Source organism: Phytophthora cinnamomi (assembly GCF_018691715.1).
Source record: "Phytophthora cinnamomi strain GKB4 chromosome Unknown Contig0, whole genome shotgun sequence".
Classification (NCBI taxonomy): Eukaryota; Oomycota; class Peronosporomycetes; order Peronosporales; family Peronosporaceae; genus Phytophthora; species Phytophthora cinnamomi.
In genome coordinates this window covers 4,148,805-4,220,893 of record NW_027150933.1, presented here as the reverse complement: position 1 = coordinate 4,220,893, position 72,089 = coordinate 4,148,805, and the positions used below count along the sequence as shown (strand labels likewise).

Below are 72,089 nucleotides of genomic sequence, written 5' to 3'. Positions count from 1 at the left end.
GCAACACGTCACGAGTGCGGCACATGGCAAAGCACGCGCGGTTCATTAACGAGTACGTCCAAGAGAAGGAGTTGGATGTCGTTTACGTATCAAGTACTGAGAACTGCGCAGATGTGTTTACCAAGGCGCTGGGTCCGGCTGAGTTTGAGCGCCAGCGGAGCCGATTGAACATCGAAGACGTGACGGATGCTTGAGAGATGGTGGATGCTGTCGAGACGGCCGAACATATCGAGATGCAAGACGTTTAAGGCTTGAAGGTTCGATGCTACCAAGGTATGACAGATGGGACTGGTGGCACAATGCATGTTTTGCATGTGGAATGGATCGAACATGGGATGAAGTGGGAGTACGAGACATCGACGGCAGGAGTTCTACATGTTAGCAGTAGATTGGGCCGTTGATGCCAGTGTCATCCCAGTTAGATACCAATGAATGAAAAGGAGCACTAGTTGTGAGTGGTTGTGACTATGAGAGAGAAGGATGGATCCGAGAAAGTCTCTGAGGGGATCTCTGGGAGGGATCCTGGCCATCGTTGGTCCTCTCTTGCTCGATGAGCGAGCCGAAGTAGTCACTGAGTACCGAAAAGGGGTTTTCGCCTGCGGGCTTTCCCCGATGCAACACAACTTGACCTCACTCACTTTTGAATTCCCAACCTGAAGCTCAAGTGGCCAACCACCTCCTACTCTAAGTTGCTGCGTCCAGACCCCAAGCTCGACTCTGGTGCCGACGAGACCCGAGTTCTCGTACCCCCATCCTTTTAATAGTACCCCCTTCAATAATACCCCACCCAGTCGCTTGAAAAATTAGGGGTTGGGTCACTACTCAGGGGAGTGACATTGCGTAGCCATCCCTGAATAATGCCAGGGTCACTACAGAGACCACCGGCTATAGTGGCGCCGGTTATAAGAGAAAGTCGACTATTAGAGCGCTTCCGTGAGATCCTAAGTCGTGACTATAGTAAAATCAAGTCAAAACGGCTATTAGGCTGTAAGAGTGTAAGAGAGCTGCCCGCCAAACCAAAACTACACATTGTAAGAGAAGTGGGTGACACGTGGGTCACTTTTAAACACGATCAGGAGTACAGCAATGGTCTCGTCGCGCCAGCACCTCAGTATCTACGAAAAGAACAAACTCCGTCGCGTGGAACGCTGTTTACGTCGACACTGCTTCATCCTCGGATTGTGTCAACGAGCATGAGGGCTAGGCTGGAGCGCGACAGTGAACCGACTGCCAGGTAGAGAAACGGAGCTTGGGTATTTAGAACTGCTGATATATAGATTAGATTTATTCGAATTTATTCGATCCGTTTTGTTGAAGATGCTGTTGAGAACAGCCCAGAGAGATAGAGAGAAAGAGAGAGACGACACAAGCGAGCAGTCTTCAAGTGACAGTGTTGGCGGAGGAACAAACGGTGATGCACTAGAAGGGGCGCAAAAGCTCCAGATCTACATGTTTGTCCACGGATTGCGGGATCTAAGTGCTCATCTCGTACTTCCATGCGTAATAGTAGTTTGTATGTTAAAGGATAGGTTTGAGCTGAAGCAAAGTTTATTTTAGGGGGGTATCGCCCCTAGCAATACATGTCAGCCAAACGGACGGACCTCTCCCAATGCAGACTATTCACAGGATATGAATATCCAAAAGTTGCACGTAAATTATGGTGTTGATTCATTCACATGTCGTTGCAGACAGACGCCAATACGTTTGTCTGCAACAACATTGGTTCAAGATATATTTGCTGGGATCGTCCAGCAGTCTCCACTATCCAATGGATGTCTGACTGGCACCAGTGGGTACGAACCAACCCGTCGCCAGAGATCTAGAAGTAGTTAGGGTACGCGTTGAGCGCAGGTTCACTGTGCCGCCGTTTCGAAAGATTTCGGAGGGAACTCTCTCGGTATGGGGTCGATATAGAGGTGAGCGCTACGGTTTCCGCTATCAGCTCGGCGTTTGCCACACAAGACCATGGCCAGTCAAGGCGTATAGAGTGGTTATCCCTGCTGATTGTTAAAATTGACCGACGCCAAGATGACCAACCCCTCACGTTCAAGACTTCGCGCTCTATTAAGCCCGCGATGACTGAGTGACCGTCAGTGTAGCAGCTTCGCAAGCGCACAACCATATTGCGCAGGCTGACGGGCGTGAGGACGTTCTTAATTAACGACGGTAGTTTAGCGAAGCTTTGGGATGCGATGTAAGTTTAGCTTAGGTTCCAGTCTCGTTCAAAGAATGGACGTAGAGAAGAGCACTTTTCTTCGTTGGAGTTCCAAGGCTAGACAACAGTTTAGTCACTCTTCATCTTGCCTCGTTGGTCAAAGGCCAAGATTGGAATCCCTGGTCAGATTACTGGTGATCTATTAGGCCAACTTGTTTCATCGACTTCTGAAGGGTTTCATACGAATACAGTCAAACCTGTTTATATGAGGCCCTGTTGGTGGCCACCTACAACAATGACTCATATAAAATGGACTCAGTTAAAAACAATTATGTGGTGCACGTAATGAAGTCGCGCATAATTCGCTGCCGCTTTGCCTTCACCGTAGTCTCCCGAACGAAAGCGGTCACGGTCTGTAAAGCTCTTCGTTCTCTAGCAGTCTGCTCTCCGCATTGAAGCAGAAATGCAGACAGCTCCATGCAGTGTCTCAGAGCGATGGCAGGTTGAATTGTGGGTTTCTGATCCTCCTCCTCCTCCTCCTGCTCGTCCTGCGACACTGCATCACTTCCTGCTGCTTCGTCCACTATCACATCTGGGGTTGTTCATGCCAGGATTCTGCTTGAGCTTTAGGTGCACTTGGAGCTTTTGTTCTAGCGTCAGACAGGTGCGAGGAGACATTGCGAGGGAAGGGGGCTTGCGTTGGGCGTTGGGCGTTGGGCGTTGAGCAGTGGGGGCTTTGAAGAGTGTGTGGTCGTGAACAGTGTGAATCAAATAAACAGGTTAGACCTAATTGGTCCTCCAAAATGTGACTCATATACCTTGTATACATATAAACAGCGGTTATACAAAAACTAAGTAAAATATTTGGTAGCAACAAAGCTTGCATCAAATAAATGGCAAGGCTCAAATAGGGAGGATCATATAAACAGGTTTGACTGTAGTAAGTCAAACTACAGCTCTCTCCTTGGACGTATACCCCGATTAAGATGATACTTTTAGGTAAATGTTAGGACCCCAAATAGCTACATTCGAGCGAACTGCGTCGACAAATTGCGTTTTATCGACCAGAAATTAACGATATAAAAATACGCTGTGACGTTCAGCCATGCGCTGGCACGCACTTTCTTTTTGAGATCTAAAGTAGTTTAGTGTCAGTTCATGCTTAAAACTTCACCCCTCGGTCTGTAGGATGTGCCCACTGGGTGCGCGCTACCCATCTACTACTGCTCCTCTAGGACACCCACCTACTACTGCTCCTCTAGGACACCCACCTCTGGATGGAGAATGAGCCGACGGCCGCCGTTCGGGTTTCCCATTCCGCGATTCGCCTCACGACCCGCAGCCACTCGAACTATCACTAAGCACGAAACAAACGCCATGCCCGGAGACGCCGACCGCCAGACCCTCTCGGAGAGTCTCCAGGCTGCGATGAACGCGGCACCCAGGGACCCCGTGGAGCTGGCGAGGCTCGTGCGGGAGCTGCAGAGCGATCCGGGGCAACCCCACAGCTCGGACGAGAAGAAGCTACTGACGGCTGCCGGACTCGCAGTCCTGGAGCCTGAGCTCGCGGAGCTGCTGGGGCAGCTACGGATGACGGACATCGCCCCGCTGCTCGTCTGTGGCCGCGTGTGCGATGTGAACACTGTCGCCCGAGCGCTCGTGGTCGGAGCGGTCGAGGGCAGGTTGGAACCGGCCGTGGTCGCGGCGCTCACTGCGAAACTCGAGACCCGGGGCGCGATCGTCGAGGCCGGCTCCATCGCCACCTCGGCCGCGTGGCTGGACAAGCTGTGCCGCGAGTGTCCGACCAAGCGCGTGCTTCGGCAGTGCAAGTGGTCGACGCTGGAGGGGCTGATGATGCAGGTGGCCATTCCGCCGAGCGAGGCTGAGAGGGAGGCTGTGTGGACGGTCTGGAGTGAGGGTCACGACCTCCGTGAGAAGGTGAGGGCGTTCGGACTCCCTCCTGGTGTCGCTGACCGACTCGCCGACAGCGGCTTTCAGACTCTGGAGTCGATGAAGGAGAGCGAGCTAGTCGAGCTGCAGCACGGCCTGAGCGACGGGAACAAGACCAAGCTGCGGCGCCTATGGGCGACAGAGAGCGCGGTGGGCGGGGCGGAGCGCGACTCCGCGGCCCAGAAGCGCCAGAATCTACTCTCGAAAACGAAGGAGGCGTGCGCCTTGGTCACCTCTGTAAGGAACGACGTGGCCGCAGGTGGAGCGAGCACGGACTCGAAGGTGTCCCGAGCCTTGGACGCCGCGTTGACGTCGCTGGGCCTCAGCCAGTGGTCTTCGACCGTCGAGCGGGTGCAGGACCCCGCACTGCTGTCGGACAGCCTCATGCAACTGGGAAACGTGCTCGAGCGCACGGAGGCTGCGCTTGCCAGCAAGACCGGGGACCACGAGAGCGACGAGGTCGTGATCTCGAGGGCCAGCGCGAGGCTAGCTCTGCATGGAGTCTCGTTCGGGTACTCCGCAAGCGAGCTCGGCAAGAAGGCGGAGAGGCCGCTGCTTCGCACACCCGAGTACTGCCCGCTACTGGGCCCAGGTATGAGTGCCGCGGTGAAGTCGATCGTGCACAGCAGCATCGAGGCAGCGGACAACTACCGCGCGTCCATCAAGTCATGCGGAGAAACGATCACGGGTGCGCTGCAGGCGTCTGGCTGGGGCTTCCACGGAGAGGTGAGCCACTCGAGAGGGAAGCAGCGACTCTCGAAAGACACGACGGAGACGGCGCGGCGGTCTACTACAGCCGTGAGCATGACGTATGGTGTCGTGCCAGTCAAGTCATTCCAGATCTTGCAGGAGCAGATGAAGCTGTCGAGAGAGGCGGAGAGCGCGGCACTGGTCGTGACTACGCTCGCTGAGGCGCGGTGCTTTCTGGAAGATTTTGGGTCTCACGTGCCCAGCGGAACGCAGCACCTCGGCGGCATCTTCTGGAAAATTGTTGAGATACGCGCCGAGGAAGAGGTCGAATCGCGACAACTCGAGAGAGTGCTCGCAAAGGAGACTGACACTTCCGCTGGGCTCGGCGGCGGGTGCTGGGGCTTAGACGTCACGGCGTCTGGAGGTAAGCGCTCGTTCAACTCAGCTGGGAGCGTGACCGGGAGCGTGGACCAGAAGCGGTCGTACACGGCGACGACACGGATCGAGTGCACCGGTCCCAACGTCAGCAATTACGACTTGTTCTCGCAGGTGCTCGCGACCAACAACCTTTCGTGGTTCCTGATCGACCGCGGCACACCGAAGGCCCTGGTGCCTGTGTGGGACCTCATGTCACCGTCTGCGGACTCGCCTGGGCCTAAGTGCAAGGCTATCGAGCAAGCCGGGAAGCTGCTACGTGCCGCGTGGATTGAGAACGCGCAGCATTTGGCTTTCCTCCCCGACGTCCAGCACCTGCTGTATCGTGCACAGATCCGTGACTGGGTCCCGTCGAAGTCGCTCGAGTGGGAGCTCTTGTCGGACAAAGAGCAGTCCCTGCGCCAGGTGAGCAAGAAAGTCGACGAAGTGAGCTTGATCTGTCTCGACAATGCCAACCCGCAGATGCTCTACAAAGTGATCGAGGGCGCCTTCTCAGCCATGTTCCGCTTTGACTACCAGTTCGGAACCTTTGTGGTGGCTGCATACATGCGGGACGGCGCGTTCCCGGAGTTCCTTTCCAGCCTGGCCTCAAAGCCAACTGCGCCCAATGTTCTCCCAGCACTACGGTTTCTTGCTGCTGTATTGGATACTCCCATGAAGGTGAAGCTACTGGACGCTGAGCCGCCGGTGAAGGTGGATGAGAAGCTGGAGGGGGTGCTGAATGACATCCGATCCAGTGCCGTTGCGTCCGATCCGGTCGAAACGGAGCTGCAGATCTGGCGAGCTCCAGTGGTGTCGCTCAGCGACCTACCGTCGACGGTGAAGAGCATTGCCGACGCCGTGATGCAGGCAGCGCCAGGTGACTTTGGGTTGCTCACAAAGCGAGTCGGGAGCGTACTCGCACTGAATTTGTGGCAGACGTCCGATACGTCGAGTCTTCGTGACCAACTTGCGGAGGTGGCGTCGAAGTTCTGGTGCGGTCGGGACGGCTTCTCCTTCTTACTGATGGGTGACAGCCTCAAGGCGCTCATAACGGAGATGGAGCACGTCGTGCAACCTCCCCCCGTCAAGAAGATTGCGCTGCCAGACGACACCCCTCGATTCGTGTTTGAAACTGGTGCGATGGGGTCGGATGGACTGCCGTACAGCTACGTCCGCGTCGATCGACCAACTCTTGACCGGACCCTAGACCTGCAGAGCTGTATCCTCCACGTACTCATGCACCGCCTGGATGTTCACTGCTCGCTGTATCCGAGCACACGGGGACAGACTACAGTAAACGATTGGAACGAGCCTGAACCGGAAGCACGTCGAGCCCCCCGAACCAGGCGGGCTGCGAAGTTCCGCCAGGCCTCAGACACCAGCAAGCAACCCAGGGGTGAGAGCGTCTTTGACGCTGCTGTGCGGCTGCTTCTGTCTCTAGACACGTCGGCTCGTTCGGAAGTGTTTCGATTGCTCTTGGAGAGACGTTTCCTCGTGCCATTCATTATCCCAACCAGCTCGACCAAGGACGATGCACCGTTTCACTGTGACCTCACGCCACTTGGTTTGGTGACTTCCGCTGTTGGCCATGATGGAGAGGATATCGTCAGGGCCAACCTGGCGACGGATACGTCGCACATGCGCGTCGTGGTTCTGTCGGACCGCGTGAAGGAGGAGAGCACATCCAAGGACTGGGTCGAGTCGGTGTTCCATGTCCAGTCGCTCCACGCCCTGGATTGCAAGAACAAGGTGGAGCTCACCAAGACGGAGACAGCAGCTGAGATCGGTTGGGGCTTTCTGGAGAAAGGCCAGCGAGACTACGTCCCGGTGGTCCTGCTGCACATCGTGGGGGACTACAGACCGTTGAGGAGCTTCATCGAGATGTTTGCTGATATAGTTGTGCTGGACACTGGAAGCAACAGTGGCAATAGCAACTGTGACATCAACCTGCGGTATGGCGCCATAGTGAAGTGGAGTTTTGCCGACCCTGATCAAGAGTCGATTGTTGAGAGCAGCGAGCACGACCCGGTATTCGTGGAGTCGTTGCGATGCAGATACACGACGTCTGTCGCAATGATCACAGAGTCGCTACTGGATGAGTTCGAGGAGAGCCGAGGCAGGCGAGAGCGCGAGCCGCTGGTCAAAATGCAACCGAGCGAGGTTCACATCACGTGGCACGTGGCTCAGGTCGACTTTGGTGCCATCAAGGCGACGACAGCCTTCGCCGACCTGCGGTCTCAGCTACAATTGCAGCTTGTGTTCGCGCGAGAGTCTCACGAGGTGATCGCGGCCCAACGTGAGAGCGACCCAATGAAGATGGCCAGCCAGCAAACAACGATCGCAGCTTTCCAGCGCAAGCGTCTGGAGCTCGCACCGGAAATCGACCGCCATGACATCATCATGCTGTTCAAAGACATCCTGAGGATCGAGAACGCGGCTTCTCGGATGATCACCCTGCTCGACCTCGAGCGTTGGCTAGCGGAGCAGTGCGAGGAGCAGGGCGTCAGCGCGCGCAAGGCGTATCGTGATGCGCGGAACGCATGGCACAGCGACCGCAGTAAGGCCAACTGCGAGGTGTTGGCTCAGCGCCTCAGCGCCTGGGAGATGAAGATTACTACCATGGAGCACCTGTGGCGTGAGCTGTCGCACCTGTACATCGTGGACCCGGAGAACCGGGGCTACTTAGCTGGGTTTGCGGCACAGCACCTCCTTGACGGCTTCTCGCTCGAACTCATGGATGGTGACGCGGGTATGATGAACCTGGCGTGGATTCGAGGCGTCCTGAAAGAGCTGCACCGGAAGCTCGGCGCGGCTCGGGTGCTGGTCTTGTCAGTGATGGGCGTCCAGTCCTCGGGGAAGTCCACCCTCCTGAACTACATGTTTGGCGTTCGCCTGCGAACAAGCGTGTCGCGCTGCACGAGGGGCGTCAGCATGCAGCTGTTGAAGTGTGAGAGCCGCAAAGAGTACGAGTACATCCTGCTATTGGACACGGAGGGCATTCGAGCTCCGGAGTACATCGGTACCGAAGACAGCGTCTGGAGAGACAACCGGATGGCCACGTTCGCTATCCTCCCGGCTGACGCCACCATCATACTCACGAAGGGCGAGTCCACGATTACTATCAACGAGATCCTGCCCATCGTCCTCTCAGCTTACCTGGAGTCCGAGACGGCACAGAAGAACGGCGGTCACCTCCCATCAAAGCTTCTGTTTGTGTTCAACCAGATCGACCTAGCAGAGAAGTCGAAGCTCGAGAACGTCGTGGATACGCTGATGCGCGAGCTGAATGAAAACGCTAGGAAGGTGGAGGAGATCCGTCATGGCCTCCACCTCGAGGAAGGCGGTCGGAGATCATCTACCGGTATCCGCACAACCGGAGTCTTCCACGACCTCAACGTGGACGTGGCCAACGACGAGGAGAGCGATGCCCGGGTGCTGGGCACCATCAAGGCCGAGTCTCACCCACCGCGCGACGCCCCGCTTCCGGACTACGGCAGACGGCTGCTGAATCTCCGCGAGCACATCCATCGCCGCGTGTGCGGCGGACAGAACTGGAAAGCCCGCAGTGTGGAAGAGTTCAGCGAGTACATCACGATGGTGTGGAAGTGCATCGAACGCTCGAACTTCCACTTAAACTTCGTCGCAGCCTACGAACGGATCAACTACGACATCCTGGTGCACAGAATCGACCAGTGCGCGCAGCAGCTGACCTCGCAGTACAGCACGGCCTTCGACATCATCTCGAAGGATATTCGTGAGGACGCCGACAACAAGAACGACAAGAACGACAAAACAGTCAACGTCCCAGACCTGACGATCAAATACGATGACAGGCTGATCGAGGAAATGATGGATCACCTCGGGAAACTGGAAACGGAGGTTAACGCGATCCTGGAGGACAAGCGCTTTAGCAAATGGAGCACGGACCAACTGAGCAGATGGACGCGCTACAAGGCAGACCAGTCCGCACATTGGCGTAGGCTGATAGAGGGACAAGTGAACAACATCTTCCTGTACGAGTCGCTCGTGGAGGGATACAAGAAGAAGCTTCGAGACGAAGCGAACCGCATTTTCAGGACCGGCGGATTCAATCACTTTACCCCGCACCAGCGGCAGCAGCAGTTTAACGTCTTGTTTAACAAGCTGGTCGACGAGGCGAATGCGAAACACCCGCCATTCCACAAAGAGGTGGTTCAACACGTGAACAAAGTTTTCGCCCGGAACACAGATGTGTCGTGGATGATGGAAGGCGGGTCGAGTGGATACTCCGCCGCCAAATCGGCGTCATTTGACGAGGCGAATGCGAATCACCCGCCATTCCACAAAGAGGTGGTTCGACACGAGAACAAAGTTTTCGCCCGGAACACAGATGTGTCGTGGATGATGGAAGGCGGGTCGAGTGGATACTCCGCCGCCAAATCGCCGTCTCTCTTGTCCTGGATCAATCTACTCTCGTATAAGAACAGCCAGAAGCGCAAGCTGCAGTCGCTTCAAAACTCTATCGAGCGGGATGTGAGGCAGACCCTTGCTAGCGTTACACAATACAGCGACGGCATCGTTGTCAAATGCACCCAGCTGGCCAAATTTGCACTCGTGGAAGCGGAAAGTCAGATGTCAGTGTCCGATGCGATGAAGAAGCAGGTGTTCATGAGCGTGGCGGAATTAATACGTACAGACCTCAAGAAGATCCAGCGAAGGTGGGACCGCGAGAACAGTATCGCCGCCAGGTTCGCGACTTGCCGGCCTCAAATGAAAAGCTACTTTGAAAATCTTGGCAAGGGCTGGAAGGGCATGGACTTGCTCAAGGCATCCGTCTGCGACTGGCTGTCGAAGAACATGCAGAAATCCTTTGAGGAGGAGCTCATAGCTATCGTCGGCACAACACTCAAGGGACAGCGCTGGGTCGCAAACGCAGACGTGATGCAGGCGCTGGTTGACAACTCTCTGGTGGAATATTTGGAGCTGAACGATGTCAAGACGGCTTTGGATAATATCCGCCACCCTAAAGACCACATTGAGAACGTTGTGACTAAGCTGATCCATCTCGAGGTGATGCGATACAGCGCTAAGAAACTGGAGGCGTACAAAGAGGCATTGAAGGAAAGCATAGGCGCGGCCGCCAGGAGTGCTGCGGGTGTGAAGAAGGACTGTGCACTGACTTTTCTGAGCACTCTGAAGTCGAAGACCCGCGAGTACCTCCACACCGCTGCGACCAACTCTTTGTTGACGACTATGCCCGACGCTAGTGATCCCAACTTCAACTGCGGCGAGCAGTCCGCTGAGATCTTCGATCCCGGGAACAAATATTTCGTGTGCACGGCAATGCTGGATGTTATCGACCTCATGACTTATCAATCACAGCAACGGATCGTCGAAGTGGGCCAAGGCGTCTTGGCCTACATCAAAGATCGCGCCCACGGTGCAACGCGTGGTGTGATGCCTCGCTGCGGCGAGCTGTGTCCGATATGCAAGAGCCCCTGCACTCGCGAGTTGGGTCATGTGACAAATGAGGAAGAGAAGCGGCACGACTCCTATCACCAGCCCGTTGGGCTGGTTGGGAGTCACAATGTGAAAACCAATGAGCTCGTGCCTTGCAGTTGCAGCTTCAATGTAAATAACGGGCGGAAATTCCAACATTCCGATGGGAAATGGTTCAGCTTCTCGGAGTTCGACAAGGTGTTCCCGAACTGGAGTCTGCCAGTGGAGAAGGACCCGCTGCTGCTTCGGGAACACATCTTCTACAACTACCAGAGGGACCTAGCTCGCTTCTTCTCGCGCAAGCAGTGCACCGCGCTCCCGCCGTCTTACAACCATCCGATGAGCGACATCAAACAGCACATCGACAAGTTGTTGTCGCAGTAGGCAGCAGGGAGGCGTCGGTGCCGGACGGCAGGGCACCAATGCATGTGTGGAGCGCGAGCGCCTCGGCTGAGTGGTCAATATATATTGGAGTCAAGATTGTAGCAATGTCAATACAGTCAAACCTGTTTATATGAGGCCCCGTTGGTGGCCATCTACAACAATGACTCATATAAAATGGACTCAGTTAAAAAAAATTATGTGGTGCACGTAAAGAAATCGCGCATAATTCGCTGCCGCTTTGCCTTCACCGTAGTCTCCCGAACGAAAGCGGTCACGGTCTGTAAAGCTCTTCGTTCTCTAGCAGTCTGCTCTCCGCATTGAAGCAGAAATGCAGACAGCTCCATGTAGTGTCTCAGAGCGATGGCAGGTTGAATTGTGGGTTTCTGATCCTCCTCCTCCTCCTCCTGCTCGTCCTGCGACACTGCATCACTTCCTGCTGCTTCGTCCACTATCACATCTGGGGTTGTTCATGCCAGGATTCTGCTTGAGCTTTAGGTGCACTTGGAGCTTTTGTTCTAGCGTCAGACAGGTGCGAGGAGACATTGCGAGGGAAGGGGGCTTGCGTTGGGCGTTGGGCGTTGAGCAGTGGGGGCTTTGAAGAGTGTGTGGTCGTGAACAGTGTGAATCAAATAAACAGGTTAGACCTAATTGGTCCTCCAAAATGTGACTCATATACCTTGTATACATATAAACAGCGGTTATACAAAAACTAAGTAAAGTATTTGGTAGCAACAAAACTTGCATCAAATAAATGGCAAGGCTCAAATAGGGAGGATCATATAAACAGGTTTGACTGTACCATGGGTAGATTTTTAAACAGGTCTTATTTAGGGCAGGTCTTGGATTTGATCATGGTGTACTTTTTCTTTGAACAAGTGATTGGATCACTTTTACTGGCCTAGGAACTAGTGCATTTCCTCCTCCTGCTCCACTTTCCTATTTGCACCAATCTAGAGAGAGCTACCGACCTCCATGACAAAGACCAAGACGACCAAGCCTACCCGATCTGTGCGGAAGGTAGTTCGGCAAGAACCTGCACGACCTCGCACCAAGCGACAGCTTAGCTTGGGAGTGGGTAGATCACAAGCGTCGAATGCATCAGCCTCGGCATCACCGGTAGTTGCCAGCCCAGCTGCACCACGGCATTCTTCATGGTTCACGGCTGCCCCCACACCATCGCCTCCATCACCGGCATCATCTTCAGGTTCATGCACCACACCAGGACCGTCATCGCACCGACTGCTGCCTGTGTGATCATCGCCACGATCGCACTCCAAGACTACGACTCCACAAGCTACCGCTATGGTACCGGCGTCGACTCCACCGTCCCTCTCGCCGTATCTGCCCGTGTCACCAACATCGTCGACTTGCGTAGCTGATGGCAGCATGCAGGCCCCCAGTCAAGCTTGCATCTGGTAGATACTTCACCTGACAGCCAAACATCCTGCTTGGCCGGCTTGCTGGTATCTGGCGAGCCACAGCGCACGAAATTTAAGTCCGTCATCCGATTGAATGGTTTTCAGTACACAAAAGCTGGAACATCATCTAGGAAGGTTACCTATCGTTGTAGATTTATCGGCGCAAGGAAAAATGCAAGGGCAGAGTGGATTTTACTGTGGAGCACATGGCGTTTACGAATTTTCGAGCTCATGTTTGCCACCAGGGCAATGTTGTACCTAACGTTCGTAACGTGGAAAAAGAGATGAAGGACGCCGTCGACGAGCTGGTTCTCCGAAACCTTGCGATGCCAGCCGAGCGTGTGTGGGAATGTGTTCGTGACACTTTTTACGCTGCCGACAATGTTGCTGTGCAAGGCCTGAGTCGTGACCAGGTACGCCAGCGTGTGTACAGAACGCGGCGTGAGTACTTTGGTGGGTCAATGCATGGTTTCGTCGAAGTTCCACCTTTGGCATTGGTTCAAGGGTCAACTATGAGCTTCTTTCAGTTTCACTGTGTATACGCTCATAAAGGGAGCAGCGGTACGAAGATTGAGCGCCTCATCGGCTGGGGCCATCCTGCGATTATTGACAAGCTGAAGTACAAGGGCGTCAGTATGTTTGTGGATGGCACATTTAGGTGCGTTCCACAACCGTTTTACCAAGGCGTTGAGATTATGGTCCACGACCAAGCCTTGGACTGCTTTCTACCGGCCTTCTACGTGCTATGCAGCTCGAAAGAGTCTCACATGTACTGGAATGCGATTGACCACGTGATTCAAGCCACCGATCAAGAGCTCAACCCCTCCACTGTAATATGCGACTTTGAGGCAGGATTAATCAAGGCCGTGTTGACCCAATTCCCCAATGCCAAGGTGAGTGGATGTTACTTCCATTTTAAACAGGCACTAGGTCGGCAGATGAAGAAACTTCGTATTCCGCCGCCGAAAATTCAGATCGCGATGGAATCGGGAGGGTCAGATGTTTTGGCTGTCGTAGAAAAGGAAAAGGTGGCTGTTCACGGAATCGCTTACGTTCGCAACCTGATTCGTGAGAAGTGTGTAGCACGGGGTGTTACGTATTCCCATCATAAGTGGAAAAGCTTCTGGGCCTACTTTAATCGACCGTGACGGACATACAATTAATAGCCTGTGATACTTGAAAGGTTCGGCTCGTAGTCCTCGTGTAAATCAGGAACTGGGGATGAGCAAAAAAATCAGGCCACACCCCATACTGTAGTCTACCAGTGGTATAAAACACTTCATCTCACGATGAAACGGGTCTAATACTCCACAATACGCGAGTGGAGAAGTCACCGCCAAACACCACGACCAATGTGCAAACCGATGGATCAAAGCATTATCCATTGTATCAAGAGGCAAGTACTATCGCAGAAAATGCTCCTTGCTTTGGATCGCTTAGTAGAAGTAGATAATCCATACAAAGTCGACCTCCTCACTTCCCTAATGTGGTGCGAGACGGCCCGGAGCCAGGTTAGTCCCGCGACAATGCAGCGCTGTTGGAATCATTGGGAATTGTCAGCAAAACTAACATGAAGTATATATACTTCACTAATTCAATAAAAAATTATAAACTTTTGGAACGTATATAAATCAGGCGCTCAAGCAGTAAGAGTCTTGTGTCTAGAAAAACGACCACAATCAAACGTAATTTGTGTTCGACATAACATGTGTGTGGTGCATGGAGAGCCTCTACACCAGCAGGTTTTCGACCGATTCGCTGTTTCAGCAACACTTTTACCTTATAGTTTATATTGACATATCAACCAACCTTATAAAAATTTCTGGCATATATCACAAACCGTCAACATAGTGTATCTGCGCAACTTTTATATTGACTGGAGGATTGGGCTGGTACTGTAGTGCCATGAGAGAACGGTGTGTCCACCGAGCATAAAGATACCACCATCAATGATTTGATTATATACACCAATGTTACAGTCAAATGCGTTTCCTGTACTAGCACTATGTCATTGAGTCCGCGATCATGTCGCTCGCGGACGGCTTAAAACCACGTCGATATCCTTGAAATTCCCCCGGCCCACCCATTCACGTTAAGTGTCAGTGGACCATGGGTGACTGCATCGGCTTGTTCTTCCATTGGTTAGAGAAATTTGCATTTCGGGCAGAGTTGCCATGTTGCGTTCGGTGAAGTCGCTCTTAGTGTTTACGAAATTGCTTTTCTGTTGAGCGTGTTCGTTCTTGCCTGTTCAGAACATGATAAAAGTAATACAGGGTGCTGGTATGAATGGCCGCGTTTGTCACTTGTGGCCGGTGAGCTTTGTTTCGAGCAATCGCGGTGGAGCCCACTCGAGACCTTAGCGCATCGCGAGCATATCTTGATCTCCTTCTTGACACCAGCACTTGTCTAGCGGAGATCCTGAGGCCCTTTGGGCCTTTAGGACCGCGAAGGCGGCTGGGATGGCCATTGGATAACTTCTCCATCTAAGCCATCTTCACCATTGCTTTCACCCCCATAGTGCAGCATCTACGGTGGGTTCTGCCTCAGTGTTTTCAGTCCAACCTATTCGCCCAGTCGTTAGCACACTCTGACATAAGTCTCTTACTCGGGCATCTTCCGGATACAGGCGTCCCCGGCAAGTTTCCTGGGCAGATCCTCCTTCCATTATGTTCCACGACATTGCACTGATTAGGGCGAGATGGAGAATGAACCATTCACCATTTCCGATATTTGCCGGCTTGGACCGGTTAAGGCATTGGATTTTACGTCTGCGTAGTCGTTCCCATTTGGCTACATCACCGGCCACATGGATATTGATCTCGGGGAGCTCTGTTGCCAGCCATTCCACGCAGAACTGATCCAGTGCTGAAGAATGGAGCATGGTTTCACTGATTATCAGCACCTCAAGGGGTTGAAACTCACATGTTTCATGTCTTCCCCCTGGATTAGCATCTCGCGTGGCCACTGGGATAACAACACTACCGGGGTTGTTAATACTTGCATGAGAGATCTTCCTGTGTGTACATCAGTGCTACAGAAGTTTCCAAGTTGCAATTATTGGTTGGCCGTTCTAATCTGCGGGGGAAGAGCCCAACGAACGTGATCTTTGTTTCTCCACCGCTGGTAATCCTCACAAGTTACCTCGTGTAACGGGGTTACACGTACAAGTGGCTACAAGCCACTTGTGAATTTAACAGATAGGATATCTGTTAAAAGTTTTAGATACTTCCTCGCCTTGGTGTAAGTCACACCAATGGATACATTGAAGTGGGCCACCACAATGAGTGGTCCACACCTACCCAAAGATCCTATTGGTAGAAAGCAGCATCTTTCTACCAATTAGAGGTGCATATTGACGGTGCTCTGACAGCCAGCCGCTGTCAACCCCTTTCATAGATGATAAACAGTTTTAGCAGATTTAGGAGGAAGATCAATTTACAAACAATACAGTTCTCATTTTACCTTAAACTACCTACTTGGAGTCTTATCTAAAGTTAAATTATATTTGTGTATTCAAATATAATTAACCCGAGTAATTACTAAGTACCTACGCTTCCTCATACACGTAGCGCGACGTGTAAGCAAAAGTAGTGAGTCAAGTTAGACCCACTACACCTGGTAGCACTTTGTAGCCCGTCCAACGACCGAGTGCTTGACGTTCGTACGAGGTGTACGAACGCGGAGCCGAGAACCCCATGAGCGCGGAGGTGCCCATGGAGAGCTCCAACACGCCTGCAACGCATGTTGCACGCGCTGACTGCCCCCACCTGTCTGACCCAGAGTGGGAAGCCCTCCAATGACTGTCAACAGTCATTGGAGAAGCGGCGATAGCTACGATGCTGCGTACGCTATCGCCGACGGAGCAACATGGTGTTGCTCTAGGATTCATCATGAAGGAGCAGCGTGATGCTGCTTCCTCAGTGACGGCGTCGTCAGGGACGTCACCGCGTGCTCAATCATTGAAATTGAGCGTAAGCAATTACGTGGGAAGAGAGGGCGAGCCTCTCCTCCGGTGGCTTGTCGAGATCGACACAGCCATAGCGGCTCGACGCATCGTCGACCCGCTGTCGAAGATCGCGTTCGCCATGTCCTGCCTTGGCGGACGCGCAAGGAGTTGAGCGTATGGACGCCGACTCTCCGATCCTACGTGCTTCAGCACGTACGAAGTATTCAAGGAGGAGCTCAAACAAGCGTTTGAGCCCCCGCAAAACGAATTCCGGTCGAGGGCGGAGTTCCTCGACCTTCAGCAGGGTAAGCATGATGTCCATGCTTACGCGCAGCGCGCACGATATTTGGTATCAACTATCGTGACTAACCCGATTGACGAGGCGACCAAGGTCGTCACGTTCATGAAAGGGCTTAGAGATGGGCCTGTGAAGACCTATCTCTTCCGAGAGTACCCGAGTACTCTCGAAGCTGCAGTCACTCTTGCCATGCAAGAAGAGTTTAGCCTGCCGCAGGCTAAACTCCATGTAAATGTACCGATGCCGCAACCGCGCCAGGTAGTGAGGACGGGAGGTCCAGAACCAATGGACCTCTCGAATGCAACAACTGCTGGTTACCAGCAGCACGGAGGCAACGTGCGATGCTTCCGTTGCGGAAGGATCGGTAACTTTGCACGCCAGTGCACAGCTCCCATGCCCCCTGGAGGTGGCCGTCGTGGCGATGCTAGGCATCGCCGCGGACCAACAAAAAACGCGAACATTCAGTAGGCGCGGGGCGCCCTACTGGTAATGCAGTCGCGCGTGCCGGCATCGGGCACGCGACACTGAGGACTGCAGCCCCCAGTGAGACCAGCTCTCACTGCAAGAAACAACATGACAGGCCGAACCTAGTCATCTTGAAGATTTACTCGAAGAGAGCGAGTGACTCTCTTCGAGCTTTGGTAGATTCAGGCACGTCGAACAACTTTGTTCGACTGCGAAGCCTGTCGAGACTTGACTTCGAGGAGGTAGATACACCTCGAAGTCTTCTGGAGGTACGACTGGCACAGGTGCCATCGTAAAGACCGAGAAGCGCGTCGTGAACGTGCGCTTCTCGTACAAACAACGAGTGTTTGTCGAACACTTTATCGTCCTGGACCTGGACGATAAGTTCGACGTCGTAATGGGCATGCCGTGGCTTGCACGGCATGATCCGGTGATAGACTGGAAGAAGCGCACGCTCGTGCGCTTCGGACGCGACAGCGGAACAGAGAGCGATGGCCCTGTTACCGCAGCGCACGCACCAGCAGGTGCGCGCGGCTCACCAGTCGAGACAGCGCTTTATGCTGCTGTCCCGGAGTGCCCAGGAAGTGCGCGAGGATGCGCACAAGTGGGATCCACGTCGGCGGTGCTGCCGACGTCGGAAAATGAAGATGTGTCGCTTCCGGGAACCAACACTCGCGTTCAAGTACGCATGGGACAGTCCCTGACCCGAAGAGGTCAGGTCGACAACGACGCGTCGGCTCCGGGAGCCGACGCACCCTCGGTCATGAGGGGCTCCGCCAATGAATGGCGTCGAGGTGACGAAGGCGTGTCAACTCCGGGAGTTGACGCTGCAAACAGTGCGGACGGTTGCAAACGTACCGCACTGACGCAATTTGCATGCTGTCGTGCAGCCGGGCTGCACGACGAAGCGCCATGCGATCAAGCCGGGCTTGATATCGCGCGCCCGCAGACAGGGTCTGCCGGCGAAGGGACACATTACCGTGCAGCCGGGCTGCACGAAGGAACATGCGGTCAAGCCGGGCTTGATACCGCGCGCCCGCGGATAGGGTCCGCCGGCGAACAACCGTCCATGGCCGGGCCTGGACCAGAAGAACAACTGTGCGGAGCCGGGCTGCGCACAACAAGAAGACGGCGCAAGCGGAAAACGCTGCGCAAGTCTCGGTCCGGGACCGAGACGCGACGAGAACCGTCTGATGGGCTGATAGAGGCGGTGACGCCGGACGTTGATACGTTAAACGTCTTGACGCGCACCGATACTGGGTTCCAGTATCGTGAAATGGAGCTCGCTAATCCTCCGACGACGGCGTCGGAGTTGACTTCGCTTCCAGCCATGAGCTGGAAGCGCTTCACGCGCGACTTGCACGATGGATGCATCGAGCAGGTCTGCGTTCTTTCGAACAGCGAAAGAACGGAGAGCGAGAGCGAAGAGCTGAGACAGCTCTTCATGGGAAGTACCACTGAGAGTGAAGACACTCTCAGTGCGAAGACGAAGCGAGAACGCTTCGAGGAACAAAGTTGGGACTCGCTGAAGTCGAATCCCTATTACGAATTGTTGAGGGAGTACAAAGACGTACTCCCGGAAGAGATTCCTGCGGAACTTCCGCAGGATAAGGGCATTCAGCACGAGATTGATCTCGTGCCGGGCACGAAGTACTGTGTCACGCGGCAGTGGCCACTACCGCGAGAGCAGGTAAAAGCAATCGACGACTTCTTTGAAAGTCGTCGCAAAGCAAGACAAGTGCGGGAATCAAAGTCCCCGCGCAGTGCTCCGACGTTCTGTGTCAAAAAGCCACAGGGTGGATGGCGCATCGTTCATGCGTACAACAAGCTGAACGATGCGACGGTACCGGCGCAGACGCCGATACCGCGAAAAGATGTTATCATCGATTCGATGGCCGGGAGCACCGTTTACAGTGCTCTCGACTTGCAAGATGGATTTTATCAAATCCTAATGCGTGAGAGCAATATCTCTCTCACGGCAGTGAGCACGCCAAGCGGCATGCTCTGGGAATGGCTAGTAATGCCACAGGGGCTTAAGAACGCCCCTGCGACTTTCAACAGGTGCGTAACGCACTTGTTGCGCTCGGTGCGCGATTTCGCACCGAGCTACTTCGATGATGTGTTCATCCACAGCCGGGCTGTGGACGGGAAGACCGACGTAGAGATGCACAGGGTGCACCTCCGGAAGCTACTTGAGCTTATGCGAAAGCATAAGCTCTACGCGAACCTGAAGAAGTGTATCTTCGGGGCGAGCGAGATACCCGTCCTCGGGTGTCTCGTAGGGAAGAATGGTGTTCGCCCTGACCCGGAAAAGGTCAGAGTGATCAATGAATGGCCAACGCCTTTAAGTGTCAAGGAACTGAGGCAGTTCCTTGGCTTGGCCACGTACTTGTGCAAGTACGTGGAGGATTACGCGGGCAAGATCCGCCCGCTGTCACAACTTCTCAAGAAAGAAGCTGTGTGGAATTGGACACCCGATTGCCAGAAGGCATTCGATGCAGTCAAGCGGGGCTTGACGGAGGCGCCGATCTTGGCAGTGGCTGACCAAGATCGCCCATTTCACGTAGTGTGTGACGCATCCGATTTCGCGATCGGATGCGCGTTAATGCAGCACGATCACGAGGGCCGTGATCGTGTCGTCTACTACCAATCGCGTCAGCTGAAGCCAGCTGAGCGCAACTATCCGGTGCATGACAAGGGACTCCTTGCCATGAAGTATGCACTCGCAAAGTTCCGAGTGTATCTGCTTGGAAGTAGACCGATTGTGGTCTACACCGACCATGCATCACTGCGCACTGCAGTGAAGTCACCACACATATCACAAAGAATGGCGAGATGGCTCTCATTCTTTGCGGAGTATAACTTCCGGGTCGAATACAAACCCGGAAGATTGAATGTGGTGGCCGACGCGTTATCACGTCGTCCGGACTACGCAGAAGCTGCTGACGTCAATGCCATTGACGCCATGCGATCGAGCAAACCCACATCGTCCCTGTTGGACGATGTGAAGGTCGCGTACGCGCACGACGCGTACGCGAAGCTCTTGCTGGCCTATGACACAGCGCCTTCTGACAAGTCCCGTCAGAAGCTGCCCAAGCACCTTCGTGCGCGTGCACACCGATATCGGGTGCACGACGGACTGCTTCTTTACAATGCAGTCGATGACAACGCGGACCGCGTTGTCGTGCCGAATGACCATGACCTGCGACTCAGGATCATGTACGAATATCATGATGCCCCGACTGCGGGACATCTCGGACGTGAGAAGACATACGTCCTTCTCACGCGCGACTTCTACTGGCACCACCAGTATAAGTGGGTGCGCAAGTACATCCGTGCTTGCGAGGTATGCCAACGCGTAGAGCCTGCGCCATTCGCGCAGGCTCCTTTGCAATCACTACCGACTCCGTCGGAGTGTTGGAAGTCCATGTCTTTGGACTTCATCTTTGGTCTTCCCCCGGACAGCGGAGGGAATACCGGTGTTGTGGTCTTCGTCGACCGCTTCAGCAAGATGGTACATCTTACTACGGTGCCGGCAGAAGTGACTGCGAAACAGACAGCCCGTCTGTTCGTCGACATGGTGTTCAAACACCATGGCATGCCGACTGACATCGTGTCGGACAGAGACCGGCGCTTCACTGCGCACCTGCGGCAAGAAGTGTTTACACTTCTTGGGAGCCAGCTTTCCATGTCGACTGCGGATCATCCGCAGACGGACGGTCAACCCGAGCGCGTGAATCGCGTGCTCGTTGATATGTTGAAGAGCTACACTCACTCGTTCCAATACTGGAGCGAGTGCTTATCGATGGCAGAGTTTGCCATCAATAACTCAGTGCATGCCTCGACAGGGCATACACCGTTCTACGTGAATGCCATGCGACATCCACGTCTACCGAGTTTACTCGGAGTGATGGCTCCCACTTTAAGTGGGGGAGGATCTACGACTGCAATACAACAGCCGCAGAAAACCGCTGACACTTGCACAGTGTCAGCTGCAACAATGAACAAAACGCATGAGTCTGCGCAGGACGCAGATTCCTCCAACAACAAGGACAAATACCACGGGTCTGCGCAGGGCGCAGACACCGCGAAGAACCACGCAGAGGCCGGGCCTCTAGCGGAGAGCGAGCTGAATGACTTCAGCTCGGATGCAATCAGTTTCATCACCAAAAGACAAGCCGTAATTCGGTTTGTCGAAGATGCAATAGTAGCTTCTGTTGATCAACAGAAGATGAACGCTGACAATGTGGGCAAAGGCAACACAAATGAATTCAAAGTTAGTTAATTGGTTTTGTTAGCTACACAAAACCTGCCTCAACATGAATTTTCGGATTTCGGAGCAAGTAAGCTTTCTCCGCGCTTCATCGAGCCGTTCACTGTGTTAACACGGCACGACTACGCTTACACACTAGACATACCGTCTAGCATGCGCCTCCATCCGACCTTTTACGTCGGACTGCTGAAGCCATACCTGCAGCACGAGCTATCTAGCTCGGCTGACCCGAAGCCTCAGCAGGAGCCGAGGCAGAAGCGGAAGCCTTGGCCTCGGCGACGAGCAACCTCTCCTCCAGCGCGCGGACGCGCTGGAGTAACCCCTTCATCTGGGTCCCCAGCTCGACCTGGATATTCGAGGCGGTCTGGGAGACCGCCGCGACTTGAGCCTTCTGGTTCGCCAGCTCCTGCTTCAGGGCGGCGAACTCAGCGCCCTGCAGACGCTCCACGGCGGTCACCCGGTCGTGGAGAGACGTGTACTGATCAGCCCGGGGCTGATCAAACCCGGGGCGTGTTCCCACACCTGCCACCGCCGATCCGTGACGCCCGCGGCTCAACCCGCTGGATTGTTGAGCGGATTGTTGAGCATAGTATCCCGAAAACGAACCCTCAAGGGGCTCGTTTTCGTATTCGTTGGAGAGGATTTCCTCCCCATCAAGATACATGGGAGCCGCGGAACGTCTTGCTGGAGGACGTTCCGGAAATGGTGAGGGCGTACGAGGAGCAGTACGCGCTGGCGCAGCGGAAGTAGTGCGAGCGCTGCGGTCATCGCTAGCGCCCGAACCCTCACGTGCTAAGAATTTTGCACGGAGTTCTTTGAGACTCTCGGGCATACGGAACGACGTGTACCCGTTCAGGTCGCGGTCGCTCAAGCGGACCGCGCCTGGGAAGCACTTCGTGCACAGAAAGCCCTCGGGCACAGCGCACGGCACATTAGCCTCCTCCGCAGCAACGTGGAGTTGCTCCAACTTTCCACGCTTCGAGTACGTCTCGAAGCGATCACGCGCTTGCTTAATCTGATCACGATAAGCACTCGGCCTCTTGTTGAAGTTTTCAACAAAGGCGTTCCAGCTTTGACAAAGTGCCTGCCATTCGGGCACTTTGCTGCGAGAAGAGGTCTTCTTGCTTTGAAACCATCGGAGCTCATGAAAGAGTCCGATGTAGTAATCGCGCCTTTGATGCGTTTCCGCATCAAAGTGCAGCTCGGCAGCCACAGCGTCATCTTTGATGGCGCTGCATACGTACAGCGGCACCTCATTCGGAGGTACCGAGTTCCCATACCGGTCCGCGATCTCGGACGCGGACGGCATCCATGGATCGCGCGCTGCGCCTGCAGCGCGCGGAGAGCCTTGAGCTTTGACATTACGCGCTGCAGCAGCAGCGCGCGGGGTACTGAGCGCCCCAGCAGAAGCGAGTGGGGTATCGCTCTCAGTACGCGAACGCTTCGAACTCGAAGCATCCGATTCGTCCCCTTCACGCGGGCGAATGTTCTTGGCATGAGGGTCGAGCGATTCGCTCGACACTGATTCTTTGCGCTTTTAGGACGAGTCCTCCTCGCCCTCCATATCTTCATCGCCGTCGTCGAAGTCGACGACGTCGCCGTACTTCGCCTTCTGACGCTCGAAGTAGTCATCGATGGAGAGATAACTCTCCACCGCCTTCGGGTTCTTCTTCTGTGGCGCGCTCATCGTTGAATGAGCGCGGACTTCTTCTCCAAACGCGGAGAATTGACGAATGGTCAATTCCGAAGATTGACGTGCGGGGACCCCGCGCGTCTAACCTTAAAGGGGGGATGGTGTAACGGGGTTACACGTACAAGTGGCTACAAGCCACTTGTGAATTTAACAGATAGGTTATCTGTTAAACGTTTTGGATATTTCCTCACCTTGGTGTAAGACACACCAATGGATACATTGAAGTGGACCACCACAAGGAGTGGTCCACACATACCCAAAGATCCTATTGGTAGAAAGCAGCATCTTTCTACCAGTCAGAGACATGCATATTAGCGGGGCTCTGACAGCCAGCCGCTGTCAACCCCTTTCATAGGTGATAAACAATTTTTAGCGATTTAGGAGGAAGATCAATTTACAAACAATACAGTTATCATTTTACCTAATCTAAGTCACTTGGAGTCTTTATTTAATAGGTGATCCAGTTAAGAGGGGACTGTTTTGGGCGAAACTAAAAAAAATGCGGAAATTGTCCTATTTCAATGAAATTTTAGTCGGAACATAACTAGAATTTCTAATGACGAATGAATCAAGCCCGGCTTTCGTAGCTGCACTGGTTGTGCCATGGCAAGGAATGCAAGCGGCATGCCGATACTAGCGCTGTTTGAAGCATTTGTAGGGATTTGGAGGTATGAGACATGAGACATTTGATAGTGGTACAGACGGCTCGGCCACGTGCACGTCTCGATGCGTTGGAGGGGGGATTTCTCAGTGGCGCAGAATTCTAAATGGAGGGGGGACGAGAAGATTCTGGTGGCGGAATCTATCCGCTCATTACCTGAGCCACAGAGACCGAGTGCAAGGACCGAAGGCGGTGCTTACTGCGCGCTCTCCCTGCCGAACTGCGCGATGGACAAATTGTTCTCACCCTCCCACGAGCCCACCGCCGTCTTGCCGTCCTTGTGGAGACGAAGCTACACATTGTGGAGAGATGGGGACACATTGTGGAGAGATGGGGCAATGCAGACCACTCTACCTCCTCGTTTTCCGAATTTAGACATGCATCGCATTCACACCAAGGGCAATTAGGCGGAGGCGCTGTTTTCGAGCGCTCATGCTAAGATGTGAGCTGCGTTCAAGTGAATAAAGACAGCATATTTATAGGTTTGAAATATCGATGTGTCTGATGATGCTAGTTTTACGACCTGAAAATAAAGACCGCAATTACTTGGCTCGACGATTTCCCCATTTTGGGCCCTTTTTCCCTCTTTTTAACTGGATCGCCTGTTAATTTATATTATACTTGTGTATTCAAGCATAATTAACTCAAGTTATTACTAAGTACTTACGCTTCCTCATACACGTAGCGCGACGTGCAAGCAAAAGTAGTGAGTCAAGTTAGACCCACTACACAAGGCCAAGTGGAGTCGCTACGAGTGTTCTACGGTCAAGCTCAGCTAACGCCAAATAAATTCAACTTCAACAACCAAGCCTTTTCGTGTTTCGGCCCGGTTTGCCTTCGTTGTTGTATTTCCACACGCGGGACATTGGTCTAGCTGGTTTTTCGTGCTGGTTGGCTGGTTTCCTGGTAGTGCTTCATATTTTCGGGCGGAAGGTGGTCCTCTCTGAGGTTTTGGCAGAGCAACACCTGGGATAGTGGTTTCTGGGGTTGCTAGTGGTATCCGTGTGGCGCGAATAGTCTGGGATAGTGGTTCCCAGCTTCGCTGTGTCGCCTACATCACGGTGTGGTGCACGGAAGTCCCAGGGTGCAGAGCGAGAACCCGGCTCAAGCCGAGCCAACTCTCGGGGCCATACCAAGAAAGGATCTAGCTTCGTCTGGGGCCAACAGGGACCGTTCGAGTTGGAGGCACCGACACAAGTCTGGGTCCACAGCGTAGCCTCAGGGAGAACCAAGACAAGGGGTTGCAAAATTAAGGAGCAAACACCTCATCCAGCCTGGGATCTGAAATTTGATCTTAGGTGCTGGGTTGAGTGATCTGAGATCAACATCTAACTTCGCGGCTATTCTCTGATGTTGGAACCCGCATAGCCACAATGAACTGTCCGACGGTGACCTGTGGCACCTGGTTCACAAGGTGAGCCACGCCGGGAGCCCCCTCTCCGAGATGTTCAGGAGCCTTGATATGCGACATGTGGCGATGCGGGCCCCAAAATCAGGGAATAGCCTCGCGGCTAGACCTCGATCTCAGACCACTCAACTCAGAATCTGAGATTAAATCTCAGATCCCAAGCTGGGTAAGGCGTGTGTTCCTCACTCTTGCAATCCCTTGACTTGGTTCTTCCTAAGGCTACGCTGTGGGTCCAGACTTGCGTCGGCCACACCAGCTGCCTCCGAACTCGACAGTTCCCAGATGCCCCCAGACGAAACTTGCTCCTTGCTTGGAAGGCCCTTGTACGCACGTGCTGAGTCCGCTGTGCCCCGTTTTCTTGAATATAAACACGTTCACTCCACACACACTTAGTCCACTTCTCTTCTCAGGCCGTTGGACTCTGGGCCTTAACAGCCTCCTCCTTGCTCAGCGACTCCGGCTTCGAGTCGCTTCCAGTCACGACACTTCCTCTGGCGGCTCAGACTGAGAGCCGCACAACGGTCTTCACTCGCCCCTCAGACCAGAGTGGCCCCGAGAGTTGGCTCGGTCTGAGCCTGCTTTGATCCAGGGTTCTCGCTCTGCACCCTGGGACTTCCGCGCACCACGCCTTGATGTAGGCGACACAGCGAAGCTGGGAACCACTATCCCAGACTATTCGCGCCACACGGATACCACTAGCAACCCCAGAAACCACTATCCCAGGTGTTGCTCTGCCGAAACCTCAGAGAGGACCACCTTCCGCCCGAAAATATGAAGCACCGCCAGGAAACCAGCCAACCAGCACGAAAAACCAGCTAGACCAATGTCCCGCGTGTGGAAATACAACAACAAAGGCAAACCGGGCCGAAACACGAAAAGGCTTGGTTGTTGAAGTTGAATTTATTTGGAGTTAGCTGAGCTTGACCGTAGAACACTCGTAGCGACTCCACTTGACCTTGCGCGCGCCGCCGGGGGCACGGACTTGGTCCCTGTGAAGCAACACGCCCGTCGGCGCAAGACGAACTCCGCAGCTTGCGGTCTTCGGGGCAAAACAAACTCTGATTATTATCATGCACATGCACATACAAAGGGCCTATCAAGTAAGGGTGCAAGCATCTCCTCGGTACACCTTGAACAAGGGTGAGACACCCACTAAGCTACTGGCTTGGCGGCGCCCATGAATGCGCGTCGGCCCTTCCATTGGCATGTCTGTGTCAGTCATCACTTGATTACGCTGATTACACCTGGGTGCAAATCAGTGATATCCTGATTACGCCAGGAGCTTGTGGCCGGGATTGGGCGGACTTGGTCTGTCATCACCTGATTACACTAATTACTCTGGGTACAAATCAGGTGTAATCCGGATGACGCCAAGATTCTGTGGCTCCCGTTGGCTCAAATCCATAGGCGACTTGTCAGGCCGAATCTTGTGTGCCCGACACTAGGGACCGAAAAGCCGCAACGGGGCGACCCTTCAGAGCGACCTTCCAAGCGGCAACCGCCAACTTGAAAGAGCAACTACCGCAGCTCCCAGACCGGCAATGTAGCCATTGCTTGTGTACCCACTTCATATGCGAGACCACGAAGTCGCACTTCGGGCCCTGCAGGCACGCCGTAGGCTTTTAGTCACGTCCTAGGCTCGGAGCGTCAGCTGTCTTTCGCCAGTTTCCACTTTAACCTCACGAACATCGTGCATCCAGACACCAACTTGCGCCCACAATCACCGTGTCTCAGTTTTGGCACAAGTTGAGGGACTGCCGGGTTGAAAACCTGAGCTGGGGCAAAAATACGATGTTGATTCCATATCCCGGCTGTCCAACCAATTTGACATGTCTCAATTCTGGCTCGAATTCTTGGACTCTGAGGCTGGGAATCTGAGCTGGGGGCAAAATTACGATGTTGATTCCATATCCCGGCTGTCCAACCAATTTGACGAGTCTCAGTTTTGGTTCAACTTCTGGGACTCTGAGTCTGGGAATCTGAGCTGGGGCAAAATTACGATGTTGACTCCATATCTCAGTTGTGGCACCCCAGAGCCGAGATGAAATCAGACGCCGCACGCCACGCCCTCTTCCCAGACCCCAGACTGCACATCTCAGGGTCTGGTCCACAGACAAACCTCAGACCGAACGCCAAATCACAAAGTCTCAGACTTTTGCCATCACTCTCAGGTCTCAGAACTCCTGGCATTCCAAACTGTGAGGTCACCAATCTGAGACCTGGGGTCTGAGACTTAAGCAACCATGGGGCTTCAAATCACAGACCCAGAAGGCCAGGGCTCAGTTCTCCGCCCAGAGTCCGATTCAAGGCCTGGAACCTCAGATCTGTGGCCTCTAGAGCGATTCTCATACCTCAGACCTCAGCCCGAATTCAAATCTCAGACCTGGGGATCTGGGGTCGCTGCAACTCGGCGCTCGCAGAGCTCAGTTTCCAGATATAGCCAGCACAACTTGAAGTACGTACAAAACCCAGACTTGGGTCAAGAAATATCCACGTTTCAAGTGACATGTGGCCGGTACGTGATAGGGTTGGGGCTTCTGACTGATGGGTCCTGGCCTAGAATTGGCTCGGACCTCGTCACAACCGTCCCTTATGTGCGCTGGGTCCAAAGAGATCATTCTCGAGTTGGCCCCAACGCACATAACCGGAAGATGCCCACACTCGTCCCGTCCCGGCCGCGAAATCTCTTGCCGCGGCTCCCGGGCCTCGGGCCTAGCCATTTCACGAACAGTCCGGAGTCACAGAACTTCACATTGCAGCGCTGGCACGCGCAGCACATTTTTCGGATGGCCGACGACCACGCGGACGACCAGCGGCTCCCCGCACCATCCCAAGGTGGCGGCGGACAAGACGCGGGGTCGCGGGGCGCTCCTGCGGCTCCCACCACCTCCGGCAGTGTGTCCACGACCACAAGCAGCACGTTCACAGCCTCTGGCAGCACTCCCACGGCTTCCGCCTCCGTGGTCACGGCGACGGCGACCTCCACGAGGGCGCACACGGGCTCCACGACATCTTCGGCAGCTTCCAGCATGTCTCCGGTGACTCCAGCATCCGCCTCGACGGTCCCGCGTTCTGCACCGGCACTGCCGGCTTCGCAGCCACCGTCCGGTAGCACCACGAGCTCCTGCACGTCGATTACACCCCCCCCTCCTCCGCGTCCACGACGCTCGCATCAGTGAGCACGCGGAGCCTTGACGCCACCGCCAGCGTTGCGGACGCCTTCGGCGACGTCTCCGGCGGGTCCACGGCGGTCGTTCACGCTCTTCAGTCCCTCGCAACGCCACCTGTCGCCCGTGCCGTCCACCATTCGGGTCCCCGTGACGCTTGACGACGTCGAGAACCGCGCATACCCCGTTGATGGGTTGGATGGGGTCGCGCGCATTGAAGACGTCACGCGCTTCTCGAGCAACGAGTTGGCGTGGTTGAGCAGGATGGCACATGTCACCGCTTCGCATGACGTGATCCAGCCAGTCACTTCCGCGCCGCTGAACCTTTCGGATCCAAGATCGCGTATTCGCTTCGAGAGAGAGACCGTCCCCCTGGTGCAATGTTTCGGCGTGGAACACTTCGCGCGCCGCGTTGTCGGTACGGCCCAGTGCTTGCATCGCGTGCTGAACTACGCTCAAGCGCTCGAGCGTCCAAGTCCCGGCGGTGCGACCCACATTCAAGTCGGGTAGCTCTCGGCTGAGATCAATTGGCTGACCGTGGAGCTGAAGCGCGAGCGCGAGCGCCACGCTCAGGAGATGCGCGACTATCAAAGCTCTCACAGTACGACGTTGCCGCAGCTGGGCGAGAACAGGCGGTCCATGGTGAGCTCCAGGCCGCCGAGGCTCAGCTCAATTTCCAGTTGTCCGAGAACAAGAAGCTTCGGGCTCAGCTCAGGGCGCAGCCACCAGCTCCACCTCCGGCCAGCAGTCCGGCTCGACTACTTCAAGCTGCAGTTCAAGCGCTAACCAAGGTGCTGAACGACGCGCAAGCTGAGAACCAAGCGCTTTGCGGGCAGCTGAAGAAGTGCGGCAGCGACCTCGCCGCCTGCCAGAGCACCCTGCACGCCAGCGACGTCTACACCACGCAGCTCAAGCACCAGCTACTGAGCGCGGTCCCGTTCTCAGCTGAGGCGCTGGTGAACTCCCTGATGGCGAACCGCAGCGCTTCGGGGTACTGGGCGCGCCTGTATGAGCTGCTTCAGCGTTTCCAGAGCCAGACGGACGTCCCAGTCAGCTTCAGGACGACAATCCAAATTTCGGCGTGGGACCAGACTTCGGATGACTGTGGGCCCTACGTTCCGCTCAACACCGCCGACCCAGTTCCAAGCCCAGCGCCCGCGATCGTTCTCAGCGCTGTGGCTTCGACGTTGACGTCTCTTCTGGGTTCGGCTGTGCCTCCGGCGGCGTCAGCGACATCGGCTCAGGTTACCACTTCGGCCTCGATCCAAGTTCAAGCCTCGGCGCAGCCCAGCGGCAAGTCAGCTCAGCCCAAGGCTACGTCAACAGCAAGGCCGAGCAAGTAAAAGAACAAGATGCCAAGCTCCGCCCGGACTCTTTCGCTGAGCAGCGCTCGAAAGGCTGGTGGCAAGGCAGCCAAAGCTCCAGCCCAGCCAAGCAAGTCTTCAGGTCTTCTCGCCGCTTCGAGCACAAGTCCATCCAAGCACCTCAGGATCAAGCGTATCAACGATCGGATGAATATTCCCGGCCACCCTTCGTCCCATTCGCCCCAGCAGGTTCGCGCCTCCAAGGAATCTCCGTCTCGGGTTGGCAACGCTCAAACTCCCCCGACAGCTGCCGTGGGAGCATGTCCGTGGCGACGTCAGGGAATTGATGCGCGCCGGTGTCGACTTCTGGGACGCCGTGGACCAAGCCGGGAAGGCGCAACTCCTGCATGACCAATTTGGGAAGAAGGCCCTCGTGAGCATGCTGGTCTCGGCGATCTACTGGGAGCAATTGGACTCCACGCCTTGGCTGGCGTACGTGCCGTCAGCATACTACGAGGAAGCGATCAAGCGGGTCCGCGACGTGCACTTGAGTCGGCGGCCGCCCAACTGGGATCCCTTGCCTGAGAAGCGCAGCCCGGAGGACGAGGACGACGACTCTTCGATCGACACTGACTTCTCAGATGTCGACGACGATGTCGATGACGATGATGATGAGCTGGGCAGTGGCGGGCCCTTCCAAGTCAAGAGCTCCAAGTCAGGTGCCGCTTCAGGAAGAAGCTCCAGTGGGGGCAAAAGGATACGCGACCCAGCTTCGTCTGTCGGTGGCTCAACTTCCAAGCGCGGCAAGACTTCGTCCCGTACGACTTCGCATGGTAGGTCCAGTCCTGTTGATCCGCAGCTTCCAGTGTCTGACCAAGCGACTGACCCAGCGCGTACATTGGCTCCGCAGCAGATCTCAGATCGCTCGAGTGGACGCTCTAAGGCAGGGCTCGCAGCGCTCCCAGATGATGGAGTTATCGAAGAACCGCAACCGGGCCAAGGTAGCTGGTTGCATTATGGCATCAGAGTCCAAGACCTTCCTCGGCAGACGTTTGGCTTCCCCAGATACGCGCCGTGCAAGAGCCATATTCAGCACCTGCACCAGCGCTGGGAACCGGTCGAGTACTTGGAACTTCTCAAGACAAAGCCCTGGGATGCCATGTGGAATCAGCGAATTCAGACTCTGGTATTCTTTCGATGTCGCGACTTGGGCCCGGTTATGGTTCGCGCTCTGAAGCGCGTGGTCAACTTCATGAGCCTCTGGCGGCGAGCTTACTGGGAACGCTTGCACTGGGTCACGATGGATACACGTTTTGATTATGAAGCCATGGCTGCACTTTTGGGCATTCCTGAGCTTGTGGATCTCTACCGTGACCGCAAGGAGCGCAGTGCCGAGTTCGAGGTTCGGCGTCGGGAGCTCATGGATGATCTGGGACGCGTCAAAGGCTACACGGATGATATCTGGTACGAGCCTGGACTCTGGGTCGTCCCTCACGATCCCTGTCATTGGATCCTTCGCGACCCAAGTCGCCAGATCTCGCTCCCGGACCAGCTCGAAACTTTGGATGATGCTGAGCCGGCTCGCACGCAATTCGCCCCTCGCAGCTCGGACGACGCGTTTCTGGACTTGGCCCCTGCCGATCTCCAAAGAGACCCACTGGACGATGAAGAGCGAGCCCAGAATCCGATCGACCCAAGCATCATTTACGATCAAGCTGAGTTGGAGAGAGTTTTGGAGAGCCTTTGGCGCCACCGAGGAGAGGAGGATGAGTAGTTCACAGAGATGTAGCGTTTTTAACTTAATATGACGTCCTCACAATTTGCATTGCGTGTGTCACTTGAGTTCTTATGCATCTCAGCTTATTTTCACTTCCTCAGCTAGGAACCGCTTCGGCTCACTCCAGGCATATTCAGAATAGGGTAAACATGTAAAACTTCAACAAATTTCAAATGCAAAGCAACATTAACACATGCACGGTTTAGGCTGAATACCTCTACTGAGCCTCAGGCTCAGGAGGTTCATCGCCAGCCTGCATAGCTTTAAACCGTGCCTGCGCTCGCGTGCTCTTGTTGAATTCGTAAAGTAAAGCTCCACAGTTCAGCTGCGACATCGGCAGCCACTCCAACTCCGAATAACCCTTCCACTTTACCAAATACTCTCGGACACTTCTCGACGTCCGGGTTCTCTTGATCCAGCGGACATCTCGGATGGCCTCAACCTCATAGACATCCTGAGTTTCATCGGGCTCGTCAATACCCTCGGGCAGTGAAGCTGCATCTAGATCATCTTCCTCAGAAACTTCAATCTCAGCTGTGGGTCGGTCTGGGAACAGTGCTCGTGGCTTGAGTCGACTCACGTGGACCCACGGGTAGAGCTTGTACCCAGTCCCCTCGATTTTCAGCTTGCACCGATAGTCATCTGAGACTTCCAAGATCCGGAACGGCCCATGCCAGAAATGAGCGGATTTCTTGCTCAGTCCAGGTCGCACTCGGGCCAGGTATATCCAAACAGCATCACCGACAGCAAACCCTGACTTCAGTCTCTCAGAGAGTTCAGCCCAGACCTTAGTCTGAGCTTCCGAACGTTTCTCTTTGGCTTTAGCTTGGAGGTCCTTAGCCCAAGCTTGGGCGTACTCATATTGCCTCTGCACGTTCCGTCGCCACTCATAAACGGTCCTTTGATCCAGCCCAGCTGGGGGAGATCCCAGCATAGCTGAGACTGTGCTTTTCGGATCCCAACCGTGAACCAAATAAAATGGAGCGTCGAGACGAGTAGCGTCGAGACGAGTAGCGTCGAAGGACGTGTCCAGGGCCACATCAACTTCTCCACTTGGTCGTCCCAGTCGGTTTGGTCAGGCCCGGAGACGTAAGCTCGGATAGCTCGGACTACGGTTTGCACAGAGCGTTCTTGCTGGCCATTGGCCTGAGGGCGGTAGGCTAGGGTCGCACGCTGTCGACTTCCCAGCATTTCCCGGAACTTGGTGAAAACCTCACTCATAAACCGAGGATCTCGGTCATGACGCAGCATTTCACTCGCTCCAAACCTCTGAAAGAAATATTCCATGTAAACCTCAGCCACATCCTGAGCTGTAGTAGAACTCATAGGCCGCCCAATGACATACCCCGAGAAAGCACACTGGAAAAGCATCAGGAATACATTGCGACGGTCTGACTTAGGAAGATGTGTCACAAAGTCCATAGAGACCACCTCAAAGGGCCGAGACGCCAGAATATTTCCGGGTGAAGGCACTGGGTTGGGCGGAGCTCCTTTAGCAGTGACACAATCCACACATTCCTTGACATAGCGTTCCACATCTGCATACATCCCAGGCCAATAGTATTCTTGGCGAAGTCTCTCGAAGGTGCGAGTAATTCCCTGATGGCCGCCTTGATAATCCTCATGGCTCAGCTGCAACAGATCGTCCCTGAGAGCGGAAGGTACTACCAATCTCAGATTCCCAGCGGCGTCCCTGGGTCGACCTGGGGTAGGACGGCTCAGATAATACAGGATATCCCGACAGTCTAGCACGTAACGATCCACAACCTTGGCCACATCTTCAGCTTCGGCAGCGGACATGTCTTCAAGTTCACCTTTAAGATAAGCTCTGAGCTGTTTGTCCAGGGCTCAGCTTCTTGCTGCACGAGGATTCGTCGCCACCTTTCGGCTATTGATGCGGCGGGTGTCGTCATCTCAGGTACATACCTGGGCTCTGTTTCAGCCTGGATTTCTGAAGTCTCAGTTGGGGGTTCCCTGTCTGCATCAGGGCCCGCTTCTTGGCGCCGGGCTTGATTACGAGTGACCACAAAAATCTTTCCGTCGGGAGTCAACGGTTCAGCCGCAGCTTCGAGAGAGGTTGGTTCTGTCTTGGGTCCGGGCGCAGTTTTTGTGACAACTGAGTGTTTCGCCGAGGAGTTAGCAGGTTCAGGTACCTCAGATTTCACCAATTTCTCAGGGATCCGATTCATTTGTCTGAGCTGACTCAGCTCCACCGGGTCATCAACCACTACTGGGCCCTTAGCAAGGAGTGTCTTTGAGGTCAAATAATCTGCGGCAGCATTGAATTCTCACTTGACATGTACTAGTGTCAGCGATTTAAACTTGAGGCGGGTAGACTCGAACTCAGCCAGCAATAATTGAAGCCCTGGATTCAAACATTGAATCAAACCTTGTGCCTGCCGAATAGCAATTCGAGAATCTCCAAGTACAACCAAATCTGAGATTCCACGTTCCAAAGCCATGCGAGTGCCCTCGATTAGACCATGATACTCGGCATCATTCACCGTGACACCTTCGAAATGAAAACCTCGAGCTTCTACAACGTCCCAGGACGGCAACTTCCACAGGATGCACCCAGAACTGCCTCGCCGATCTGAAAGTTTAGCTGCTCCGTCAAAACCAAGCAGCCATCCCTCGTAATCAGCTTCGAGCATCTCCAGAGTGATGGGCGAAGCTCGGACTACACGTCCCTTAGCTGGGATCAGGTTCTCAGCGATTTTACCGAGCTGCTCCCGGGGGGGGGGGGGGTAATCCCAGCTCCTAGAATTGCAGCGAGCCCGTCTTCATCACGCTCTACTCTGTGAACCTCCAAGGGCCATGGAGCCAAGCGAGCAGCCCATTGCTCGCAGCGATCTTCCAGGGACTGAGACCTGAACAGCCACTTCAGAACTGAATACCGGGTGTAGACTTTCAGCAATTTGCATCCAACCAGCATTGTGTAGAAAACGCTGAGAACCCTGAGTAGGGCTACGACCTCTTTCTCAGCTGGGTGGTATCTGAGCTCCTGATCATGAAGCACCCTTCCGGTGTAACGCACCGGATGAATTACTCCGTCGTATTCTTGTCCCAGCACGGCACAGACAGCCCAGGGATTAGCGTGAACTATGATCACAAACGGCTTTTCCCTGTCTGGGTGTCTGAGCAATGGCGTCGAAACAATTTTCTCTTTCAGGATCCCAAACGCCTCCTTAGCTCGACTGAGATCTCGGCCTTCCCGGACTTGATCGTCGGTCAACTCATAGAGGGCAGAGGCTACAACTGGGAGGTCTTCAATAAACTTGTTGTAGTAATTGAGACTTCCCAGAAAAGACTGAACTCCCTTCAAAGTCGACGGGAACGGCAAATCTCGGACTCCCTTGGCGATTTTCGGCTTAGCTCGGATCCCCTCAGCCCCAATTTCGTGGGACAAGTACGAGATCGTCTTTTTACCGAATTCACTCTTGGGCAGGCTCACAGATATTCCCCAGTATCGCAGTCGGTACAACAATCGATTCAGGTCAATACACAGGTGATCCCACGTCTCAGCTCCATAGGCGATGTCATCGATGTACGAACTTCGTCCCAGAACTGGGTTCAGCTGAGGAGGAGCTGGGATGTTTCTCCGAAACACCGTCAGCTCTGCACACAACACCAGCAATTCATTGTCAACTCCATCTGAGCCCTTTGGCTTAATACCCAGAAACCTCAGCACATCTGGGTCCACCTGAGCCTCTTCCGAGGCTGGGAGGCGGACAAATCCCCACAGACAATTGTCCAACATTTGTTGGTAGATCAGCGGGGCATTTTTCAGTCCAAACGGCATGCGGGTCCACTGATAATGGCCTAACGGGCAAATAAAAGCTGAGATGAGCTTAGCTCTGATTGTCATAGGCACAGCCCAGAATCCACTAGCCATATCCAGGCTGAGAAACCACATCGCACTCTGAAACCCAATCAATAAGTCATCGATCAACGGCAGAGGGTAATGCATTAGCTTGATCAGCTGGTTCACCAGTCTGTAGTCAATGCAAAGTCGAATATCAACTCCATTCTTCTTCATCACAATGACAATGGGTGATGCCCAATCTGAGTGTGAAGTCTCGATCAGTCCAGTTTCCAGTAACCTCTTGAGAAGATCGTACACCTTCGGCAACAGATGTGGAGGAATCGATCTCGAGCGCTGAGCTATAGGCTTGGCGTCACCAACATCCAAATCACAGACAACACCTCGCGCAGGGGCTGGGACTGCATTCCCATCTCCCAGAAAACTTGCGTGATGTCTTTCCAAGATCTCCCGGATCTGGGTGTCCATCTCAGGTGTGGTTTCACCATCTTCGCCGATGTTAGCTGAGTTCAGGTCCGCTTTGCGGTTCAAGTCCTTCTGTTCAGGGAGAGCCGCTAGTTGATCTCGGAGATCGCTCAGCACCGCGCTTCCTTCGTGATAAAACACCGTAGCTTCTTCATCTATCTCAGCCTCCATTCTCAGACATCGAGAAAACGTCTCGTCCAGCTGAGACCTGGGGTTGCCCACAAAAGTCTCAGATTGTCTCGAACAAACTCTCTTCAGTTCCTGATCAGCACTCTCAGAAGTTTCACCACCCCCAGTAAGTGTGACGGGGTATGGCCAGATCTCAGACTCATCACCATCGAAGCGTTTCTGAGATTCGTCACTCTCAGGCTGAGAAACATCTGGACCTATAATCTGGGCGTGACCCTCATTACTTCTGGGACTCTCCTCCTCAGGCTGAGAAGGAATTTCCGGTGGCAATGGCGGACAGGTCTGAGATTGAACTGAAATTGGATCCATAATCTGAGATCTCGACTCAGATTGGCGCTTAATGACATAGGCCGCTGCTATCTCAGAGTCTTCTTTGGTCTCCGGCTCAGATTTTCGCGCAAATCTCGGGTTCGTTAGGATCTTCTGAGGCCAGGGATAAGAATGCTTCTCAACGGCAGGGGGCTCGTTCAACTCCCGGAGTTTCTCAGCTTCCTCTTCCCGTCTCAGAAATTCCTCAGAGGGCTCAGCTTCAAAACTCAACTGTGCCCATTCCCGATACTTCCGAGATCGCGGCCGCACAAAAAAGTCTCCATGTGGCAGGTAATCCTTCTCCACCAAACAAGCAACCACAGTGTGTTGATATACTGGGGTCAACCGGTCTAAGATATTGACAATCTTGACTGCTTTCGGTTTCCGCCCAGCCCCATAGATGAATTGTGTCACCCATTGCTTGCCCCTCCCAGCCCATTCCTGGACTTTCTGAGGGTCGGCACGGTCATGCTTCACAGGGCGAATCACAGATTCTCCTGGTTGTAGCCAGGCGGTCTCCAACATTCTAACTCCGGTTTCCAAATCAATGTGATCCACCTCAGGTCCTCCAACTAAGAAAAGACTTTCCTCATCTGGGAGTTGGACCATGCCTTCGCGTGCACAGAGGCGAACCCCAGCAGCAATCATGAAGTCCATTCCCAGAAGACAGTCGACACCTTCTCCAACATTACCAACCCAGATATCCATGATGTAAACAACCCGAGTTCCGAGCGTCAACTTGATCCTAGCTTGTGCTGAGACATAGGTGGGAACGTCCCCGACCCCAGTTACTTTGAGTCTGTAACCACGTCTGAGCTTGAGCCTTAACCTGCGTGCAAGGTCTAAGCTCATAAAACTCGTAGTAGCCCCAGAATCCAACATAATCTGTAATCTGTTATCGAAAATCGCTCCATGCACCTTTGCCACCGCCCGTTTTTCACCAAGTAAAGTGTGATTGCTCCACCAGCCATATCCCTGACCTGGGACTAGGGCAAACTCGAGATGGTTCTCAAGCTCAGCCTCAGAGTCTGGGTCTTCGAGGTCAGCTCCAACGGAATAAACACATCCTTGCTCAGATGAAGACATACATTTGGGGTTATTACTGCGCCAACATGGAAGGGCAGAGCCCACATATGCATATGCGCAGCATGCTTGGGACTTCGGCTCGTCAAGCGCTGGTTCCCAGACCAGCGAGCCTAGTGGTTTAACGGCAGCCCACACTCCGGGCCATCCAATAGAGCTTGGACTACCTCAGGAGCGAGGCCCTCGATGGAACCCCCAGCACGGATGACATCCTGTACTGCTTTCAGAGCCGACCACATGTCGCATAAACCCCGGCGATGGTATTCGCCGCACTTGGAACATGGTTGGCGTCGACAGAACTGAGTCGGGTGACCTTCTTCGTGACAACGTCCACAGATGAGCTTGCTCCAGCATTTCTCCGTAGTATGGCGGCTGCTGCCGCATTCTCCGCAAGTCTCAGCATGCTGATACTCATCACTTCTGGACTAGGATCTGGGCTTCCAAGCCAATTTCTCAGCTCGGTAAATCTCCTCATCCAGCAGAGCTGTTGTACGGCTGAGCTCAGATGGTTCTGTGATCTCCTTCCCGGACATCTGTGCCTCTTTGGAGCTCAGATTCTCAGCTCTGGTCTCAGTTTCGGTCTCAGCTTTATTATCTGAGGGGATCTCAGAGTCATCTTTGAAATGGACATGTCTCAGATCTGAGTCGAAATTTCCTCCATCAGCCAAGAACACCCGGCCCTCAGCTCGTCGTTGCTGAGGCTTAAACCTGCCAAACTACACAGTCTGAGATGGGCTTCGCTTTTGCTGAGCATCCCGGCTTTCATCTCGCTGCAGAGCTTCAATACGTTTCAAAGTCTCCTCCTACTCGCTCAGGGTGTCAAACTTCTGACCTTGCAGAGTGGTTCTCAGACGAGAATCACCCACAGCTTTGATGAAGCGCCTAATTTGCGTCTCACGGTCTGGGGTTGGCTTCAGATAAGCGATGTTGGCCTTCTTTGCAGCACGTTTGAGCCGGTAGAAGAACATTCTGGGGGTCCCCCGGTCTCGGATCCTCATCTCATAGTACCGCTCAGCTTTGGAACCAACGATTCGGCACCATTCCTTCTTGAAAACGTGAGAAAGCTTTTCCACAGCATCATGGGGAATCATCGCTTGGACTACCACTCGAGTCCCAGAGCTGGGATCAGCATTCTTGGACTGGGCCACAGCTCCAAACCGATTTTCGAGCTCATCCTGAGAAGAGTCACTTGATCTGGAGTCGTCTGACTCAGATCCGCTATCATCTGGGCCTTCTGGCGGCGACGTCCGAGATTTCTGACTTCGGCGAGACGATGAGCCTGACTTCATCTCGGACCTGGTCTCAGATTTGGTCTCAGAAGTCTTGGTCCTGGTTGAAGTCTGAGCCTCCCCAGCTGAACTTGACTTGCTTTGACTGGATTTTACCAATTGTTGCACAATACTCGTCAGCTGAGCAAGCTGGGCCGTCACAGCGTCTCTGGGGGTCTGAGGTTTAACCGGGATGGCTGGGATAACCTGAGCTGGGGTCTCAGACTGAGATCGAGAAACAGCAGTTTGGCGAAGTTGGTCTTGAGCCGCTTGGAAGCGGCGGATTTTTTCTTCTTGGATCGCCACTGCCTTCCTGTGTTCGATCTGAGCTTGGGCATATTTCTCATTCATCATTCTCAGCTCAGATTCGTATTCGGCTCGAATGCGGCTCGCTTCAGCTTCCTCAGCTTTCTTCCGCTCAGCCTGCCGAGCTCGATCCTCAGCTTCTCTGAGACTTTGTTGCACACCCAAGAGATACCGAGCTCGGGTTTCGTCTTCCTTGCGTTTCTGAGATTCCTCCTCAGCCCTCTGCCTGGCCAACCGCTCGAGTGCTTCCAACTGAAATTGTTGCTCTGACTTCTGAGATCTGGGGGCTGAGTTTAAACTTGTTTGGGGAATGTAGTGCTGAGCGCGGTGATCAATCGACTCAGCTCCTTGCTCCACAAGTAAAGTTCTCAGCTCAGCCTCCAGCTCAGCTCGTCTTGCCTGAGCTGCAGCAATTCTGGCTTCCGCCTCAGCTCGGACTCGAGCTATCTCGCGTTGATACACTCTCCAGTTCAGTGTCAGTCATAGGAGGCTGAGAAATTTCCGGAAAAGCATATTGCGCAGTCTGACGAATTTCCCAGGTCGGCTTCACGGTTGGAGTCACAGTTCTCTGAGGTTCCGCGTCATTCATGCCGCTGAGAGCGTTCTTCTCAGATTCCGGTGTGCCAGGCAATGGCACTTGCGAGGGGTTCACGTCCCTGGCCGTCCCAGTGGCTCCAAACGTTCCAGCTCCAACACCATTATCTGGGAAGGACATCGGAGACGATCCCGATGAACTTAATCCAGACAGGTCCGTCCCTTGGTCATTCCCAGCCGTGGAGGCGTCAGAACCAGCTTTTGCACCAACCACCCTTGGAACTGTGTCCGATCTTGCACTTCGCATAGCATCCGAATCACTCCCAGACCCGTGCCAGGATAGCAGAGATGTTGAGGGAATTGAAGGATCTGAGCGCGATGAGGGCAGCGGAATCTCAGCCGGTTCATGGCTCAGCTGGGGTTTCTTGCGAATTGGTTCTTCATCCAGGGCTTCTCGGCCGAAGACCAGTCAGCTGAAGACGCATTACCACTTCTGGGCCAAGGAAAAGCTGGGCATCCTCACCCATAGCCACATCTCCATCTCGATCAACTGGGAATCCGAGTTGGGTCTCAGATCCCTGAGCGGCAGACTGGGTCTGAAGGAAATCTGAGGTTTGTCGAACATAGTATGCTGTAGTACCGACCACAGATTTCCAAGTCGCCAGCTCAATCCCGAGGAAATGAGCAATTAGCTCGATCTCAACTCGGGCCCGAGAATCTGGGACCCCAGACACTTCACCCAAGCCGGGCCAAGCTGGGACTCGATTCGCAAATTCATACCCAGCTTCCCAGAGCATAGTCTGCAACAGCGCCACACAGGCAATCGGTGGAATCAATTTCAGCAAAACTTTCACAGCTCTCAGGTCTGAGATGACTGGGAGTCGACGTCGCTCAGCTCGAAACTCGTTCAGCCACCTAGCGGCAGGCGACCGGGTCACAGAAAACAAGTGTCGACCGGTCGAGTCGGCGGCTTTGATGAATCCCCACAGGTCGTAACCATCGTGACACGGGTTGTACGCGATGTCGACCGGGTAAACAGTCTCAGCTGGGACTCCCATCCACATCTCAAAGTGGGATCGCGCATAGCTCAGCATCTCGCCATCAGTCATTTCTGGGAGTGGGGCCAAGCCCAAGTCTCAGCTTCTCCCTCAGGTACACCTTGCAATCTGCGAGTGGTTCTCTGCTCAGGCCACAGAGTACTTGACCAAGCACCGCCACCACTTGCATAGCTGGGAAGTGTGACACCCGGCGTATAACTCAGCCTTGTAGGGGTCGTCCCAGCCCCAGAAACACTTTTCGTTCTCAAATGTAGCTCGCGCTTACCCAAAAGGCTGAGCGTACCACCCTCGGCTTGGCTACCGGGATTACTCCCGGTAGTTGGCTCCGGGCTGGGACTCAGCGCTTGAGCAGTGGTCATTTCGGCTGAGAAACTTCCTCGATGTGTCGAACTGTGACTCGCTGGGGGTAATCCCAGACTCGGACCATCATTTCTCGGAACATCTTGCCTTGGATCCGAATCTCGGCCAGTCTCAGCTTGCTTCGTCACAGGCGAGCTGGGCGGCGGCTCGGCATCCTCAGTTTTGGGCGCAGCTTCAGGTTCAGCACTCATCTCAGCTTCTTCCTCAGCAGATACGCTCAGATCATCACTTTCTGGGACCCTTTCCGACTTCCTGGACCTGGGCGTCCCAGCATTTTCCGTCATCACTTCAGCCGGCAAGCCAGCAACTCTGAGACTTCGCCGAAGCGACGACTCAGGCATCTCACCACTTGTCTTGGAAACTTTCGAGTTGGGAGCAGTCGACATGACTTCCACGCGTCCGTCACCAAAGTCGTTTCCTGATCCGGGCACGCGCACCAGCGGTGGCGATGCGGGCCCCAAAATCAGGGAATAGCCTCGCGGCTAGACCTCGATCTCAGACCACTCAACTCAGAATCTGAGATTAAATCTCAGATCCCAAGCTGGGTAAGGCGTGTGTTCCTCACTCTTGCAATCCCTTGACTTGGTTCTTCCTAAGGCTACGCTGTGGGTCCAGACTTGCGTCGGCCACACCAGCTGCCTCCGAACTCGACAGTTCCCAGATGCCCCCAGACGAAACTTGCTCCTTGCTTGGAAGGCCCTTGTACGCACGTGCTGAGTCCGCTGTGCCCCGTTTTCTTGAATATAAACACGTTCACTCCACACACACTTAGTCCACTTCTCTTCTCAGGCCGTTGGACTCTGGGCCTTAACAGCCTCCTCCTTGCTCAGCGACTCCGGCTTCGAGTCGCTTCCAGTCACGACACTTCCTCTGGCGGCTCAGACTGAGAGCCGCACAACGGTCTTCACTCGCCCCTCAGACCAGAGTGGCCCCGAGAGTTGGCTCGGTCTGAGCCTGCCTTGATCCAGGGTTCTCGCTCTGCACCCTGGGACTTCCGCGCACCACGCCTTGATGTAGGCGACACAGCGAAGCTGGGAACCACTATCCCAGACTATTCGCGCCACACGGATACCACTAGCAACCCCAGAAACCACTATCCCAGGTGTTGCTCTGCCGAAACCTCAGAGAGGACCACCTTCCGCCCGAAAATATGAAGCACCGCCAGGAAACCAGCCAACCAGCACGAAAAACCAGCTAGACCAATGTCCCGCGTGTGGAAATACAACAACGAAGGCAAACCGGGCCGAAACACGAAAAGGCTTAGTTGTTGAAGTTGAATTTATTTGGAGTTAGCTGAGCTTGACCGTAGAACACTCGTAGCGACTCCACTTGACCTTGCGCGCGCCGCCGGGGGCACGGACTTGGTCCCTGTGAAGCAACACGCCCGTCGGCGCAAGACGAACTCCGCAGCTTGCGGTCTTCGGGGCAAAACAAACTCTGATTATTATCATGCACATGCACATACAAAGGGCCTATCAAGTAAGGGTGCAAGCATCTCCTCGGTACACCTTGAACAAGGGTGAGACACCCACTAAGCTACTGGCTTGGCGGCGCCCGTGAATGCGCTTCGCTGCCTTGGCGCCCTTCCATTGGCCTGTCTGTGTCAGTCATCACTTGATTACACTGATTACACCTGGGTGCAAATCAGTGATATCCTGATTACGCCAGGATCTGGCCGGGATTGGGCGGACTTGGTCTGTCATCACCTGATTACACTAATTACTCTGGGTACAAATCAGGTGTAATCCGGATGACGCCAAGATTCTGTGGCTCCCGTTGACCCAAATCCATAGGCGACTTGTCAGGCCGAATCTTGTGTGCCCGACACTAGGGACCGAAAAGCCACAACGGGGCGACCCTTCAGAGCGACCTTCCAAGCGGCAACCGCCAACTTGAAAGAGCAACTACCGCAGCTCCCAGACCGGCAATGTAGCCATTGCTTGTGTACCCACTTCATATGCGAGACCACGAAGTCGCACTTCGGGCCCTGCAGGCACGCCGTAGGCTTTTAGTCACGTCCTAGGCTCGGAGCGTCAGCTGTCTTTCGCCAGTTTCCACTTTAACCTCACGAACATCGTGCATCCAGACACCAACTTGCGCCCACAATCACCGTGTCTCAGTTTTGGCACAAGTTGAGGGACTGCCGGGTTGAAAACCTGAGCTGGGGCAAAAATACGATGTTGATTCCATATCCCGGCTGTCCAACCAATTTGACGAGTCTCAGTTTTGGTTCAACTTCTGGGACTCTGAGTCTGGGAATCTGAGCTGGGGCAAAATTACGATGTTGACTCCATATCTCAGTTGTGGCACCCCAGAGCCGAGATGAAATCAGACGCCGCACGCCACGCCCTCTCCCCAGACCCCAGACTGCACATCTCAGGGTCTGGTCCACAGACAAACCTCAGACCGAACGCCAAATCACAAAGTCTCAGACTTTTGCCATCACTCTCAGGTCTCAGAACTCCTGGCATTCCAAACTGTGAGGTCACCAATCTGAGACCTGGGGTCTGAGACTTAAGCAACCATGGGGCTTCAAATCACAGACCCAGAAGGCCAGGGCTCAGTTCTCCGCCCAGAGTCCGATTCAAGGCCTGGAACCTCAGATCTGTGGCCTCTAGAGCGATTCTCAGACCTCAGACCTCAGCCCGAATTCAAATCTCAGACCTGGGGATCTGGGGTCGCTGCAACTCGGCGCTCGCAGAGCTCAGTTTCCAGATATAGCCAGCACAACTTGAAGTACGTACAAAAACCAGACTTGGGTCAAGAAATATCCACGTTTCAAGTGACATGTGGCCGGTACGTGATAGGGTTTGGGCTTCTGACTGATGGGTCTTGGCCTAGAATTGGCTCGGACCCCTGATAGGCCAAGGCCTCCCGCTCGTGGCGCTCGTTGGCGGCGCGGACCGTGTTCTTTTCGTCGATAGGGGAGCCCTGGACAATGGCGGGGTTCACGTCGTGACACAGAGCTAGTCGGCCCACAGGGTTGGCCACAGGTGCGAGAGCGGGGTAGCTGTGCGTGTAGGGCATGGCTGAGCTGTTGGTGGGTTGTTGCAGGACGAACAGAATCGAGGGATGGCAAGAGCTCCATGGCTGCATGGGACACAGTCGAATGTCGACAGAGTCTGGGGTAGTCTGGCGTTCACATGTTGCAGCGGCCTTCACCACTCGGAAAATTTGGCGGTCATAACTAAATATCATAGGTTTACCTGTGGAATATAATCGACAACGACCAAGTTTCTGAGCACAGAGCGTTGAAGTTGCCTGCACCGTGTTATAGCTTGCGGATGCTGTGTCGTGGGTTCAGACCATCGTGGGGACGCCATCGCGCGATCGTACGTCGAGCAAGGACATGGCGAGCCAGGCAACGTCGAAGGCGACGTCGAAGCCGTCGGAGGCGCCTCGCTCCTTCCCTTCTTTGCTTTCTGTGGCGGTGGCACTGGCGGCTGTGATCGCAGCTGCGTGGACCGTGGTGGACCCTTCGCAGCTTCAAGCGCGGGTGCAGCTGCTGGTGGACAACTATGTGGGTGTCTCCCTCGGTGAGACGGTTCCGGGTGACACACTGGTGGACTGCTTGCGGGCGCAGCGGTACCTGACGGACGAGCTGTCAGTCAAGGGCTTCCACGTTCTGTGCATCAAGAAGGTCCAGGAGGAGGAGGGAGAGAGTCTGGCCACGTACGTACGTGGGTGGGGAGGTCTTGGAGGACGTCCGGTAGTGTAATGGTGGACGTGTGTGGACATATAGGTTGGATGTTGTGGCCTTCAAGGACGGCATTGCGCCAGCCATGACAACGCAGAGCTCGGTGGAGTTGGACGACTTGAAGGTAAAGTTGGAGACGCTACTGGACATTCACGCGCCGACAGACGACGTCGCTGTCAAGTACAAGCAGCCGTACGCGTTCTTCACGCCGGACGGGGAGAGACTGGAGAGGCTGCAAGAGATGGTCAACCGAGTCGTTTTCCTCTTTGAGGGCGGACAGTTCATCTGGCCGGGGATCCGCGTCGGACACAAAAGTGAGTTTGGTTTGGAATTTCCACATCGGTAAGCTTATTTTTCGAGGGCTGATACTGATGTGTTGTTATTTGCGTGAATGCCGTATAGCTGTCGTGAAGAACGTTGCTGGTAAGGGGGATGTGGTGCTGGAGACGCTGAGCATGGTCCCTCTAGTCTTCAGTGTGGAGGAGTTCCTCAAGGACGACGAGATCGACGTTATCATGAACCTGTCGTTGGAACAGTTGAAGCCGTCCACGGTGACGCTGATGGACGGACACGAGAATCGCGCGGCCACAGACTGGCGCACAAGCACGACGTACTTCTTGCCATCAGATGCCCACCCGAAGATTGAGGAAATCGACCAGCGAGTGGCGGACCTGACCAAGGTGCCGATTGACCACCAAGAAGACGTACAGGTGCTTCGGTACGAGGAGACGCAGAAGTACGATCACCACACGGACTACTTCCCCGTGGAGCATCACAAGAACTCGCCGCACGTGCTGGAGAGTATCGACTACGGATACAAGAATCGGATGATCACAGTTTTCTGGTACATGTCTGACGTGGCGAAAGGCGGCCATACCATTTTCCCGCGAGCTGGCGGCGCGCCACGACCGGTGTCGATGAAGGACTGCACTAAAGGACTCAAGGTACCTCCGAAAAAGCGCAAGGTCATCGTATTTTACAGCATGTTGCCCAATGGAGAAGGTGACCCGATGAGCCTTCATGGAGGCTGTCCTGTCGAGGAAGGAGTCAAGTATTCGGGTAACAAGTGGGTATGGAACAAAGCTAGGTACTAATCAATCTTCATGGGAAGGAATAAGCACACAAAATGCATAGGTTTGTGCTACTGGTTATGTAGAGGACTCATAGCGCAAAGAACGATGCTCACAAGCCAATGATACTTCCTCTCAAGTTACATGTAGAGAAAAGGATAACACTCGTATGGAACGAATAAATACAACCCACGAATCCAAGCTACTCGGACAAGTGGGGTCCGCAATTGCAGCCTCTCCTGCCTTATATACTGAATTGTTTAACTTTTTTTAATCGCCAGTAGATATTATAAACTTGCTCGAAGGTTTTAATACTACATTGTGTGTCCGTCTCATAGTCCGAGACCATATAAAACACCAATTACATTTATTTCACATGTTCTTGATGTATAATATCATAGGCAATCTAATGAAATGAATTGGGTGAATTCGACAGGTATCGAGTAGACAATACAACGACAGCAAGCCGTGTCGAATTTGCTGCAGGTCTTCTTCACAATTCCGATTCTAAAACATCGATAGATGAAGCTTTTTATGTCTGGAGATCAAAGCGTGTTGCGCTCCTACAACAGCATGACCATTGTTTAGTTCCCCTATCTCACTACTAAACAATTTGCTATGTATATTGTACTTATACACGACAATGGGTACTACAAGTATACGGTTTGGTAGCGTCGCAAGTTCATCGTTATCGTTATCTTCCTCATACTTCGGCTATCCCCAAGTCTAATCCATCGATCACGATTATGCCAACCAACCGTGAGTTAAAGTTGGCTGTGCCACGTGCTTTTCAGCTGGCACTTTCAATTTTCCTCGTGGACGACCAAGCCTCTTTGAAGATGAAGCTGTACTTCCCCGCCCTCGCCTCCTCCGTGTTCGTCACGCTCTACGGCGGTGTCAACGCAGTCCCCAGTGTTTCTGGCGTGAACTACGACGCTCGCAACGGCTCGGACTGGGAAACAAACAACTCGAACTGCAAGAGCTTCAACGACGTCTACCATGACATGCTGACACTGCAAACATTCACCGACAAGATCCGCGTCAATTCGCTCGTGCAGTGCGACGTGGCTAACCTCGTGCTGCAGTTTGCCGCGAGCATCGGCGTGAAGGTCGACCTGGGAATCACCACAGCTAAGGGCCGCGACTAGTTCCTCCTGGAGAAGGCCAAGCTTAGTGAAATTATCGCCAAAGACAGCTACGACACCGTTGTCAGCATACACGTTGGTAGTGGCGCCATCAGCCGCGACAATGTCACGGTCGATACCGCCATCAGCTACATGAACGAAATCCGCGACTTCATTCGTAGCAGCGGGAAGAACACGTCCGTGACGATCACTGATACTATTGACCTCTACAACGCCAACCCGCAGCTTCTCGAAGCGGTCGACTATGTTTCGGTGAACTACTCGCCCTTCTGGGAGCGAGTGGATGTCAACGAGGGTGTGGCAGCTACTCTTGACCGTCTGAGAGGGCTTCGAAAAACTGCTGCGAATAAGGACAAGTCTGTCGTGGTTTCGGAGACCGGCTGGAGCTCCGGTGGAACGAACCCTGTGCCCGACATGGCTTCCCCCGCCAACCAGGCCAAGTATTTCTCGGACTTCGTGCTCGTGGCTCACTCGCACAAGGATCTCAACGACTACTGGTCCGACGCGTTTGACGCGAATTGGCTCAATGAAAAGGTCGTCGAGGCCCACTTGGGCGTTTACCTGAAGGCTGGTCAGATGAAGGACGACATCTTCAAGCTGGAAAACAACTGGAGGGTTCAGCGCCAAAGGCAGCATCATGCTCTCGGAGTATATTGGCGAGCTGTACATGTCGGAGAAATCGAACGAGTGGCTCACCCAGGAGCAGCAGACGTGGTTCTTTGACTCAACCACGCAGCAGATCCGCTCCAAGAGCAGCGACCGCTGCCTGGACGCATATCAGCCCTGGGACGGTGGCAAAGTGCACGTGTACCGCTGCATGGACAACGAGCCCAACCAGAAGTGGACGTACGACAACGCGACCAGCACGCTGCAGCACGCGACGCACAAGGGCTTCTGTCTCGACCAGGACTCCGCGCAGAACAACAAGGTGCAGCTGTACGGTTGCTCGACCAACAACACGCACGAGAAATGGGACCCGAACACCCTTTATTGCCAGGTGGGGCCGTTCTGTAACCCGAACGAACAGTGAACGATCTAACGTTGTAGGCTACAGGTTGTAACTTTGTCTGTAGCAGTGTACTAGGCTGTAGGCTACAGACTGTAGCTTTGTCTGTAGCATTGTACTAGGCTGTAGGCTACAGGCTGTAGCTTTGCGTCAGGCCCACCTCTGGCCTGCTGAGCAAGCAAGCCAGAGCGATGCGGCACAAAGGCTCTGGCTTGCTTGCTCGCGGCCAGAGGCTTGAAGTCCCTGTGGCAGCTACCCGAGAGGGTCAGCCGTCACAGTGAACATGCATTTTGTAGGAAAAACATGAAAAAGAAACATGGAACATGCATTTAGTAGAAAAGAAAAGAAATGAAAAAAAAAACACAAAAAGACGCAGGGTAGCACATAGTCAAGGAAAACCCCAGAAATACGCAAAGAGAGCCCTGTGCTCGCGTAGGAGCACAGCGAGGCATGCATGTTAGGCTAGCAGTAGCAGTTCAGTATTAAATAAACCGTCTACCCCGCACATCGACCACAACTACCGCGCTTCTCGACAGGACCAACACTCGCACCCACTTCAACGACAAACACTCTTCGGACCCAACGCGACATCTAGAAGCACTTGCGGGGGAAAGGCTCGCTGCTGCACGGCACTCAAGGGGAGGCTTTTTCAGCTTGAGGTGTAAGTGTCACGTCAGCGTGACCAACCCAGCTGTTGGGGAGACTTTGGTACATTAATAGGGCAACCTCCTATTGTACGCTGACCGTGGGAAATAACTGGAGGACAGCCGTGGTGCAAATTTGTTTTGCATCTGGCCGCGGTGACAGCCCATTTACCCAAGTAGCTACTGTTCTCAAAAGACTGCACCGCATATAAATCGAGCACTATAAGTCTCGAAGCCGGTTAGTCAGTTTTTGTTCTTGGTAGCCCGGCACAGCAAAATTTGGCGAAGCGAAGACCAGGACGACAACCGTCACCGCTCGACCTCTCACGCGTCATCGACCACTCACGTGTCATCGACCTCTTCAAAGGCATCGAAGAAGTCCAAGAACTCCCACAGCGCATAACTCGGCCAATTTTAGGAAGTAGCGTAGGCTATTTTCTTTAACAGGTTTTCTCTTTTACTTTCTTTTAGTCACTGCCCCTAAAAGTAGATTGCTCCCACCGGTATCAAGTTTCAAAGGTGAACACACAAAGTACGAAGTTTTCGCGTGTTCAAGATGGCGGATCCGGCCCAACTAATGCATTGTATGTTGGCGGCCATGGAGAAGTAGACAGAATTGATCGACGAGCTGCGCAAATTAAGGCAGTTGTCGCAACTAAAGCTGGATGGGATAAAAGTGCCCAGCTACGGGGGGACGCTCAAGGCATCGTTCCAACTATACCGGGAGCAGGTGGAGCAGTACTTTTTAGCTAAGGGCATAGACTGGAAGGATAGTAAGTTGAGTGGACGCATTTTGGCTGTGTTAGCGGGATCGCTGAAGTATGGAGCCGCGCAGTGGTACATCGTCAAGAAGGACGATGTGAAGAGTGTGGAAGACTTCTTTGTGAAGCTGGAGGAAGAGTTCGTGCCTCCGGATCTGCAAGAACGTCTTCGGGACCAGATGAATGACTTGAAGGAGCGTCAGTGTCGAGACTTACCCGATTATATCAGCAAGTTCAGGCACTTGATTACTCAAGTCAAGGAGATGAGCGACCTGGACACGATCATGTATTTCTTGCGTGGTCTGCCGTCAAGTATTCGGGAGGAAGTCCAGTATCGCAGGAGTGCAACGTTGACCGACGCTATTACCGTAGCGCTCGACTATGACCGATCTCACGCTCATCGTGGACGCTCGGATGGAGCACGCGACAGACCGAGGTACCGATCGTACGACGACTGACAATCGAAGAGCAACAACGATGGACCAGTGCCGATGGAGATCGACAACGTAAGGGTACCGTCGAAGGAGGAATGTATGCGCCGAAACCTGTGTTTCCGGTGCGGGAGTAGCGCCCATCGGGCTCGTCAATGTCCGATACAGCCGCAGCAGACGCAAATGGCTAAGCGGAATGCGCCGAAGTACAACAACTCGGGCAGTAATCAAGGGCGTAAGCCGAGGATGAACATGGTCCTCGAGGATGACGAACAGGTGGATACTGTCGTCATGGATCGCGTGACTATGAGTGTGGCTGACATCCAGGGACAAGCGGATGAGTTACAGGCACTCATGGACAAGGCACGTGTACAAGTGGAAGAGACTGTCACTGCAGCGTCAGAAATGACGGAAGATGCTGGCTCATGTGGACTACAGCCAGTTGAAGAACCGAGTTTGAATGCGATGCAACCGGAATTGGAATCTGGTGTGTGCGGATCGCCGCCAGAGCAGGAAGCTGAGTTGCATGAGAAGCAGCCAGTGAAGTTGTTTCAGCAAGGATCGCAACCAACAAGTACAACGGAGACCTTGAAGGTGAACGCAGTGAAGTCCGAACGTACGAGTAACCTTTTCATCAGGAAGGGTCGCATCAATGGCAGAGATGTCCGAATTCTGTTGGACACGGGTGCAAGCACGAACATGATTATGCCAGGTCTGGCTAGTAATGTGCTTCTGTCAAGACGACTTCAAGCTCAGCGCTTTGATGGCACGTTGACACCGGCGACGGATGTCAAACACGTGGAAGCGCCAGTGAGCATGGATGGGTACTTCTTTCCAGCGATCGAGTTCGTGGAATGGAAGTTGCCGGAGTCGCACGACGTCATTTTGGGGAAACCGTGGTTTAAGGACTACAACCCTCAAGTGGATTGGCAAAAGAAGGAGGTTGTCATACCTGACCGGATGCAATTCATCGACGTCGATGCACCGTCGTTCTCGCACAACTTGAAGGAAGGCGAGTATGAGCAGGTGTTTCGGGTGAAGATACAACTTGTGCCCGAAGTGGAAGGAATTCCAGAACCGATCTTCGACGTAATCGGTAAGGAGTTCAAGGATGTGTTTCCGGAGCAATTACAAGACGGATTGCCTCCGATGCGTGAAGTCAACTTTGAAGTGACGTTGAAGAAGGGGGCTCAACCAAGCTCTCGTGCACCGTTCCGCATGTCGAAGATGGAACAGGATGCTTTCGAAGAATTTGTCAAAGACAAGTTGAAGAAAGGATGGATTGAAGTGTGGAACCCGCCGTGGGTTTCGAACATCTTCGCTATCCCGAAGAAGGGCCCAGTCACAGGTCAAATGCCGAAAAGGGCTGAGTGGTTGCGTAGCGGCAATTTGAAGATTCCGTTGCGTTGGGTGTTCGACTACCGCTATCTCAACAGCGTTGCTGTCATTGCCAAGATCCCGTTGCCATTAATCGAGAAGTTGTTCGATAAAATGGTAGCTTGTGTCATCTACACGTTGATCGACCTTGCGCAGTGATATCCTCAAATGCTGGTGGTTAAGTCAAGTCGTCCGTACACTGCGTTTCGAACACACAAGGAAACGTATCAGTGGTGTGTAGCGCCCATGGGAGTGGCTGGAATGCCAGAGACATGGTCCAGGCTCATGCACAAGCTGTTCGACAAGTACGAATTTGTCGTCGTGTATCTCGATGACATCTGCGTCTTCTCGAAGAGTATGGAGGAGCATGTGGAGCATCTGCGTGCAGTTTGTATGGTACTGCCCCGCGAGAAGCTTTTTGCGCACATGGCAAAGTTTTCGTTTGGTCAGTCCGAAGTGGCTTTCCTATGACATGTTGTCTCGCAGGCAGGAGTAAACGTTGATCCGCGTAAAACGGAAGCGATAGCCAAGTATCCGCCTCCGACGAATCGAAAGGAGTTGCTGAGTTTCTTGGGTTTGGCAGGATATTATCGCAGATTTATCTGTGATTTTGCCGCGATTGCTCGTCCGTTGATGGATTTGACGAAGGGAGATGTCCCATGGAATGGAATTGGACGAAGCCTGTGGAGGACGCGTATTTGCATCTCAAGCTCGCACTTCAGCAAGCGCCTACGCTGAAGTTGCCGGACTTTGAGCGACCGTTTATTGTGACGACGGACGTGTCAGGACATTGTATTGGTGGAGTTCTGTCACAGAAGTATGACGGAGCAGATCATCCGATTGCCTTCTATTCGAAGGAGTTGGATAAACATGAGCGTGGATGGCCTACGCATGAGAAGGAGCTACTAGCTATCAAAGTGGCTACGGAGAAGTGGAGACACTATCTGCATCGACGCCCATTCGACGTCTACACGGATAACGCAGAGTGTTTGTGGATGTTGCATCACCCACGAGTGTCACCAAAGATGGCTTGCTTTTTGACACACTTTTCGCAATACACGTTTACTTTGCATCATGTGCGAGGTAAGATGAACGTTGCAGCGGATGCGCTCTCACGGCCTCCACCGAATGGACTGGAAGACGAAGAGGAGAAAGAAGCACCTCTTCCGGATGTGACGTATACGGTTGATGACTGCGACAACGAATGCGCGAAGAAAGCCGCACCAGTTCATGACCACCGTATTAAGTCTGCAGTGTTGCGCAACTTGTCAACGGATGATACTCACCTGTTACTCAACGATGTCGACTTACGGGGGGGAGGGTCGCCCAATTGGCGTAGCACAGCAGCAAGTAAACAGCGTCGACTATCATTTTGTAAGTCCGCACTTGACCCCTGAGACGAAAAGAGCGTTTCAGGAAGGATACGAATCAGACCCTGCTTTCAAGCAACAGTGGTCTAGCGGAGCAGGAAAGGAGAAGTTCGTCAAGCACAATGGGCTTCTGTTTTTCAAACAGGCGAAAGGCGAAACTGTCTACCGACTTTGTGTGCCGAAGGTAAAAGAGCTTCGCACAAATGTCATGATCGAATTTCATGATGGAAAGACGTCCGCGCATCCTGGAAGTCGACGTACGTACCTGAAGTCAGCGCAATGGTACTACTGGTCGACTATGGACCGCGATGTAAGGGAATACGTTCGCACATGTGAGACTTGTGCACGATGGAAGTCCAGCAGCCAGAAGAAAAAAAGGACTACTGATGCCGATACCAGTGCCAAAGGAATGCTGGGAAGTGGTGTCAATGGATTTCATCACGGGTTTGCCAGCGTCGGAAGGGTTTGATGCAATACTAGTTGCAGTGGACAAGTTGTCCAAGCGAGCGAAGTATGCACCAACGTATTCGACAGCTGACGCGAAGGACACGGCTAAAGTGTTCTTTGGTGCAGTTGTTCGGCATCACGGATTGCCGAAGGTCATCATCAGTGATCGCGACTCGAAGTTCATCTCGGACTTTTGGAAGTCATTGATGAAGTTGATGGGTATCAAACTCAGCATGACAACTGCGCACCGAGCTCAGGCAGATGGCCAGACAGAGCGCCAGAACCTCGTGCTCGAAGATGCATTGAGATGTATGATCTCGTATCACGGTGACGATTGGGTTAAGCTCCTAGGGACTATCGAATATGCGCATTCGACCCTCGTCAACGCGTCTACGAAGTTCGCGCCATTCGAACGTGACACAGGACGTAAGGTGTCAAACATTGTGGCAGAGGAGATGAAAGACCTGCTGCAATCGGAGAATGATGTGACGCTCGTGGAGTTCGCGAAGAACTTTGCGAACGAGCGACAGGAGATCGTAGAACGTGCTCAGAAGAATTTAGAAGAACCTCAAGCAAGACAAAAGGAGTACTACGATCGCAAGCGCAGACAAGTTGTCTTTAAAAGAGGTGACTTAGTGCTGCTCGACACGAAGAACTTACCGCTGAAAACCGTAAACAAGAACACGGAATTGAAGAAAGAGAAATTAGCGGCTAAGAAGGTTGGACCGTTCGTGATTGTAACGGGGTTACACGCACAAATGGCTGCAAGCCACTTGTGAATTTAACAGATAGGTTATCTGTTAAAAGTTTTAGATACTTCCTCACCTTGGTGTAAGACACACCAATGGATACATTGAAGTGGGCCACCACAGTGAGTGGTCCACACATACCCAAAGATCCTATTGGTAGAAAGCAGCATCTTTCTACCAATCAGAGACATGCATATTAGCGGGGCTCTGACAGCCAGCCGCTGTCAATCCCTTTCATAGATGATAAACAGTTTTTAGCAGATTTTAGAGGAAGATCAATTTACAAGCAATACAGTTCTCATTTTACCTTAAACTAGCTACTTGGAGTCTTGTCTAAGTTAACTTATATTTGTGTATTCAAATATAATTAACCTAAGTAATTACGAAGTACTTACGCTTCCTCATACTCGTAGCGCGACGTGTAAGCTAAAGTAGTGAGCCAAAGTAGGCCCACTACACCTGGTACCACTTTGTAGTCCGTCCAACGACCGACTACGTGACGTTCGTACAGGGTGTACGAACGCGGAGCCGAGAACCCCATGAGCACGGAGGTGCCCATGGAGAGCACCAATACGCCTGCAACGCATGTTGCACGCGCTGACTGCCCCCACCTGTCAGATCCAGAGTGGGAGGCCCTCCAACGACTGTCAACAGTCATTGGGGAGGCGGCGATAGCTACGATGCTGCGTACGCTATCGCCGACAGAGCAACATGGTGTTGCTCTGGGGTTCATCATGAAGGAGCAGCGTGATGCTGCTTCCTCAGTGACGGCGTCGTCAGGGACGACACCGCGTGCTCAACCATTAAAGTTGAGCGTAAGCAATTACGTGGGAAGAGATGGCGAGCCTCTCCTCCGATGGCTTGTCGAACTCGACACAGCCATTGCGGCTCGACATATCGTCGACTCGTTGTCAAAGGTTGCGTTCGCCATGTCATGTCTTGGCGGACGAGCGAGGAGTTGGGCGTACGGACGCCGACTCTCAGATCCTACGTGCTTTAGCACGTACGAGATATTCAAAGAGGAGCTCAGACAAGCGTTTGAGCCCCCGCAAAATGAATTCCGGTCGATGGCGGAATTCCTCGACCTGCAGCAGGGTAAGCATGACGTCCATGCTTACGCGCAGCGCGCACGATACTTGGTTTCAAATATCGTGACTAACCCGATTGACGAGGCGACCAAGGTCGTCACGTTCATGAAGGGATTGAGAGATGGGCCTGTGAAGACCTATCTCTTCCGAGAGTACCCGAGTACTCTCGAAGCTGCAATCACCCTTGCCATGCAAGAAGAGTTTAGCCTGCGGCAGGCTAGACGGCATGCGAACGTGCCGAGGTCGCAACCGCGCCCGGTAGCGAGGACGGGAGGTCCGGAACCAATGGACCTCTCGAACGCAACGGCTGCTGGTTACCAGCAGCACGGAAGTAATGTGCGATGCTTCCGTTACGGAAGGATCGGTCACTTTGCACGGGAGTGCACAGCCCCCATGCCCCCTGGAGGTGGCCGTCGTGGCGATGCCAGGCATCGCCGCGGACCAACAAAAAACGCGAACATCCAGTAGGCGCGGGGCGCCCTACTGGTAATGCAGTCGCGCGTGCCGACATCGGGCACGCGACACTGAGGCCTGCAGCCCCCAGTGAGACCAGCTCTCACTGCAAGAAACAAGATGACAGGCCGAACCTAGTCATCTTGAAGGTTTACTCGAAGAGAGCGAGTGACTCTCTTCGAGCATTGGTAGACTCAGGCGCGTCGAACAACTTTGTTCGACTACGAAGCCTGTCGAGACTTGACTTCGAGGAGGTAGATACACCTCGAAGTCTTCTGGAGGTACGACTGGCAACAGGTGCCATCGTGAAGACCGAGAAGCGCGTCGTGAACGTGCGCTTCTCGTACAAACAACGAGTGTTTGTCGAACACTTTATCGTCCTGGACCTGGACGATAACTTCGACATGGTAATGGGCATGCCGTGGCTTGCACGGCATGATCCGGTAATAGACTGGAGGAAGCGCACGCTCGTGCGCTTCGGTCACGACAGCGAAACAGAGAGCGATGGCCCTGTTACCGCAGCGCACGCACCAGCTGGTGCGCGCAACTCACCAGTCGAGACAGCGCTTAATGCCGCTGTCCCGGAGTGCCCAAGAATTGCACGAGGTCGCGCACAAGTGAGACCCACGTCGGCAATGCTGCCGACGTCGGAAGAAAAAGATGTGTTGGTTCAGGGAACCAACACCCACGTTCAAGCGTGTAAGGGACAGTCCCTGACCCGAAGCGGTCAAGTCGACGACGACGCGTCGGCTCCGGGAGCCGACGCACCCTCGGTCAAGAGGGGCTCCGCCAATGAATGGCGTCGAGGTGACGAAGGCGCGCCAACTCCGGGAGTTGACGCTGCAAACAGTGCGGACGGTTGCAAACGTACCGCACTGACGCAATTTGCATGCTGTCGTGCAGCCGGGCTGCACGACGAAGCGCCATGCGATCAAGCCGGGCTTGATATTGCGCGCCCGCAGACAGGGTCTGCCGGCGAAGGGGACACATTACCGTGCGGCCAGGCTGCACGAAGGAAAATGTGGTCAAGCCGGGCTTGATACCGCGCGCCCGCGGACAGGGTCCGCCGGCGAACAACTGTCCACGGCCGGGCCTGGACCAGAACAACTGTGCGGAGCCGGGCTCCGCACAACAACAAGACGGCGCAAGCGGAAAACGCTGTGCAAGTCTCGGTCCGGGACCGAGACGCAACAAGAGCAGTCTGCTGGGCAGACTGGGGCGGGAACGCCGGATGTCGAGACGCTAAGCGTCTTGACGCGCACCGATACTGGATTCCAGGATCGTGAGATGGAACTCGCTAATCCTCCGACGATGGCGTCGGAGTTGACTTCGCTTCCAGCCATGAGCTGGAAGCGCTTCACGCGCGACTTGCACGATGGACGCATCGAGCAGGTCTGCGTTCTTTCGAACAGCGAAAGAACGGAGAGCGAGAGCGAAGAGCTGAGGCAGCTCTTCATGGGAAGCACCACTGAGAGTGAAGACACTCTCAGTGCGAAGACGAAGCGAGAGCGCTTCGAGGAACAAGGTTGGGACTCACTGAAGTCGAGTCCCTATTACGAATTGTTGAGGGCGTACAAAGACGTACTCCCGGAAGATATTCCTGCGGAGCTTCCGCAGGATAAGGGCATTCAGCACGAGATTGATCTCGTGCCGGGCACGAAGTACTGCGTCACGCGGCAGTGGCCACTGCCGCGAGAGCAAGTAAAAGCCGGGCACGAAGTACTGTGTCACGCGGCAGTGGCCACTGCCGCGAGAGCAAGTAAAAACAATCGACGATTTCTTTGAAAGTCGTCGCAAAGCAGGACAAGTGCGGGAATCAAAGTCCCAGCACAGTGCTCCGACGTTCTGTGTCAAAAAGCCACAGGGCGGATGGCGCATCGTTCATGCCTATAACAAGCTGAACGATGCGACGGTACCGGCGCAGACGCCGATACCGCGAAAAGATATTATCATCGATTCGATGGCCGGGAGCACCGTTTACAGTGCTCTCGACTTGCGAGATGGATTTTATCAAATCCTAATGCGTGAGAGCGATACCCCTCTCACGGCAGTGAGCACGCCAAGCGGCATGCTCTGGGAATGGCTAGTAATGCCACAGGGGCTTAAGAACGCCCCTGCGACCTTCAACAGGTGCGTGACGCACTTGTTGCGCTCGGTGCGCGACTTCGCGCCGAGCTACTTCGATGATGTGTTCATCCACAGCCGGGCTGTGGACGGGAAGACCGACGTAGAGATGCACAGGGTGCATCTCCGGAAGCTACTTGAGCTTATGCGAAAGCATAAGCTCTACGCGAACCTGAAGAAGTGCATCTTCGGGGCGAGCGAGATACCCGTCCTCGGGTGTCTCGTAGGGAAGAATGGTGTTCGCCCTGACCCCGAAAAGGTCAGAGTGGTTAACGAATGGCCAACGCCTTCAAGTGTCAAGGAACTGAGGCAGTTCCTTGGCTTGGCCACGTACTTGTGCAAGTACGTGGAGGATTATGCGGGCAAGATCCGCCCGCTATCACAACTTCTTAAGAAAGAAGCTGTGTGGAATTGGACACCCGATTGCCAAAAGGCATTCGATGCAGTCAAGCGGGGCTTGACTGAGGCGCCGATCTTGGCAGTGGCTGACCAAGATCGCCCATTTCACGTAGTGTGTGACGCATCCGATTTCGCGATCGGATGCGCATTGATGCAGCACGATCACGAAGGCCGTGATCGTGTCGTCTACTACCAATCGCGTCAGCTGAAGCCAGCTGAGCGCAACTATCCGGTGCATGACAAGGAACTCCTTGCCATGAAGTATGCACTCGCAAAGTTCCGAGTGTATTTTCTTGGAAGTAGATCATTTGTGGTCTACACCGACCATGCTTCACTGCGCACTGCAGTGAAGTCACAACACACTTCACAAAGAATGGCGAGATAACTCTCATTTTTTGCGGAGTATAACTTCCGGGTTGAATACAAACCGGGAAGATTGAATGTGGTGGCCGACGCGTTATCACGTCGGCCGGACTACACGGAAGCTGTTGACGTCAATGCCATTGACGACATGCGATCGAGCAAACCCACATCGTCTCTGTTGGATGATGTGAAGGCCGCGTTCGCGCACGACGCGGACGCGAAGCTCTTGCTGGCCTATGGCACAGCGCCTTCTGACAAGTCCCGTCAGAAGCTGCCCAAGCACCTTCGAGCGCGTGCACACCGCTTTCGTGTGCACAACGGAGTACTGCTTTACAATGCAGTCGACGACAACGCGGATCGCGTTGTCGTGCCAAATGCCCATGACCTGCGACTCAGGATCATGTACGAGTATCATGATGCCCCGACCGCGGGACATCTCGGACGTGAGAAGACATACGTCCTTCTCACGCGCGACTTCTACTGGCACCACCAGTATAAGTGGGTGCGCAGGTACATCCGTGCTTGCGAGGTATGCCAACGCGTAAAGCCTGCGCCATTCGCGCAGGCTCCTTTACAATCACTACCGACTCCGTCGGAGTGTTGGAAGTCCATGTCATTGGACTTCATCTTTGGTCTTCCCCCGGATAGCGGAGGGAACACCGGTGTTGTGGTCTTCGTCGACCGCTTCAGCAAGATGGTACATCTTGGTGCGGTACCAGCAGAGGTGACCGCGAAGCAGACGGCCCGTCTGCTCGTCGACATGGTGTTCAAACACCATGGCATGCTGTCCGACATCGTGTCGGATAGAGACCCACGCTTCACAGCGCACCTGTGGCAAGAAGTGTTTACACGTCTTGGGAGCCAGCTTTCAATGTCGACTGCGGATCATCCGCAGACGGACGGTCAACCCGAGCGCGTGAATCGCGTGCTCGTCGATATGTTGAAGAGCTACGCTCACTCGTTCCAATACTGGAGCGAGTGCTCATCGATGGCAGAGTTTGTCATCAACAACTCAGTGCATGCCTCGGCCGGGCATACACCGTTCTACGTGAATGCCATGCGGCATCCACTTGAAGGCGTTGGCCATTCATTTATCACTCTGACCTTTTCCGGGTCAGGGCGAACACCATTTTCCCTACGAGACACCCGAGGACGGGTATCTCGCTCGCCCCGAAGATACACTTCTTCAGGTTCGCGTAGAGCTTATGCTTTCGCATAAGCTTAAGTAGCTTCCGGAGATGCACCCTGTGCATCTCTACGTCGGTCTTCCCGTCCACAGCCCGGCTGTGGATGAACACATCATCGAAGTAGCTCGGCGCGAAGTCGCGCACCGAGCGCAACAAGTGCGTCACGCACCTGTTGAAGGTCGCAGGGGCATTCTTAAGCCCCTGTGGCATTACTAGCCATTCCCAGAGCATGCCGCTTGGCGTGCTCACTGCCGTGAGAGGGATATCGCTCTCACGCATTAGGATTTGATAAAATCCATCTCGCAAGTCGAGAGCACTGTAAACGGTGCTCCCGGCCATCGAATCGATGATAATATCTTTTCGCGGTATCGGCGTCTGCGCCGGTACCGTCGCATCGTTCAGCTTGTTATAGGCATGAACGATGCGCCATCCGCCCTGTGGCTTTTTGACACAGAACGTCGGAGCACTGTGCTGGGACTTTGATTCCCGCACTTGTCCTGCTTTGCGACGACTTTCAAAGAAATCGTCGATTGCTTTTACTTGCTCTCGCGGCAGTGGCCACTGCCGCGTGACACAGTACTTCGTGCCCGGCTTTTACTTGCTCTCGCGGCAGTGGCCACTGCCGCGTGACGCAGTACTTCGTGCCCGGCACGAGATCAATCTCGTGCTGAATGCCCTTATCCTGCGGAAGCTCCGCAGGGATATCTTCCGGGAGTACGTCTTTGTACGCCCTCAACAATTCGTAATAGGGACTCGACTTCAGTGAGTCCCAACCTTGTTCCTCGAAGCGCTCTCGCTTCGTCTTCGCACTGAGAGTGTCTTCACTCTCAGTGGTGCTTCCCATGAAGAGCTGCCTCAGCTCTTCGCTCTCGCTCTCCGTTCTTTCGCTGTTCGAAAGAACGCAGACCTGCTCGATGCGTCCATCGTGCAAGTCGCGCGTGAAGCGCTTCCAGCTCATGGCTGGAAGCGAAGTCAACTCCGACGCCATCGTCGGAGGATTAGCGAGTTCCATCTCACGATCCTGGAATCCAGTATCGGTGCGCGTCAAGACGCTTAGCGTCTCGACATCCGGCGTCACCGCCCCAGTCTGCCCAGCAGACTGCTCTTGTTGCGTCTCGGTCCCGGACCGAGACTTGCACAGCGTTTTCCGCTTGCGCCGTCTTGTTGTTGTGCGGAGCCCGGCTCCGCACAGTTGTTCTGGTCCAGGCCCGGCCGTGGACAGTTGTTCGCCGGCGGACCCTGTCCGCGGGCGCGCGGTATCAAGCCCGGCTTGACCACATTTTCCTTCGTGCAGCCTGGCCGCACGGTAATGTGTCCCTTCGCCGGCAGACCCTGTCTGCGGGCGCGCAATATCAAGCCCGGCTTGATCGCATGGCGCTTCGTCGTGCAGCCCGGCTGCACGACAGCATGCAAATTGCGTCAGTGCGGTACGTTTGCAACCGTCCGCACTGTTTGCAGCGTCAACTCCCGGAGTTGGCGCGCCTTCGTCACCTCGACGCCATTCATTGGCGGAGCCCCTCTTGACCGAGGGTGCGTCGGCTCCCGGAGCCGACGCGTCGTCGTCGACTTGACCGCTTCGGGTCAGGGACTGTCCCTTACACGCTTGAACGTGGGTGTTGGTTCCCTGAACCAACACATCTTTTTCTTCCGACGTCGGCAGCATTGCCGACGTGGGTCTCACTTGTGCGCGACCTCGTGCAATTCTTGGGCACTCCGGGACAGCGGCATTAAGCGCTGTCTCGACTGGTGAGTTGCGCGCACCAGCTGGTGCGTGCGCTGCGGTAACAGGGCCATCGCTCTCTGTTTCGCTATCGCGTCCGAAGCGCACGAGCGTGCGCTTCTTCCAGTCTATTACCGGATCATGCCGTGCAAGCCACGGCATGCCCATTACTACGTCGAATTTATCGTCCAGGTCCAGGACGATAAAGTGTTCGACAAACACTCGTTGTTTGTACGAGAAGCGCACGTTCACGACGCGCTTCTCGGTCTTCACGATGGCACCTGTTGCCAGTCGTACCTCCAGAAGACTTCGAGGTGTATCTACCTCCTCGAAGTCAAGTCTCGACAGGCTTCGTAGTCGAACAAAGTTGTTCGACGCGCCTGAATCTACCAATGCTCGAAGAGAGTCACTTGCTCTCTTCGAGTAAACCTTCAAGATGACTAGGTTCGGCCTGTCATCTTGTTTCTTGCAGTGAGAGCTGGTCTCACTGGGGGCTGCAGGCCTCAGTGTCGCGTGCCCGATGTCGGCACGCGCGACTGCATTACCAGTAGGGCGCCCCGCGCCTACTGGATGTTCGCGTTTTTTTGTTGGTCCGCGGCGATGCCTGGCATCGCCACGACGGCCACCTCCAGGGGGCATGGGGGCTGTGCACTCCCGTGCAAAGTGACCGATCCTTCCGTAACGGAAGCATCGCACATTACTTCCGTGCTGCTGGTAACCAGCAGCCGTTGCGTTCGAGAGGTCCATTGGTTCCGGACCTCCCGTCCTCGCTACCGGGCGCGGTTGCGACCTCGGCACGTTCGCATGCCGTCTAGCCTGCCGCAGGCTAAACTCTTCTTGCATGGCAAGGGTGATTGCAGCTTCGAGAGTACTCGGGTACTCTCGGAAGAGATAGGTCTTCACAAGCCCATCTCTCAATCCCTTCATGAACGTGACGACCTTGGTCGCCTCGTCAATCGGGTTAGTCACGATATTTGAAACCAAGTATCGTGCGCGCTGCGCGTAAGCATGGACGTCATGCTTACCCTGCTGCAGGTCGAGGAATTCAGCCATCGACCGGAATTCATTTTGCGGGGGCTCAAACGCTTGTTTGAGCTCCTCTTTGAACACTTCGTACGTGCTAAAGCACGTAGGATCTGAGAGTCGGCGTCCGTACGCCCAACTCCTCGCTCGTCCGCCAAGACATGACATGGCGAACGCAACCTTTGACAACGAGTCGACGATATGTCGAGCCGCAATGGCTGTGTCGAGTTCGACAAGCCATCGGAGGAGAGGCTCGCCCTCTCTTCCCACGTAATTGCTTACGCTCAACTTTAATGGTTGAGCACGCGGTGTCGTCCCTGACGACGCCGTCACTGAGGAAGCAGCATCACGCTGCTCCTTCATGATGAACCCCAGAGCAACACCATGTTGCTCTGTCGGCGATAGCGTACGCAGCATCGTAGCTATCGCCGCCTCCCCAATGACTGTTGACAGTCGTTGGAGGGCCTCCCACTCTGGATCTGACAGGTGGGGGCAGTCAGCGCGTGCAACATGCGTTGCAGGCGTATTGGTGCTCTCCATGGGCACCTCCGTGCTCATGGGGTTCTCGGCTCCGCGTTCGTACACCCTGTACGAACGTCACGTAGTCGGTCGTTGGACGGACTACAAAGTGGTACCAGGTGTAGTGGGCCTACTTTGGCTCACTACTTTAGCTTACACGTCGCGCTACGAGTATGAGGAAGCGTAAGTACTTAGTAATAACTCGAATTAATTATATTTGAATACACAAATATAAGTTAAGTAACAAAAGGATTCCAAGTGACTTAGATTAGGTAAAATGAGAACTGTATTGTTTGTAAATTGATCTTCCTCTAAAATCTGCTAAAAACTGTTTATCATCTATGAAAGGGTTGGCAGCGGCTGGCTGTCAGAGCCCCGCTAATATGCATGTCTCTGATTGGTAGAAAGATGCTGCTTTCTACCAATAGGATCTTTGGGTATGTGTGGACCACTCACTGTGGTGGCCCACTTCAATGTATCCATTGGTGTGTCTTACACCAAGGTGAGGAAGTATCTAAAACTTTTAACAGATAACCTATCTGTTAAATTCACAAGTGGCTTGTAGCCACTTGTGCGTGTAACCCCGTTACAATACCGGTGTTGTGGTCTTCGTCGACCGCTTCAGCAAGATGGTACATCTTGCTGCGGTGCCAGCAGAAGTGACCGCGAAGCAGACGGCCCGTCTGTTCGTCGACATGGTGTTCAAATACCATGGCATGCCGACCGACATCGTGTCGGATAGAGACCCACGCTTCACAGCGCACCTGTGGCAAGAAGTGTTTACACGTCTTGGGAGCCAGCTTTCAATGTCGACTGCGGATCATCCGCAGACGGACGGTCAACCCGAGCGCGTGAATCGCGTGCTCGTCGATATGTTGAAGAGCTACGCTCACTCGTTCCAATACTGGAGCGAGTGCTCATCGATGGCAGAGTTTGCCATCAACAACTCAGTACATGCCTCGACCGGGCATACACCGTTCTGCGTGAATGCCATGCGGCATCCACGTCTACAGAGTTTACTCGGCGTGATGGCTCCCACTTTAAGTGGGGGAGGATCTACGACTGCAACACAGCAGTCGCAAAAAGCCGCTGACACCTGCACAGTGTCAGCCGCGACAACAAGGAACAAGCCAACCAGATCAGCGCAGTGCGCTAACCCCCAGATCAAGGAAAACGAGTCTGTGCAGAACACAGACTCCACAAGGAACAAGGACCACGGGTCTGCGCAGGGCGCAGACACCGCGAAGAACCACGCAGAGGCCGGGCCTCTTGCGGAGAGCGAGCTGAACGAGTTCAGCTCGGATGCGATTGACTTCATCAATAAAAGACAAGCCGTAATTCGGTTTGTCCAGGACACGATTGCAGCTTCTGTTGATCAACAGAAGCTGAACGCCGATAATATTGGCAAGGGCAACACAAATGTATTCAAAGCTGGTTCATTAGTTTTGTTAGCTACACAAAACCTGCCTACACATGCAGTTTCGGATTTCGGAGCAAGTAAGCTTGCTCCGCGCTTCACCGGGCCGTTCACTGTGTTGGCACGGCACGGCAACGCATACACGCTAGACATACCGTCTAGCATGCGCCTCCATCCGACCTTTTACGTCGGACGGCTGAAGCCATACCTGCAGCACGAGCCATCTAGCTCGGCTGACCCGAAGCCACAGCAGGAGCCGAGGCAGAAGCGGAAGCCTTGGCCTCGGCGACGAGCAGCCTATCCTCCAGCGCGTCCGCGCGCTGGAGCAACCCATTCACCCGGGTCCCCAACTCGACCTGGATATTCGAGGCGGTCTGCGAGACCGCCGCGACTTGGGCCTTCTGGTTCGCCAGCTCCTGTTTCAGGGCGGCGAACTCAGCGCCCTGCAGACGCTCCACGGCGGTCACCCGGTCGTGGAGAGGCGCATACTGATCAGCCCAGGGCTGATCATACCCGGGCGTGTTCCCACCCCGCTACCGCCGATCCGTGACGCCCGCGGCTCAACCCGCTGGATTGTTGAGCGGATTGTTGACCATAGTATCCCGAAAACGAACCCTCAAGGGGCTCGTTTTCGTATTCGTTGGAGAGGATTTCCTCCCCATCAAGATACATGGGAGCCGCGGAACGTCTTGCTGGAGGACGTTCCGGAAATGGTGAGGGCGTACGAGGAGCAGTGCGCGCTGGTGCAGCGGAAGTAGTACGAGCGCTGCGGTCGTCGCCAGCGCCAGAACCCTCACGTGCTAAGAACTTAGCACGGAGCTCTTTGAGACTCTCGGGCACACGGAACGACGTGTACCCGTTCAGGTCGCGGTCGCTCAAGCGGACCGCGCCTGGAAAGCACTTCGTGCACTGAAAGCCCTCGGGCACAGCGCACGGCACATTTGCCTCCTCAGCAGCAACATGAAGTTGCTCCAGCTTTCCACGCTTCGAGTACGTCTCGAAGCGATCACGCTGCTGCTTAATCCGATCACGGTAAGCACTCGGCCTCTTGTTGAAATTCTCAACAAAGGCGTTCCAGCTTGACAAAGTGCCTGCCATTCGGGCACTTTGCTGCGAGAAGATGTCTTCTTGCTTTGAAACCATCGGAGCTCATGAAAGAGTCCGATGTAGTAATCGCGCCTTTGATGCGTTTCCGCATCAAAGTGCAGCTCGGCAGCCACAGCGTCATCTTTGATGGCGCTGCATACGTACAGCGGCACCTCATTCGGAGGTACCGAGTTCCCAAACCGGTCCGCGATCTCGGACGCGGACGGCATCCATGGATCTCGCGCTGCAGGCGCAGCGCGCGGAGAGCCTTGAGCTTTAACATCACGCGCTGCAGCAGCAGCGCGCAGATACTGAGAGCCCCAGCTGAAGCGAGTGGGGTATCACTCTCAGTACGCGAACGCTTCGAACTCGAAGCGTCCGATTCGTCCCCCTCCACGCGGGCGAACGTTCTTGGCGTGAGGGTCGAGCGATTCGCTCGACACTGAGTCTTTACGGTTTGAGGGCGAGTCCTCCTCGCCCTCCATGTCTTCATCGTCGTCGTCGAAGTCGACGACGTCACCGTACTTCGCCTTCTGGCGTTCGAAGTAGTCGTCGATGGAGAGATGACTCCCCACCGACTTTGCGGACTTCTTCTGAGGCGCGCTCATCGTTGAATGAGCGCGGGTTTCTTCTCAAACGCGGAGAATTGACGAATGGTCAATTCCAAAGATTGACGTGCGGGGACCCCGCGCGTCTAACCTTAAGGGGGGGATGGTGTAACGGGGTTACACGTACAAGTGGCTGCAAGCCACTTGTGAATTTAACAGATAGGTTATCTGTTAAAAGTTTTGGATACTTCCTGTAACGGGGTTACACGTACAAGTGGCTGCAAGCCACTTGTGAATTTAACAGATAGGTTATCTGTTAAACGTTTTGGATACTTCCTCACCTTGGTGTAAGACACACCAATGGATACATTGAAGTGGGCCACCACAGTGAGTGGTCCACACATACCCAAAGATCCTATTGGTAGAAAGCAGCATCTTTCTACCAATCAGAGTTATGCATATTAGCGGGGCTCTGACAGCCAGCCGCTGTCAACCCCTTTCATAGATGATAAACAGTTTTAGCAGATTTTAGAGGAAGATCAATTTACAAACAATACAGTTCTCATTTTACCTAATCTAAGTCACTTGGAATCCTTTTGTTACTTAACTTATATTTGTGTATTCAAATATAATTAACTAAGTTATTACTAAGTACTTACGCTTCCTCATACTCGTAGCGCGACGTGTAAGCTAAAGTAGTGAGTCAAAGTAGACCCACTACACCTGGTACCACTTTGTAGTCCGTCCAACGACCGACTACGTGACGTTCGTACAGGGTGTACGAACGCGGAGCCGAGAACCCCATGAGCACGGAGGTGCCCATGGAGAGCACCAATACGCCTGCAACGCATGTTGCACGCGCTGACTGCCCCACCTGTCAGATCCAGGTGGGAGGCCCTCCAACGACTGTCAACAGTCATTGGGAGGCGGCGATAGCTACGATGCTGCGTACGCTATCGCCGACGGAGCAACATGGTGTTGCTCTGGGATTCATCATGAAGGAGCAGCGTGACGCTGCTTCCTCAGTGACGGCGTCGTCAGGGACGACACCGCGTGCTCAACCATTAAAGTTGAGCGTAAGCAATTACGTGGGAAGAGAGGGCGAGCCTCTCCTCCGATGGCTTGTCGAACTCGACACAGCCATTGCGGCTCGACATCGTCGACCCGCTGTCGAAGGTTGCGTTCGCCATGTCATGTCTTGGCGGACGAGCGAGGAGTTGGGCGTACGGACGCCGACTCTCAGATCCTACGTGCTTTAGCACGTACGAGATATTCAAAGAGGAGCTCAGACAAGCGTTTGAGCCCCCGCAAAACGAGTTCCGGTCGAGGGCGGAGTTCCTCGACCTTCAGCAGGGTAAGCATGACGTCCATGCTTACGCGCAGCGCGCACGATATTTGGTATCAAATATTGTGACTAACCAATTGACGAGGCGACCAAGGTCGTCACGTTCATGAAAGGGCTTAGAGATGGGCCTGTGAAGACCTATCTCTTCCGAGTACCCGAGTACTCTCGAAGCTGCAATCACTCTTGCCATGCAAGAAGAGTTTAGCCTGCGGCAGGCTAAACTCCATGTAAACGTACCGAGGCCGCAACCGCGCCCGGTAGCGAGACGGGAGGTCCGGAGCCAATGGACCTCTCGAGCGCAACAACTGCTGGTTACCAGCAGCAGGGAGGTAACGTGCGATGCTTCCGTTGCGGAAGGATCGGTCACTTGCACGGGAGTGCACAGCTCCCATGCCCCTGGAGGTGGCCGTCGTGGCGATGCTAGGCATCGCCGCGGACCAACAAAAACGCGAACATCCAGTAGGCGCGGGGCGCCCTACTGGTAATGCAGTCGCGCGTGCCGACATCGGGCACGCGACACTGAGACTGCAGCCCCAGTGAGACCAGCTCTCACTGTAAGAAACAAGATGACAGGCCGAACCTAGTCATCTTGAAGGTTTACTCGAAGAGAGCGAGTGACTCTCTTCGAGCATTGGTGAACTCAGGCGCGTCGAACAACTTTGTTCGACTACGAAGCCTGTCGAGACTTGACTTCGAGGAGGTAGATACACCTCGAAGTCTTCTGGAGGTACGACTGGCAACAGGTGCCATCGTGAAGACCGAGAAGCGCGTCGTGAACGTGCGCTTCTCGTACAAACAACGAGTGTTTGTCGAACACTTTATCGTCCTGGACCTGGACGATAAGTTCGACGTAGTAATGGGCATGCCGTGGCTTGCACGGCATGATCCGGTAATAGACTGGAAGAAGCGCACGCTCGTGCGCTTCGGACGCGATAGCGGAACAGAGAGCGATGGCCCTGTTACCGCAGCGCGCGCACCAGCAGGTGCGCGCGGCTCACCAGTCGAGACAGCGCTTCATGCTGCTGTCCCGGAGTGCCAGGAAGTGCGCGAGGTCGCGCACAAGTGAGACCACGTCGGCAATGCTGCCGACGTCGGAAGAAAAGATATGTTGGTTCCGGGAACCAACACCCACGTTCAAGCGTGTAAGGGACAGTCCCTGACCCGAAGAGGTCAGGTCGACAGCGACGCGTCGGCTCCGGGAGCCGACGCACCCTCGGTCATGAGGGGCTCCGCCAATGAATGGCGTCGAGGTAACGAAGGCGTGTCAACTCCGGGAGTTGACGCTGCAAACAGTGCGGACGGTTGCAAACGTACCGCACTGACGCAATGTGCATGCTGTCGTGCAGCCGGGCTGCACGACGAAGCTCATGCGATCAAGCCGGGCTTGATATCGCGCGCCCGCAGACAGGGTCTGCCGGCGAAGGACACATTACCGTGCAGCCGGGCTGCACGAAGGAAAATACGGTCAAGCCGGGCTTGATACCGCGCGCCCGCGGACAGGGTCCGCCGGCGAACGACAGTCCACGGCCGGGCCTGGACCAGAAGAACAACTGTGCGGAGCCGGGCTCCGCACAACAGGAAAGACGGCGCAAGCGAAAACGCTGCGCAAGTCTCGGTCCGGGACCGAGACGCAACAAGAGCAGTCTGCTGGGCAGACTGCGGCGGTGACGCCGAATGTCAAGACGCTAAGCGTCTTGACGCGCACCGATACTGGATTCCAGTATCGTGACATGGAACTCGCTAGTCCTCCGACGACGGCGTCGGAGTTGACTTCGCTTCCAGCCATGAGCTGGAAGCGCTTCACGCGACTTGCACGATGGACGCATCGAGCAAGTCTGCGTTCTCGGACAGCGAAAGAACGGCGAGCGAGAGCGAAGAGCTGAGGCAGCTCTTCATGGGAAGCACCACTGAGTGAAGACACTCTCAGTGCGAAGACAAGCGAGAGCGCTTCGAGGAACAAGGTTGGGACTCGCTGAAGTCGAGTCCCTATTACGAATTGTTGAGGGAGTACAAAGACGTACTCCCGGAAGACATTCTGCGGAGCTTCCGCAGGATAAGGGCATTCAGCACGAGATTGATCTCGTGCCGGGCACGAAAGTACTGTGTCACGCGGCAGTGGCCACTGCCGCGAGAGCAATGAAAGCGATCGACGACTTCTTTGAAAGTCGTCGTAAAGCAGAGACAAGTGCGGGAATCAAAGTCCCCGCACAGTGCTCCGACGTTCTGTGTCAAGAAGCCACAGGGCGGATGGCGCATCGTTCATGCCTACAACAAGCTGAACGATGCGACGGTACCGGCGCAACGCCGATACCGCGAAAAGATGTTATCATCGATTCGATGGCCGGGAGCACCGTTTACAGTGCTCTCGACTTGCGAGATGGATTTTATCAAATCCTAATGCGTGAGAGCGATATCCCTCTCACGGCAGTGAGCACGCCAAGCGGCATGCTCTGGGAATGGCTAGTAATGCCACAGGGGCTTAAGAATGCCCTGCGACTTTCAACAGGTGCGTGACGCACTTGTTGCGCTCGGTGCGACTTCGCACCGAGCTACTTCGATGATGTATTCATCCACAGCCGGGCTGTGGACGGGAAGACCGACGTAGAGATGCACAGGGTGCATCTCCGGAAGCTTCGCGAGCTTATGCGAAAGCATAAGCTCTACGCGAACCTGAAGAAGTGTATCTTCGGGGCGAGCGAGATACCCGTCCTCGGGTGTCTCGTAGGGAAGAATGGTGTTCGCCCTGACCCGGAAAAGGTCAGAGTGATCAATGAATGGCCAACGCCTTCAAGTGTCAAGGAACTGAGGCAGTTCCTTGGCAGCCACGTACTTGTGCAAGTACGTGGAGGACTACGCGGGCAAGATCCGCCCGCTGTCACAGCTTCTTAAGAAAGAAGCTGTGTGGAATAGACACCCGATTGCCAAAGGCATTCGATGCAGTCAAGCGGGGCTTGACTGAGGCGCCGATCTTGGCAGTGGCTGACCAAGATCGCCCATTTCACGTAGTGTGTGACGCATCCGATTTCGCGATCGGATGCGCGTTAACCAACACGATCACGAGGACCGTGATCGTGTCGTCTACCAATCGCGTCAGCTGAAGCCAGCTGAGCGCAACTATCCGGTGCATGACAAGGAACTCCTTGCCATGAAGTATGCACTCGCAAAGTTCCGAGTGTACTTGCTTGGGAGTAGACCATTTGTGGTCTACACCGACCATGCTTCACTGCGCACCGCAGTGAAGTCGCCACATTCACAAAGAATGGCGAGATGGCTCTCATTCTTTGCGGAGTATAACTTCCGGGTCGAATACAAACCCGGAAGATTGAACGTGGTGGCCGACGCGTTATCACGTCGGCCGGACTATGCAGAAGCTGTTGACGTCAATGCCATTGACGCCATGCGATCGAGCAAACCCACATCATCCCTGTTGGATGATGTGAAGGCCGCGTACGCGCACGACGCGGACGCGAAGCTCTGCTGGCCTATGGCACAGCGCCTTCTGACAAGTCCCGTCAGAAGCTGCCCAAGCACCTTCGAGCGCGTGCACACCGCTTTCGTGTGCGACGGACTGCTACTCTACAACGCAGTCGACGACAACGCGGATCGCGTTGTCGTGCCGAATGACCATGACCTGCGACTCAGGATCATGTACGAATATCATGATGCCCCGACTGCGGGACATCTCGGACGTGAAGACATATGTCCTTCTCACGCGCGACTTCTACTGGCACCACCAGTATAAGTGGGTGCGCAAGTACATCCGTGCTTGCGAGGTATGCCAACGCGTAAAGCCTGCGCCATTCGCGCAGGCTCCACTACAATCACTACCGACTCCGTCGGAGTGTTGGAGATCCATGTCTTTGGACTTCATCTTTGGTCTTCCCCGGACAGCGGAGGGAACACCGGTGTTGTGGTCTTTGTAGACCGTTTCAGCAAGATGGTACATCTTGCTGCGGTGCCAACAGAGGTGACCGCGAAGCAGACGGCCCGTCTGCTCGTCGACATGGTGTTCAAACACCATGGCATGCCGTCCGACATTGTGTCGGACAGAGACCCGCGCTTCACAGCGCATCTGTGGCAAGAAGTGTTTACACTTCTTGGGAGCCAACTTTCCATGTCGACTGCGGATCATCCGCAGACGGACGGTCAAACCGAGCGCGTGAATCGCGTGCTCGTCGATATGTTGAAGAGCTACGCTCACTCGTTCCAATACTGGAGCGAGTGCTTATCGATGGCAGAGTTTGCCATCAACAACTCAGTGCATGCCTCGGCCGGGCATACACCGTTCTACGTGAATGCCCTGCGGCATCCTCGTCTACCGAGTTTACTCGGGTGATGGCTCCCACTTTAAGTGGGGAGGATCTACGACTGCAATACAGCAGCCGCAGAAACCGCTGACACTTGCACAGTGTCAGCTGCAACAATGAACAAACCACATGAGTCTGCGCAGGGCGCAGACTCCCCACTAACAAGGACAAAGACCACGGGTCTGCGCAGGGCGCAGACACTGCAAGAAACCACGCAGAGGCCGGGCCTCTAGCGGAGAGCGAGCTGAATGACTTCAGCTCGGATGCAATCAGTTTCATCACCAAAGACAAGCCGTGATTCGGTTTGTCCAAGACATATAGCAGCTTCTGTTGATCAACAGAAGCTGAACGCATACAATGCGGGCAGAGGCAACACAAATGAATTTAAAGTTGGTTCATTAGTTTTGTTAGCTACACAAAACCTGCCTAGACATGCAGTTTCGGATTTCGGAGCAAGCAAGCTTGCTCCGCGCTTCATCGGGCCGTTCACTGTGTTGGCACGGCACGGCAACGCATACACGCTAGACATACCGTCTAGCATGCGCCTCCATCCGACCTTTTACGTCGGACGGCTGAAACCATACCGGCAGCACGAGCCATCTAGCTCGGCTGACCCGAAGCCTCGGCAGGAGCCGAGGCAGAAGCGAGGACTTGGCCTCGGCGACGAGCAACCTCTCCTCCAGCGCGCGGACGCTGGAGCAACCCTCATCTGGGTCCCCAGCTCGACCTGGATATTCGAGGCGGTCTGCGAGACCGCCGCGACTTAGGCCTTCTGGTTCGCCAGCTCCTGCTTCAGGGCGGCGAACTCAGCGCCTACAGACGCTCCACGACGGTCATCCGGTCGTGGAGAGGCGCATACTGATCAGCCCAGGGCTCATCATACCCGGGCGTGTTCCCACCCCCGCCACCGCCGATCCGTGACGCCCGCGGCTCA

The 72,089-nt window shown here is 54.4% G+C and overlaps 1 protein-coding gene across 1 annotated transcript; it reads left to right on the top strand.

Annotated features, from left to right (window-relative positions):
* Window positions 1-44,228: 44,228 nt before the first annotated feature.
* IUM83_02256 (ricin B lectin-like protein) lies at window positions 44,229-47,821 on the top strand (the record flags this gene model as incomplete). Its single annotated transcript, XM_067926159.1, has 6 exons — window positions 44,229-44,551; window positions 44,622-44,890; window positions 44,979-45,646; window positions 46,441-46,793; window positions 46,860-47,406; window positions 47,492-47,821. 6 exons carry the CDS (start codon window positions 44,229-44,231, stop codon window positions 47,819-47,821), a joined length of 2,490 nt encoding a protein of 829 aa, XP_067800695.1.
* Between the last annotated feature and the right edge of the window lie 24,268 nt (window positions 47,822-72,089).